Genomic DNA, 72089 nt, shown 5'->3' on the forward strand with positions numbered 1-72089 from the left:
TACCCTGCAATCTCACTGCGATTACAGATACACAAAGGAATGCATTGCAATGTGAGTGACAGGTTGTCATCGTTTAGGAGTGATGACGCTACGGGGGGTTTCAAAAACGCATCCATTTCATGGGCGTGCATAAATTAGACACTACGATTGCATACGCAGCATGAGAGCTCTCTGCGTGCAAGGAGGCTTGCAGTGTCTGCGACTGGTCAGACATGTAAATGCTCCGCGACTGGCCGATGTGCGTTGATGGTACCGATGATTACGCAGGAGAGCGACATTGGACGGATATGAGAGTGCAGCAGTGGGCGTTTTTATGGCAGCAGAGCTTTGGCAGGCTCACCCATTTCTGAGCTTACAACATACCTGAGACATGTTAAGGGCAAAGGTCTTACAGTAAAAACTCAGCATAACAAGAAGCTGTAGATATATGACAGGGGTTATCTAGTGCAGCAAGCTCATAGGGAACATGGGAATCCCTGCAATGCACAAGCCCTGGAGAGCACAGTGTGATGCAGAGATACTGACGTACATTTGCGTTTCATTACCTGGAAGATTGATGGAGAAACAGCTCATCAGAGTGATATTACAATGTTTAATATGTATGATTTCCCAGGCTGTGAGGAATATGATGCCGCTTACCTCATTCATTAAGTATTATATCCTTCCAATATTAACTTCAGATCTTATTCTAGAGATTCTCAGGAGTGATGCTACAACACATATATTCATATCAAGAACACAGCAACATAATATCAAAATGTAGTGATACTGAAGTCAAAATAGTATTATGTAAATATTATTACAAACATTATTATTACAGAAACGTGTAAGATACTTATTTCTGTACCCGGAGAAATCTTACCTCAAATTGGGAAGTGTTTGAATATGAAGCATATTGTTCTTCCAGGGTTTAATAATGTTCTGCTAAATGAGGACAATGGAAATTTCCATTACAGATGGCTTATTTCTTATGCTGGGTACAACTAAATATCTACAGTCGCACAAGAATCATTATTTCTCAATTAGATAGAACAATAGAACCCTCATATCATATATATCAAGAAAGACAAACAATTATTTGATTGAGGGGTGCTACCACTGACACCTATATCATATACACAGGGAAAGAAGGACAGAAATGAACCTTTTGGCGTTAGGGTATACATGAGGAAAATAAGTCTGGTCTCTTGCTTAAGAAGTTCACAATCCATATCTCCTCCCCTGATGTTGGTTTTAATTCTCCTCATTCCATACGCTCTCAAACCTGCAGATTTGCCTTCATGATATCTCAAAAAATGTTTTGCTGCTGACAGGGCCGGATTAAGGTCTGTGGGGGCCCCTGGGCAACAAACATGTGGGGGCCCCTATTACATACCCTTTATGCAGTGCACCCAGTAGTAGTGCCCCCAGGAGTGTTGCCCCTTATGCAGTGCCCCCTATGCAATGCCCCCTGTAGTTATACCCCCAGTAGTAGTGTTCACAATAGTAATGCCCCCTGTATAAATACCCCCAGTAGTAATACCCCTGTAGTTGTGCCCCAGTAGTCATGCCCCCTGTGTGTGCCCAATAGTAATGCCCTCAGTAGCAATACCCCTGTAGTTGTGCCCCCTGTGGTAGTGGCACCAGTAGCCCCCTGTGGTAGTGGCACCAGTAGTAATGCCCCCCCCAAGTAATGTCCCCTGTAGTAATGTCCCCCCCAAGTAATGCAGGCTTGCCTACCCTCCTGATTTGGCCGGGAGCCTCACGATTTTCGGGTGCCACTCACGGCCCCCCGGAAAGGCAGGCAAGCCTCCCGGAAGCCTCTGACCCTCCCGTCCTCCCCCCTGAAAAGATTAGAGACCCCCGCAGCGGGGGAGCCGGTGACGCGATTCGCGCTGAATCGCGTCACCACGGCCCCGCCCCCTGCTTCACACTGCCAAAAATAATGGCATTGTGAAGAGGGGCGGATGCAGACACAGACCTACTCCTGGACCAAGGAGGGAAGGGAAACGCGCTACATGAGGATGACCCCCCTGGGATCAGTGGTGGATCATCATTGGCACTTTTGGCCTCAGACTGGTTATGCCTTAGTGCCAAGCACCAGGGGGGTGCCTGAACTAAACAGCCCGAAGGGAAGGGTGTGAGCATGACATATGGATTATGCTCACCAAATCTACTCTCATCTTCTTGATGGACGAATGGTCCTGAGCTCGGCACCTGCCAATAAATGACCCACCCACATGGCTTACCTATTTTCCCTAGTGTATACCAACCAAAACAACCTGGTTACTGATTAACACCTCAGGCCCTAAGTCTGACTGTCAAGGAGGACAACAACAATCACAGGCTGGGTGTAAGTGCACTCCGTAACACACACTTCTACTAATTCCCCACAATGCATTCACCCGAACAATACAGACACAAACAAGGCAGCAGTACAGTTACAGAGCCAGCTTATATACGCAAGCAGGTACCTTACCAACAGCCTACCTCTAATTGGGGCCTGACTGTAGGGTATGTAAGGACTTACCACAGTCTGAGAAAGATGTACTAAGCTCTGGAAAGTGATACATTAGAGAGTGATAAACTTCCAGCCAGTCAGCTCCTAACCATAGGCGAAACTGGGGGGTGGTCCGAGGGGTGCACAGGACCACCCATTAGCCCAGTTAGCTGAAACGCCGCTGCCCGGCACCGCCCGCATTGAGCATTACGCATGCGCAGAAGCTTACCTTTAAAGAAAAATGGCCGCCGGGGGAGCTGCTGCGCATGCCCAGCAGCAGCTCTTCCCACAAGCAGCCAAACAGGAGCAGCAGGTAAGTGGTGGCGGCGGCGACTGCAGGGAGGGGGGGAGATTGGTGCTGACTGCACAGGGGGAGGGGGGGGCATTTTAGCTGACTGCACAGGGCTGGGGGGGATTGTAGCTAACTGCACAGGGCTGGGGGGATTGCAGCTGACTGCACAGGGCTGGGGGGATTGCAGCTGACTGCACAGGGCTGGGAGGATTGCAGCTGACTGCACAGGGCTGGGGGGATTGGAGTTAACACAGGGCTGGGAATGAAGCTGACGCACACTGGGGCCGGGGGAATGGGGCTGACAGACACACTTGGGCCAGAGGAATGGGGCTGAGAGATGCACACTGGGGCCAGCGCAGGCTTGCCGATATTTAGCTCCCTCCTTCCGGGAGGGAGCTGTCGGGCATGCATGGCTGGGGGTGTGAAGCAGTCAAAGGGGGCGGGGCCCGGCAGGTGACGTAACATTGGGGGCGGAGCATGGGGCGTGGTAGCGCGATCGCGACATCGTGGCTCCGCCCCCTCTTCACAATGCCGTGATTAATGGCATTCTGCAGCCGGGGGCGGAGCCACGATGACGCGATTCAGCGCGAATTGCGTCACCGGCCCCCCTGCTGCCGGGGGTTTTCTCTTATAAGCGCGGGGGGGTGCGGCGATTGCGGACACATCGCCGGGGGCCTGGAGGATTGCCTGCCTTCCCGGGAGGTCGGGAGCGGCACCCGATTTTCGGGAGGCTCCCGACCAAATCGGGAGGGTAGGCAAGTATGGGCCAGCGGAATGGGGCTGAGATGCACTGGGGCCAGGAGAATGGGGCTGAGAGAAGCACACTGGGGCCGGGGGAATGGGACTAAGAGACACACACTGGGGCCTGGGAAATGGGCCTGAGAGATGCACACTGGGGCCGGGGGAATGGGGCTGAGAGACTCACACTGGGGCCAGGGCAATGGGACTGAGAGACTCACACTGGGGCGGGGGCAATGGGACTGAGAGACTCACACTGGGGCGGGGGGAATGGGGCTGAGAAACGCACACTGGGGCTGGGGGAATGGGGTTGAGAAACGCACACTGGGGCAGAGAGAAGCACACCAGATCTCTAGATTCGCCTATGCTCCTAACATCTCCTGCCATATTATAGGCTGTGTTTAAAAAATTACAAGAGCTGATTGGTTGGTAGTTTATCACTCTTAACTTTATCACTTTACAGAGCTTAGTACATCTGCCTTAGAGTTTCTTTAATGGGGGCTGGACTTCGGGAGATTAAATGATGAAATTAACTAGTAATGGGGACCTTCCTAGCAATGCCCATCTAATCAATGGGGCTTATACAATACTATTATACAAGGCCTAATGCCCTCTGCAGCCTCTGCCTAGTGCCACCTAACCTTGGGGCAATACAATTCCTATTGGACTTATTGCCCTCGGTTGTTTGGGCCTAGTGCCCGCATAAACCGTGTGGCCAATACCTATTGGGCATGATGCCCTCTAAACTCTCCACCTAACCAGAGCTGAAACAATATCTATAGGGCCTAATACCCCCTTTGGCTCGGCCTAGTCCTGCCTAAACAATATATAACAATGCAATAGGGGCCAGTACCCTTGTGGGTCAGCCTAGTGCCTCATTACAGTGAATACCAACCCTACCGGGCCTGGCCCCTCCTTATGCCCCCAGGGCCAAATGCCCAACACAGTGGCACACGCCTAGTGCCTGAGAATGCCCCCCCCCCGGGCCTGTTGTCCGAATCATGGTGGTCAAGGGAGGGAATAGAACAATGGAGTCCTGCTGTCTTCAGCTGGACCAAGCTTGTTTCAGCCACGAGCAAACCTTTTCCTTCACCAGAGTGGGACACCTCCTGCCACCTCTGGACTTCCTGTAGCCTTCACCTGAGGCAGGCCAATTCCCACCACTTCAAGGGCTTACAGCAGTCTTCATCTGAGGAGCAGTGGCCAGCATTAGCTCTTTTGCGTGGCCCACTATTGCTTCGGTGCAAACGGTGTCTTCGCCGACTCAGTCTTCCGACAGGTGTCAGCTCTTTTGTCTTCACCTGGTGTGCAGCGGCCTGTCTATAGGTCTTAGTAATGACCGCCGCTCTCCAGGACTTCTGGTGTTCTCACCCTTCTTCAAGATTCAGGAACTCTTCACTGCTCCTTCCCAACGTTAAAATTACTGCCGCTCCCTATATGAGCTAGAGCCAGGGGACGAGGCGCTAACACAGCGAACCATGATTGGCTCGCCGCTGCCATCTTTGATTGGCCACCAGACCGCACGCCGCGATTGGCTCGCGGCTGGCGTCAAATTTGAAATGCCGCACTGTGATTGGCAGACAGTATCCGAACAAAGGCAAGCAACAAAGACTGGAACGTAACACAGAATGGTTTTGCTAACACTAAACACATTAACATTTAGTAAAGGTTAATTGCATGCTTTATATTATAGAATTGAGGTAGTACTTTCTTCACATGAAAAAGATGAGAAAGGAGTGTAATCGGACTTCAAATGTGCACCAACGCAAGTGTAATGGTGTGTACACATGGGACGATTGACAACGATAACTTTATCATTGTACGATCTCCCGGGTGTGCTGGATGATCGATATCGATCATACAGCACACCACCAATTCACCAACGACTGTAACGACCCGCGATCAACTAACGACGAGGTTGGCCTGCATGCACGGTCGATGGACGATATCGATATCGTCCATACGTGCCCGCGCATCGCAGGTCGTTGGGCACCCGGAAAATGCACGATATGAACGATAACGATATGATCGATATTGTTATCGTACATATTGTCCATTTTAATCGTACCGTGTGTACGCTTTATAACTGCCCAGAATTTGAGTGAGATTTATTGCAGTATAGTATAATATTATAGCAAGTTTATTACCTTCGTTTGCATGTTGATGTGATAAGAAAATTGCTCATTGCTTCTTGTTTCATAGCACAAGAAAGAAGTGTTCCGTTTCAAATGTTCTGCAAAGAGTGTGTGCTTTACTGCTACAACTGTCACTAATGTCATTATTTGATGTGGTGTTGACAACATAGTGACTCCATTGAATAATTGTACTTTTCTCTGATGTTATTGTAACTGAATAAACAAAACATTATAGTATGTAGTATTTCTCTATGTGTTTGTGTGAGTAATATCCCTTTTACACTAGAGCTAAGACCTGGGTTATTGCAGGGTTAACCCGGGTTGCTTCTGGGTGTAAAAGGGAACAGGGTTGGATTCCCGGGTTGAGTGACACAGCAATGCAACCCAGGTAACTTGCAGGGTTTAACACGGGAACGACCAGTGAAACCCTGTAGTGTAAATGGCGCGATCTGGGTCCCGATGACCTGGATCGTGCCGCATGCCTGCCGATTGGCCGGCTTCAGGGGCGCTTGGAGATGACGTGATCTCCAAGCGTCCACTTCAACGTCGGGAGAGCCAGGTCACTGCAAACCCGTCTCCAGTGGGAATGGCGCCGACTAGGGAACATCCTGGGTCGGCGCTGGGGAAGTTATGGGTCTGATCTGGATTGGAACCCTCTTCCAACCTCCGGGTCAGAACTGGAAATTAGGTATAAAAACAATATATGAAACCTTCACCTCTCTACCTAAAGAGATCCGTGGAACCCAATAGGGGAACAGATTAACTCGGTGAGTGTGACACATACACAGTTGACGATTTGAATGATTTGTATTTCCGATCTGTCGGAATTGACCAAATCATTCCAAAAATTGTCTAATGTGTACCCAGTTTAAGTTATTTTGTTTGGTTTTTTACTATAAAAATATTTTTTCAAAAAAATTTCACCAAGATTGTGAATTTATATTTAATTATCACATTATTTAAACTAGCTATTTAAACTTGATTTCAATTTTTTTTCTAAAAATGTATTATAAAATATATTATAATAAACCCCCACCCCCGACAATTTTGGGGACATTTTTGCAATATTAGCCATTTAAGTGGTTAAATAGAGCAAAGACTGCACAGATCATAGTGATCTATGCAGTACTGCTCCCAAACTTCTCCCAAACAGGTCTATTGTTCGGTTGATTTTCGCAGAGGTTTAATAGTGGTTTTTAAAACCCCTGCTTGATAAATCCAGGGTTCTAGTCTTTTCTTCCTATGTTCTAAAACGTCGATGGTGCTTTGCTATTCTATTCTATTCTAAACTGTAGTTTGACAGATATTTTGCCCTTAGTAAATCTGTGGATAACCGCCAAACCGCCACCAAACGCTGGGGTTTAGAACCCGCTGCTTAGTCAACTTAGCCCTAAATCCATATATTATAGATGAGGCATCAAGCAGAATACGCAATAAAGGATACATAGGGGTAAATTTACTAAAAGTCGATTTTAATCAATCAAAAACGATCTCAATCGATCAACATCGATGTTGTGTTTCAGGGGCTAAATCAGACATTTACTAAGACTTAAAAATCTAACTAAAAAAAAAAAATGCCTGTTAGTAAATATGTGATTTAGCCCATGAAACACAACATCGATGTTGGTCGATGTAGTTCAAATTTTATCAATGAAAATCGTCCTTTTGTAAATTTAACCTCTCGTGTTACATAAAATTTTGTATTTGTGGTATATGCACACTGCATCAGTACAATGCCTATGGGCAGGCTTGCCGACATCCTGGCGGCCCCCTCCGGGAGGGGGCAGCCAGGTCGGACAAGCAGGGGGGCCTGGCCGGGCATACTACCCGGCAATGGGACGGGGTGGGGTGTGGGCACGGCATTTGGTAGCGGTGGCCTCAATGACTCAATTCAGCCACGCCACCCCCCCCCCAAATGCAGGGGTTTTGTAGTAATCGTCGGAGGGGGGGTGGCTGGACGGGTGGGAGGCTTGCCTGCCTTTCAGGGGAGGCTGGCAGCCGAATCGGGATAGTAGGCAGTTCTGTCTTCTATTAGCTATCTCCTAGTTCTGTATTCACCACTGCTACAGTATGTGGGAATGTGGATTATACAGGTTTTCTATAATAAAAATACCTCAGCTCCAGAGCAATGTTATCTCCATTCCAAGCTGTGAATAGCAGAGGTTTAACCCTTTGTATGTTGACACAGGTTCCTGTTCGGTCCCACATTTATTTATCTGACTGCACCTTTCCCTGAGTGCGTTACTGGGCACTTAGCAAAGGGATTACGTAGATCAGGATTAGGTAACAGTAGTTGCAAAACCACAATGGGTCTATTTACTTAGCAGTGTTAGGAGACATAGTGAAAAGTGATAAGGTTCCAGCCAATCAGCTCCTAACTGTCATTTTTCAAACACAGCCTGTGAGATGACAGTTGGGAGCTGATTGGCTGGCACCATATCACTTTTCACTCTGTCTCCTAACACTGCTTAGTAACTAGACCCCCAAGTCTCTTATGTAGTCCCACAACAATCGGCTATCTATGCCTGACATAGTTCTTCCTTATATGCTGATCTATACATTTGCTGACAGGGCGTGCTGGTTCTTGTAGTTCCACAATGGATGATGCTCAGTGAGCCGACTCGCCAGTACTATTGAGGGGGTGTGGTCTAATCTCGGGAGGCGTGGCCACACCCCCTTAGAAAAACAAATGGCAAATGTGCTGGGGAGGGGGACGCTGTGAGCCTTTTAGCCCGGCATAAATCCGGAGAGGGCGTGATCAGTGTGATTGCTCCCCTCCACAGACAGAGGGGACTGCTGCTTCTGCTCAACAACAGCAGTCTCCCTGCTCCAACTGCAGCCCAGCACACAGCAGCGTGTGTTGGGCAGCTGACAGGTAAGAGGGAGGGGGGAGAGCGGTGGTGCACCTGAGCATAGGGACACCCACTGCTGCCTTCTCCTATCCGTCCGATGTTACGCACTAGAGTAAACATTGGTAACATCGACGCAGATCGGGCAGCCATGCAATATATGCGGCAGGTCTGACCAGCCAACACTGCAGCTCTCCTGACACACAGGGAACTCTCATGCTGCACAGAGGAACACAATGGCTAAATTAGGCACACCCATGAAATGGCATTTAAATGGTCAGTCACACCTGCGTGGCACCAAAAGTCAGGTTTTTAGTAGTGATTTTCAATGTCTGTGTAGGGGTGTGCGAATGGTATCAATTAGTTCCAATGACCTCATACCCAGTATCTTTAACCTGCTATTTGCTCTCTTTATCCGGAGTGCCCTCCACTGAGCCACCCACCACAATGATCTTGGCATATGGACGGTGTTACTGACGTTTTCATAATAAAGCTAGGTAACCAGCCTTACATTGATTTACAAAGGGATACATATGGTAGCTCCTAAATCATGCATCTTATATGCATCCCTATGGGGCTGTAAACTACAATGCACGATTAGGGGTGAAATCAATTTAGGTACAATGAAGGGTGCTGTTGCCAGTGTTCCAACACCATTCCAACTGCACACCGAGGGCATTACCCATAAATCACTAATTGAATGGACCCCAAAGTGTTTCCTATGTACTGACCTATAAACAGCATGCTAGTATATGTAGTTCCACAACAGCTAGTACGCCACAGGTTGGCTATCATTGATGCATGCTGACTGTCTTTCAAAATGACCTCTTCAGTCATATATGCAATCCTCTTCATTCCTCTTTTACAGACCACACCTTGAGGTCAATTCAACTAGATACGAGTTTGCTTTTGCTAAACGAGCATACATTATGTGTGGACCCATAAAATGCTAGATTCTATTAGAAATGCTGATTTGCAGGACTTGCGGCGAAGTTGGGTGAATTTTCTACAGTAAGTGGCATGAGAGAAGTATATGAAAAAGTGGAGAAATCAACCTGGACCCCAAAAAAATGACAACTGAGAGAACAGTTAGTGGCCATAAGGAAAGTACTGGAGGTTCTTAAAAGGTGTCAGGGGGCAGATTTTTGGATTTTTTATTCATGAAGAAAAATTATAGGCAACAAGTGTTTTATAGCAAATTTAAGTCTTTACAGTATTTTGAGGTACAGAAAAATGTCTGTGGAGTGATTTTTCAGTGTTTTACATACGTTTTAAAACGTTTGGGGAAAAAAAATATTTTAGCTCACATCTGTAAATTCTAAAACCTCTCTCCTATCAATACATCACCTCTACATACCGGTCCCACATCATTCACACCTCTACATACCTGTCCCACATCATTTACACCTCTACATACCGGTCCCACATCATTTACACCTCTACATACCGGTCCCACATCATTTACACCTCTACATACCGGTCCCACATCATTTACATCTCCACATACCGGTCCCACATCATTCACACCTCTACATACCTGTCCCACATCATTTACACCTCTACATACCTGTCCCACATCATTTACACCTCTACATACCGGTCCCACATCATTTACACCTCTACATACCGGTCCCACATCATTTACACCTCTACATACCGGTCCCACATCATTTACACCTCTACATACCGGTCCCACATCATTTACATCTCCACATACCGGTCCCACATCATTCACACCTCTACATACCTGTCCCACATCATTTACACCTCTACATACCGGTCCCACATCATTTACACCTCTACATAACGGTCCCACATCATTCACACCTCTACATACCGGTCCCACATCATTTACACCTCTACATAACGGTCCCACATCATTCACACCTCTACATACCGGTCCCACATCATTTACATCTCCACATACCGGTCCCACATCATTGACACCTCTACATACCGGTCCCACATCACTTACACATCCACACACCTGTCCTACATTAATTACACCTCAACATACCTGTCCCACTTCATTTACACCACCACATATCTGTCCTACATCATTTACACCTCTACATACCTCTCCCACATCATTTACACCTCTACATACCGGTCCCATATCATTTACACCTCTACATACCGGTCCCACATCATTTACATCTCCAAATACCTGTCCCACATCATTTACACCTCTACATACCGGTCCCACATCACTTACACCTCCACACACCTGTCCTACATCATTTACACCTCCACATACCTGTCCCACATCATTTACGCCTCTACATACCTGTCCCACATCATTTACACCTCCACATACCTGTCCTACATCATGTACACCTCTACATACCTGTCCCACATCATTTACACCTCTACATACCGGTCAACATCATTTACACCTCTACATACCGGTCCCACATCATTTACACCTCCACATACCGGTCCCACATCATTTACACCTCTACATACCGGTCCCACATCACTTACACCTCCACACACCTGTCCTACATCATTTACACCTCTACATACCTGCCCCACATCATTCACACCTCTACATACCGGTCCCACATCATTTACACCTACACATACCGGTCCCACATCATTTACACCTCTAGATACCGGTCCCACATCACTTACACCTCCACACACCTGTCCCACATCATTTACACCTCTACATACCGGTCCCACATCACTTACACCTCCACACACCTGTCCCACATCATTTACACCTCTACATACCTGTCCCACATCATTTACACCTCTACATACCGGTCCCACATCATTTACACCTCTACATACCGGTCCCACATCATTTACACCTCCGCATACCGGTCCCACATCATTTACACCTCCACATACCGGTCCCACATCACTTACACCTCCACACACCTGTATTACATCATTCACACCTCCACATACCTGTCCTACATCATTTACACCTCCACATACCTGTCCCACATCATTTACACCTCTACATACCGGTCCCACATCATTTACACCTCCACATACCTGTCCTACATCATTTACACCTCTACATACCTGTCCCACATCATTTACACCTCCACATACCTGTCCCACATCATTTACACCTCCACATACCTGTCCCACATCATTTACACCTCCACATACATGTCCTACATCATGTATACCTCTGCATATCTGTCCAATATCATTTACACCTCCGCATACCTGACATTGACACTTTTCGGATAAGTATTTGGGTAATGACCCTTACACACTAGACGATCTCATTAGAATGACAAATCGTTAAAATCGTCCTGTATGTATGCACTACATTGTGTAGTGCATGCTCCCGTGGGGTCGTCAGCCGTATCGCCTGATCTTTTATACATGCAGTCAAATCAGGCGACGCTGTTGTCAATCCCATGCAGCGGGGGCTGGCATATCGGGAGGTCAGGCACTGGATCGCCCAGTGTGTACTGACCGCTCGATATGTCGGCCCATCGCTAGGGGGGTCTTGGGTCACATTGCTGGGTACACACGTCGTTTAGCAAAGCTTATACTATGTTACAAATCAGGATTAATCTATCATTCTTAAGCTGGATACAAACCTGGCCAAACTATCTAATGATAGTAAATCTATACTCACCCATCATTCGGCCAATGTGTGTGGCAATAAGAGTCATTTGAATATAACCACCCACATGTGACGTCATATTCAATTAGCTCTGCTGCCGACGTATCGAGCGGTTGGCAGGTCGGCCATACAGACAGCCAGATGACATGATATATCAGTATACAATCGGGATCCGCCTGCCTTAATACCGACAGCCGGCTTCCCGAATGTCATATCCCGGTGAGGATGAAATGCTGGGCGTCTAGATGTAGACGCCTGACATTTCCCCGACGCCGGGAGAGCGGCGCCCAGCATTCCTTTCGAAGGGATGCCGGGCGCCGCGAGCAGACAGCCACAGGGGTGGGAGGGTTAGGTTTAGTGCACCCAGGGGGGACTTAGGGTTAGGCACCCCCCCAGGAGGGTTAGGGTTAGGCTAGGGGGAGGGAGGGTTAGGGTTAGGCACCCCCCGGGGGACTTAGGTTTAGGCAGCAGGGAAGGGGGGGGGGGTTAGGCACTTAGAGTGGGGATTAGGGTTAGGCACTTGGGGGGGAGGTTAGGGTTAGGCACCCCTAAGGAGGGTTAGGGTGTTAGGTTAGTTTATACTTACCTTAGCGACGATCAGGATTTCCAGAGCTGTCGGGGCTTCCTCCGCCGGAAACTCTGCTTTTGTCGGCCAGGCGGTATTTCATACCGATTCCGATATATCTGCTAGATATACCTGGTATACACACCCGCCGATGATAGAATGATATATCGCTTGTGCTAGATCGAGTTCAAGTGTGTACCCAGTTTTACAGTATATATGTAAAGTCAGGTATCAGGATGGAATTGCTGGGTTGCTGTGTATGTCTTTTATTGGCTATTAGTCTGTACCTACCATTGTTATTATTATTGCCATTATTATTGCCATTCTTTTTGTCATTGTTATTATTACTGTTGTTATTATTTTTATTATTATTATTATTAATAATAATAATAATAATAATAATCTGGTTATTATTTGTATTATTACTAATATTATTGTAGCTGTTATAATACTATTATTATTATTATTATTATTATTATTATTATTATTATTATTATTATTATTATGTTTTTTATAAAGTGCCCACATGTTCATCAGAGGATAACAATCACAGTGGTTACACAAGCTACCTGTATGCAACACGCTGCTCTGATTGTCACTTTGTGGGACATTTTATATCATTATCTCTAATCCTTTATGATAACATCATGAATCGGTTTCTATTTGCCCAGCCACAGGTATGAAGACCACTGTACATGAGGAGACCCCAGGTGATTGCTGTGTAAAATAAACATTTCAGACATAAAACAGGGAACGGTATTTGCAAGTGTCACCAGGACAGATGCCTCCTGAGATTACAATGCGCTCACTCCATAACTTTGCATTGCAAAAAGATACATTTCACCGTACAGTACATTTAAATAGTCACATAATACACAAATGCATAATAGCATCTCGTCTCGTGCGGGGTCTGGTATGAAGAGGATCCGTGCCGTTTGCAAAAATAAATGTTGTCCCTTAGAAGCAACTATTTGTTATTTAGAAGCAACTATTTGTTATTTTATTACATGTACAGATATTGTGGTGATATTACTTGTACATTACAAGATATATGCATTCACTTCTGCATGCAATTTTATTTTATCTTTAATTATCATCTGTAAATTATTTTATAGCTTTGCTTGCAGAGCAAATTAGCCCCCTTGCACTTAAATAGTTAAAGAGTAAGGATAAATATTTATTATAGTCTTGTAATGGGGCAGACGTATATATTTATATATCTAATATGATCAGGCTCTCCATAACTGGTACAAGGACACGCCACCCCCTCTGGCAGAAACTCCTCCTGACCACACAGTTCAAGCTAATCATTGACCGGACTTTTACAATGCAGTTCTATAGAGCAGCTGAGATAAGACAGTCCCAGCGCTCGGAGTAGGAGACAGCTAGCAGGGTCAGTGGGACACCCATTCTCTCTGCAGCCCATTGCCCCTGAATGGAAGCCTCTCCATCCTGACACATGAAAGGAGCCCCATTGCCAGAAGACTCGGGGGACACAATGGTGGCTTTTTGGCTGAAAGGACTCTGGCTTTATGTAGCTATCATTTTCCCAAGAGAAGTCACTGGAAGCCCAGGAGAAGGCAGGAAAGTCTGGGAAAGGATGGGTCAAGTAAACCCTATAAATGGGGGACAACTTTTAAGCCATGGAACGTTCCCCAAAGACTTTCTATGGGGAGTGGGAAGTTCTTCTCTGCAAATAGAAGAGGACCATTCCGGCAGAGGACCTTCTGTGTGGGACGAGTTTATGAGATCCCACCAGCCCTGGCTGGCAAACCACACCACTGGGCAGCCTGCAGACACCTCAGCCAGCTTCCTGGACAGGGAACTGCCAGCCCTGGACTTTTTAAGGGTGGATTTTTACCATTTTTCCATCTCTTGGCCAAGGCTTTTCCCCCAGGGAGATAATGTCCCCAGTGAGCAGGGAGTCCTGTACTACAACAGCCTCCTCAACCTGCTGATCAGCAAGCGCAAGCAGCCAGTGGTCACCCTGTACCACTGGGACCTGCCGGTGCCCATCCAGGAGAAGTACGGGGGCTGGGCAAATCAGAGTGTCACCCATCTGTTCAATGACTATGCCAAGTTCTGCTTCCGACAGTTTGGAGACCGGGTGAAGTATTGGATCTCCATGCACAACCCCTACCTGATAGCCCGGCACGGGTATGGCTCAGGGATAAATGCCCCTTGGGTGAGAGGAGACGATGCCAGGGTGTCTGCAGTGGCACATAACCTCATTAAGGTAAATCGGTGTATGGGATGTATGTATAGGTGAATGATGTATAGGTGAATGTTGCTGCGTTCTCAGGTGGTGTGTGCCGTATGCACTAAAACAGTGACTGCACTGGCAAGCAATACAAACTACATATTATGACATGCAATGTAGTTTGAAAATAGTCGCTAAAATGTTACTAAATATGCAAATATCTATATATATATAAATATATACACGCACACATACTATATATATAATATATATAAAAATATATACACGCACACATACTGTGTATATATATATATATATATATATATAAATATATACACGCACACATACTGTATATATATATATATATATATATATATACATATATATATATATATATATATGTACATACATACACATGTTCTATGTAGCAGCTGGATGGTGAGATCTGAAAATACATATAGACTGTAAATGAATATATTCTGCTGCATAGTTTACCATCTAAACCGTAATTCTGCAATTAAAATGTATTTACTTACCGTATTGGTTGGCTGATTCTTGGTAACTAAAGACTTTTATTGATTTCCAGAACAATGCAAATCAAACTGAACCTCACTGTGCAAACACAAAACTAGATTTTTGTTTTACATTTTATCTGCACCAAGGTATCATTAACCATGCGTATCCCAACCATCCACATGCATGGAGTATAACGCAGAACACCTATTTCAATATGTGCAAACATTTTAAATGTGAGCTGCATATTTTCAATCTAGATTACATGTGGCGACTATTAACCCTAACAGACAAATTGCTTCTCTACAAAGAATTGTTAATAGCATTCATAGTTATTTAGAAATATTTGAAAACAGGGTTGTAACATGTGGTGGATTTTTCTCCTATGCTGATTGGACTTACTGCCAGTAAAACCAATACTAATTAATATATAGTAATATATACAGCCTCTATAAACCTAAAATGACTGATTATGGTGGACAGTAGCCTGTGATGTGTGGTGAAGGCAATGGCTGGGGAGGCACACATGTATAAAAGCACAGTTTTTATATCAAAACTCTGGAGCATGACAGGGAGTATGACTGGGGAGGGAATATGACAGGGGAGGCTCTGCCTCCCCTGCCTACCCTGACTGCAGGTACTGTACATAAAGAGTCAAACATCAGAATGTTACAATATAGCTTTTTATACAGGGTCAGTTTGCACTTAGGTGTAGTGACACTTGAAATGACTTAAGATTAAAAGAATATTCATTGGAGGTAAATCCGTCATTTGCTTACACTATGCAATTAATAATTACCTTTCTCAATGCTTTGTGACTAGTTTATCCTTGACTTTTGTCACTCGTGTGTATTTTTGCAGTCACCTCGGGTACTCATCCAATGTTTACCTTGTCAGGGCCAGTGCTGGCTAGTCTCTACTCACACCAAGGTTGCAATGTAACACACAAACAATACATGAGTTCTTCATCTATCTATCTATCTATCTATCTATCTATCTATCTATCTATCTATCTATCTAAATATCTATCTATCCATCTGTGCCCTATCTATCTATCTATCTATCTATCTATCTATCTATCTATCTATTATCTATCTTATCTATCTAAATATCTATCTATCCATCTGTGCCCTATCTATCTATCTATCTATCTATCTATCTATCTATCTGTCTGTGCCCTATCTATCTATCTATCTATCTATCTATCTATCTGTCCGTGCTCTATCTATCTATCTATCTATCTATCTATCTATCTATCTATCTATCTATCTATCTATCTATCTATCTATCTATCATCTATCTATCTGTGCCCTATCTATCTATCTATCTATCTATCTATCTATCTATCTTTATATATGTTATCCCTCTCCTTTTATCTCTCTCTCTCCTTTTCAGAGGTGGACGCTAATGCAAGCGTGGCTGCGATTTATTTCGGATTTGCAGCTGTGATTATATGTAAATGCTAGTTCCAGTCTTTCCCTTGTACTTGCGAGCGCCGGAGATTGCAAGCTCTGAGACACCCAGTTTCAATGTCCATGGACAGTGCAAATCTGCCGGTGTACTCAAACACTCCACCATCGGTGCGTCATCGTGATCACCATCGACACTTGCGATGCCCTACGGCTGGTGCAGTGTCTGTTTCTGAACTTTTGCTACACATGGCCTCTGTGTCTGCGGTTCTGTGTACGAGAGTGCAGCTGTGTTCACTAACACGCCCGTGACACAGGTGCCTTCAGACTCCCATGGCTGTCCAACGCCAGCTCAAATATGAGATTCCGTACGCAACAGCAGTCTCTGCGTGCACTCAGTTCTACACATGCGCAACTGTGGTTGCGACTATTCCCACATGCGCAATAGCAAATAATCGCTCAACTGCGCAAACATTGACACTGCATCCACCTTTGAAACAGCCCCTATCTGTGTGTGTGTGTGTGTGGGGGGGTGTGTTGTGTGCAATATAGATTGACGTTATAGCATTATGTTTGTTCTTCTGATTTTCAAGGATGACAGTAAAACAAATAAAAAGAGACCTTCACCTGTCAGCCTGAACTCTCATTTCATTTCTGAGTGCTGGCTGTGTTCCAGGGTTTAATATCTCCCAAACTTGTTGAAATTCCTTTAATGCTGTCCTCTGCATCCCCTTATCGGGCTGCCATTCCGTGCGTCCACCACTCATTTCAAAAGTAACACAATTTCAAAACATGCTTTATTTTCAGTCATTATTAGATATAGACACTGCTTTGCAGAGGGATCTTGTGACCTTTAGCAACAGCACCTGTGTCTGAGCCGAGTGCATCTAGGAGCATTTCAGAGTAGCCAGCATATATCTTGTGGCTGAATAGGTGTAACTGGGTGGAAACGGGGTAGAAACGGGGTGTTCGCAGCCAGCTTGCATGCATTTCTGAATCAAGCACTCTATGGGGGTTGTGTAACCCTGATTGCCTCTAAATTTAAATCGACAATCGGTTATTAGGGTTCCTCATAACTGATCGCAGCTTTAAATTCAGAAGCAATCTCACTGAAATCCAGCCGGTTCCATAAGATCGGAACCAGTTACATAACCCTTAGGGGTATATTTACTAAAGTGAGAGTTTTTAGAAGTGGAAATGTTGCCCATAGCAACCAATCAGATTCTAGCTATTATCTTTTAGAAGGTGCTATTTAAATGTTAAGTAGAATCTGATTGGTTGCCATGGGCAACATCTCCATTTCTAAAAACTGTCACTTTAGTTAAAATACCCCTTAATGTCTACATTTCAACTTTGTCCCTGCGAATCCTTTCCCTGCACAGTTCACAGGGTGTTTTATGCAAAAAATACCCTGAGAGCGTGACTGTGCATGTGCCGCCAAGCACTGCAAACCAATCATTAATGCCACGACTCCCCCCACCTCACTAGGGACCAATGGCAGGATCCAGGAGGGCTGGCCTTCTCTAAATCGTCATCTGAAAGTCTTCCAGACACTCAAGGAGAATAGGCAAGAATCTTCTGGAGCATTGTACCAGAAGTGTTGCCAGGGAGGTGGAGGGTACTCTTGAGGGACCAAGGAGTGCAGGAGAAGCATAACCATGCGATGACCTGACCATACACGTCATAGGAACAGACTCTAACCACAATTTTATAGAATGTATTAGATAGATGACTAGATGATAGCTAGCATATGATTGGTTGCTATGGGCAGCTTCTCCACTTGTTCGTGTTAGGGAGTAGCCGCATGCAATAGGGGCTCCAGGCATGGGCAAGCAGGTCCGTCGCCCGGAGCGCTACTGTTTCCGGAGGGCGCAGGAAACTCCACCTCCCTCCCAGTGCTATAGTTGATATTTAAGCTCAGGGGGAGGGAGCGGAGGAGGGAAGGGGCGGCAACACAGGACGTCGCTGGGCGCAGCACAGCCTAGTGCTGGCCCTGGCCGCATGCCCACTAGTACAGTGGCTCCACCCTATCTAGGGATGGCCATCGGTGATTTAACCATTGATGATGCCATCGACAATTAACATCGATGGCATGGAACCATCATGAGAGAACCATTAAAGGTTTGCACCCATTAATGTGGGGCACGATATTCTGTGGGCCAATCAAGTTTAGGGATGGGGCGTAGTTGCACGATGCAGGGTAGGGGCTAATCTCAGTGCTTCCTGCTTCAGGAAAAAAAGACAAAAAAACCCCATTGCTGACAGGCATCTATCGACCATCAGTAGCAAACCTTCAGTGGTTGCTAACCGGCAATGGATGATGGCCATCCCTAGGCCTGCATCCCTCTCTGCATTATCATGGTCTGACAGCGATGTACTGATCAGTGGCTAGGGACTAGGGAGAGCTTCATCTCAGATATTCCCTCCCAGGCAGGGAGCGAGCTCGGCCTCATTATCAGCATCATCCCTCATTGCCTGTCCATTACATTATGTGTATATACCATGGAAACACAGTGAGACATAGATGTACATTACCTGGGTCAAAGGTTTACCCATCTGCTATACATTACTTCAGGCAATCACTTAAACAGTAATTTAAGAAAAAGCACCATATGTTGACTTTGCTGTCCCTAAATGAGCGGTGACTTACAGGTGCACAGCTGCTATTATACAAGCCCTGAAGTGATGGTATCTGTAATGTTACTTACATTAGTTTACAAATGAATTTCACTTGTGTATTACACATCTTCCTAGAGAGGAACAGCAAGTGTGCCCCTAAAATATTAGGGTTTTAGGCCTAACCTGTTTGTGATATGCTTATTAATAGATCTGTCATATATTAATGTTACAATATACAATATATCAGTTACCAGCTTTTCTCAATAATTTGTTATTTAAATTACTTATATGTTTCTAGTATGTAGGTGAAAACTTTATTATTTTAAATAGTAATGCAAAAGGCAGTTCTGTAATACCATTATATAGTATACATTGTGCAAAGTAACAATGCTATTCCAGTATATGAAATATGTTCACATATTAAGATTTCGACTTATGGATATGACATATTAATGACCCTCTGTCCGAAACTAGTTCTATAGGAGGTGACTGAGGTCATGTACCAAGCTCTATTGAGATGTGACGTGTACCTGTTGGCGCTTTATAACCCAAGATCCAGTGTTTAGATCAGAGATTCAAACTTACAGCAGACCCGAGACTGGACTGGATTCTATTTGGAACCCTAAAGTGATCCGAGTCAGGACTCATTTTGATTTGGAACTCCAAAGTTCAGGTGTGTTTGGTTTTCAGCAATACCGAACTGCTCATCATATTTATAATTGCCCCTGTAGGCAGATGGATTTTAACATTTGTAAGCTTCTAGCAGTTTTGCGCTAGATGGGGATCCCCTACAAAGTCTCAGATCTCATAACCTTGCGATCCTGCTAGCTAAATCGCATCATCATAGCCCTCTATACAATGCCTATTTGCATAGCAGGAGACAGGGACATGAGGACGCAGCAAAGTTGCTAAGTATGGGTAGAGGAGTGGTTTAATGCATACTTACCGACATTCAGCTCCCTCCTTCCGGGAGGGAGCTGAATGTCTGCATACAGCGGGGGCATTGACGGGCAATGACTACATAGTGGAAGCGGGGCCAGGGGCATGATAGCACGATTGCGTCATCGTGGCCTCGTCCCCTCTTCACAATGCCAAAATTAAATGCGTCATCGGGCCCCCACCGCTCTGGGGGTTTCTATTAGTAGTTGGGGGTGGGGGGGGGGGCAGGCGGCCGCCAGAAGGCTTGCCTGCCTTTTCGGGGGGCAAGGTGCGGCACCCGATATTCGGGAGGCTCCCAGCCAAATTGGGAGTGTAGGCAAGCCTGGTTTTTAGTCTTTCATATTGAATTATTTAATTATTGTAAATGGAATTATTTTATAAAGCAGCACACTACTGTACATACACACATATGATTGTGTTGTTACTCTTTAGGGAAGGGTGGTTGCATCGTCTTTTGCTTTTGTTTTAAATTTAATAGCTTAAGTATTTCTTTTGCTGTGCTGGCATTTATTTTATCCTCATCTATGCATTCTTTACAATTTGTATAATTTTACAAGTGTAGTATTAATTTTTTAAAACACTGTGTGTGTGTGTACACACATGCGCACGCACGCACGCACGCAGGCACCACACACACACACACACACACACACACAATTGTAAGTCTGTTTTCCAGCAGACAAGTACATTGTGTGACTATGTTCACCAGGACTGATGACAGGGCAGTCTGCCTTACTGCTCACAAGATAGCACCTATCTGTGGACCTTGAGAGTACACCTGTGCTGTGCTAACTCGATTCTCACTGCAGTACAGGGTGCTCATATATTGCACATTGCAACTCCATGTTCTGGATGAGTCACTCCAAGGAAACTCCATACAGAATCTGATCATTTACTGGTTTGCCAGCATGGATGTAACTACCATAGGTGCAATGCGTGCAGCTGCCATGGGCCCCAGAGCTGTGGGGGGCCTATGTCGCTTATCAAAAGTACATGTGTTATATACATTTTTCACTATTGGGTGGTACATAGGGGCCCTTAAAAATGTTTGCAATGGGGCCTTCAAATACCTAGTTACGCCCCTGTTTGCAAGATATCGTTATTCACTTCTCTGCTGCCTTGTGATGGAGTAATAAGCAGGGCCGGATTAAGGTCAGTGGGGGCCCCTGGGCAACAAACATGCGGTGGCCCCTTTTAAATGTGATGAACTGGGGGTATGCGCAATGGGGACCTTATGCAGAGCCCCCAGTAGTGTCAGTAGTGGTGCCTTTTATGCAGTACCCCCTATGCAATACTCCCATTAGTAGTGCCCCCTTTAGTAATGCCCCCAGTAGTAATGCCCCCTATGGTAGTGTCCCCAATAGTAATGCCCCCTGTAGTATTACCCCTGTAGTTTCTCCCCAATAGTAATGACCCCCAGTAGTAATGTCCCCAGTAGTAATGCCCCCTGTATAAATGCCCCCAGTAGTATTACCCCTGTAGTTTCTCCCCAATAGTAATGACCCCAGTAGTAATGTCCCCAGTAGTCATGCCCAATAGTAATGCCCCCGGTATAAATGCCCCCAGTAGTAATACCCCTGTAGTTGTGCCCCCAATAGTAATGCCCCCAGTAGTCATGCCCCCTGTGGTAGTGGCCCCAGTAGTAATGCCCCCTGTAGTAGATCCCTCTGTATAAATGCCCCAAGTAGTAATGCCCCTGTATTAGTGCCCCCAATAGTAATGCTCCCTCTGTAGTAGTGTCCAAGTAGCAATGCCCTCCCCCCAATAGTAATGCCCCCCCCGAGTAATGCCCCCAGTAAGCCGCTTGCATTAAAAAAAACCCAACCTAATACTTACCTTACGCACCGCTTCCACGTCCGCTGCCGTCCATGTCCAGTCCGCTCGGCTACTCCTCTGCACCATGGGAGAGACGTCATTATGTCTCTCCCATATTGCACTGCATGAGCTGGAAGCCGGAGCTCACGAGCGACCTGCCGCAACGGGGAGGGAGCCGGGCGCCCACTGGTTACAATCTCAGCAGGCGCCTGGCAAATGGAGCCTCCCTATGGCGCTGGGGTTAGGTTGACCGGAGGAGGCGGAACTGGTTCCGTCTCCTCCGGCCCACTTTAACCCTAATGGGTGTGGGGGCCCTTCAAGTGTGGAGGCCCAGGGACGACCGCCCCTGTCGCCTCCCCGTTAATCCGGCCCTGGTAATAAGTATGTAATAAAGTTGTTTCTAACCTTTCTAATAGTATCTAAATATTTCTGCAGACAGGTATCAAACTAGCAGTTCATAGAATTCTGGGATCTAATATCACGTTGTGCTCCCAAGTTGTTAGCCCCAGCCACTACTGTATAACGGAAAACCATTGGGGGTCTATTTCAGGCCCGGCCCTAGCCCAAATTTTTTGCTAAGCGAGTATATTTTTTGCGCCCCCCTATGCAGTGCCCCTTTTACAGTGCCCCCGGTAGTGGTCACCCCTGTGCAGTGCCCCTTGTGCCCCCAGTAGTAAGCCCCTTATATAGTGTCCCCAGTAGTAGTCCCCCTATGCAGTGCCCCCAGTAGTGGTACCCCCTATGCAGTGCTCCTTATATAGTGCCGCCAGTAGTGGTCCCCCCTGTGCAGTGCCCATTGTGCCCCCAGTAGTAAGCCCCTTATATAGTGTCCCCAGTAGTAGTCCCCCCATGCAGTGCCCCCAATAGTGGTACCCTTTATGCAGTGCCCTTTAAACAGTGGCCCCAGTGGTAGTTCTTCCCCCCTATGCAGTACCCCCAGTATTGCCCTTTATATAGTGCTCCCAGTAGTGGTGCCCCCCCCCTCTTGTAGTGTCCCTAGTAGTAGTCCCCCTCTTGTAGTGCCCCTAGTAGTAGTCCCCCCCTTGTAGTGTCCCTAGTAGTAGTCCCCCCTCTTGTAGTGCCCCTAGTAGTAGTCCCCCCTTGCAGTGCCCCTAGTAGTAGTCCCCCCTTGTAGTTGTCCCCCCAGTGGAGGTTCCCCCCCATGCAGTGCCCCCAGTAGTAGCCCCCTTTGTAGTGCCTCCAGTAGTAGCCCCCCTTGTAGTGCCCCCAGTAGTAGTCCCCCTTGTAGTGCCCCCAGTAGTACCCCCCCCTTCTAGTGCCCCCAGTAGTAGCCCCCCTTGTAGTGCCTCCAGTAGTAGCCCCCCCTTGTAGTGGCCCCAGTAGTAGCCCCCCCTTCTAGTGCCCCCAGTAGTAGCCCCCCTTGTTGTGCCCCCAGTAGTAATCCCCCCCCGCAGTAGAGAAACACATAATAAAAATAAAAAAAACCCACTTACCTGAAACCCCGCTCCTGCTCCTGGTCCCGCCGCCGCTATCAGCTCCTCCGTCATGACGTCTCTTCCATTACCCACTGCGGGAGCCGGAAGATGCCCGGCTCCGGCAGTGGGAGCAGCAGCCGATGAGAGTCTGTCTGACTCTCTTAAGCTGCTAAAGCAAACACACAGCTGCCGGCTGACCGAACTCCGGGCCTGATTCAGAGCCGCTCGTAAGCGGCCGTTCGTTCGCTCTGAGCGATGTTCGCACAACTGTGCATGCATATGGGTCGCAATGTGCATGCGCATGCGCAAACCAGTAATTGCGGTCGGAAATCGTGCGCTCGCAAAACAGCGAGGGGATGCTAATTTGATTGACAGAATGTACCGTTTGTGGGTGGTAACAGGGGAAGGTGCTTGAAAACGGGGGAGTGGAGATCCGAACGCAGGCGTGCCAAATGGTAAAAAGGGCGTTTAATGAGAGTGCATAATTAGTAAAGGAGCGTCATCGACCACGTCACTTGGTTGTCTTTTAGCCTGAACTGCTCGCAGTGATAGCGGTAAGAAAAACCTACCACAAGCACTGCGAGCAGTTCAGATGCCTTTCGATGTACCCGATTAATCTAATAAATACCGGAGATGACGTGTGATGCAAACGAGCGTCTTTACAAAATAGCGAGCGGATTTTTCGTTCGCTCGCTCAGACATAGAGGCGTCAACAAACCGCAAAGAGCAAGCGCTCAATTTAAATAGCCAGCCCCTTTTTTGAACGACCGTCCGCAAATAGCGTCCGGCTCTGAATCAGGCCCCCCGTCCGGTCAGTGCTACACACGCGGTGCAGCTGTGTCACAGAGACACAGTCTGCCCGTGGCCCGCATGGTACTATGTGGCGCCCTACGCAGCTGCGTACCATGCGTAATGGGAGAACCGGCACTGATCTATTTACTAAGCTTTGTTATTATTATTATTATTATTATTATTATCCTTTATTTATATGGCGCCACAAGTGTTCCGCAGTGCCTTACATAGTACATAAAACTAATTGAACAAAAAAAAACAAGTAACTTCTAGTACTGTGAAGGACATTATATATATTGCTGCAATAGTGATTAAAACACTCACAATAAGCAGCAGGGAGTTGGCAGTCAGGTGTTAGGTGCCCTTATGAGGAGTAAGGAGTAGAAGAAAGTGTAAGGAGAGCACATGAGGGAAGAGGTCCTTGCTCATGAGAGATTACATTCTAAAGGGGAGGGGCAGACAGACAGGCGTGACACAGAAGGGGAAGATAGGGAGGAGAGAGTATTATGTGGGTTAGGATGAGAGCTGGAAGGCCTTGATGAAGTTGTTAGGAGGTAAAGTGAAAGGAGATAAGGTACCAGCCAATCAGCTCCTAACTGTCATTTTTCAAACACAGCCTGTGACATGGCAGTTAGGAGCTGATTGGCTGGTACCTTATCTCCTTTCACTTTATCTCTTAACAAAGCTTAGTAAATAGACCCCTTGGTGCAGCAAACAAGTTCCTGACACACTCGTTGGGAATCACTGATCTATACAGTTAGAATGTCAGCTCACAGGTAGATTCTCCGGTCACTTCAACGACCTTAAACCGGGTGCACCTGTCATCATGACACAGTAAAGAACTAGTACTCCAGTAAAACCAGATTTAGGGCCTGATTCACTACAAATCGTTATTGCAATCACAGCTTCGATTATGCAAGCAGATCTGCTGTGAAAATATGCTAATGTGTGCAATCGCAAAGCCAGTACAGAGACGCCTACTACCGCTATCTCACATCCGTAAGACCTCGCAGACCTGCGTATACATCGGTACCATCGAGTAACATCACCCTCTCACGCACAATTAAAGCAGCCCTGACCTGTCTCAGAAATGATAACTCTCGTCGCACACAGGGCAGGGTGCACTAACATAGTGTGCTACTTACCACCAGACACCGCATTCGTACTGATCGCATATGCACTAACATATGCGATCAGTACAGCAAAGGACAGCACTTCCAATAAGAGCTGTCCTTTGCGATCCACGCCGCCCCGTGGATTTCCGTGTTTATGACCCGGGAGTCAATCTGCGCATGTACAGAGTGACGCGGCGGCCGCGGGGCATGCTGTTATGGATCCCTCATACCAGCGCGATGGTTCAAACGGGCTGGCACGCCTGCGTTTCTCCGACCACTCCCACGTCACCACCCCTAAACACTGACATCCCGTCACTCACTCTGCGATGGCTTTCTTTCTGCGTGTGTGATAGCAGAGCGATCACAATGCTATCTCATGCACGTGCTCTGCGATGCATACGCAAGCGCAGTACACACCATCGACCGATCTGTGTACGCAGTTGCAATTGCAATCCATGCTGAATCAGACCCTTAGAGCAATATCTACGGCAGACAGACACCGAATAAAGTGTCATGGGTGCATCTACCATAAAGTTAGTAGGTGCAGGAGTGCTGTGAGGATGTGGAGCAGGTACGTATTATCTGGGCCTGGGATTGCAGGGGAAGCGTACCATTCCACCCCTGCAATGCTGGAGCCACACCCACACTGTGTGCAGCATAGTTACAGCACAAGGAGGGGATGTAGCCACACCCACACTGTGTGCAGCATAGTTACAGCACAAGGAGGGGATGTAGCCACACCCACACTGTGTGCAGCATAGTTACAGCACAAGGAGGGGATGTAGCCACACCCCTTCACTAGCTACTTCTAAACTGTATTATAATAATTCCCAGTACACAGGTCATGTAGTGTCCTATACATTTTAATATAACTATTATAATCATTGCCAGTGCATACTTAATGTTGGGTAGATGTAGCCTCCTATCCTATACATTGTAATATAACTGTTATAATCATTGCCAGTGCATAGGTCATGTAGTGTCCTATACATTGTAATATAATTATTAAAATCATTGCCAGTGCATAGGTCATATTCGGTAGATGTAATGTCCTATGCACTGTAATATAACTGTATTATAATCATTCCCAATGTCCTAACCATTGTAATTATAATTATGGTCAGAGCACAGGTCATGTTGGGTAGATGATGTAGTCTCCTATCCTATACATGTAATATAATTATATTACTGTCATTCCCAGTGCACAGGTCATGTTGGGTAGATGTAGTGTCCTATGCACTGTAATATAACTGTATTATAATAATTCCCAGTGCACAGGTCATGTAGTGTCCTATACATTGTAATATAACTATTAAAATCATTGCCAGTGCATATTTAATGTTGGGTAGATGTAGCCTCCTATCATATACATTGTAATATAACTGTATTATAATAATTCCCAGTGCACAGGTCATGTAGTGTCCTATACATTTTAATATAACTATTATAATCATTGCCAGTGCATATTTAATGTTGGGTAGATGTAGCCTCCTATCCTATACATTGTAATATAACCATTGCCAGTGCATAGGTCATGTTCGGTAGATGTAGTGTCCTATGCACTGTAATATAACTGTATTATAATCATTCCCAGTGCACAGGTCATGTTGGGTAGATGTAGTGTCCTATACATTGTAATATAACTGTATTATAATCATTCCCAGTTGCACAGGTCATGTAGTGTCCTATACATTTTAATATAACTATTATAATCATTGCCAGTGCATATTTAATGTTGGGTAGATGTAGCCTCCTATCCTATACATTGTAATATAACTGTTATAATCATTGACAGTGCATAGGTCATGTAGAGTCCTATACATTGTAATATAACTGTATTATAATCATTCCCAGTGCACAGGTCATGTAGTGTCCTATACATTGTAATATAACTGTATTATAATCATTCCCAGTGCACAGGTCATGTTGGGTAGATGTAGTGTCCTATACATGTAATATAACTGTATTATAACCATTCCCAGTGCACAGGTCATGTAGTGTCCTATACGTTGTAATATAACTATTTTAATAATTGCCAGTGCATATTTAATGTTGGGTAGATGTAGCCTCCTATCATATACATTGTAATATAACTGTATTATAATAATTCCCAGTGCACAGGTCATGTAGTGTCCTATACATTTTAATATAACTATTATAATCATTGCCAGTGCATATTTAATGTTGGGTAGATGTAGCCTCCTATCCTATACATTGTAATATAACTGTTATAATCATTGACAGTGCATAGGTCATGTAGTGTCCTATACATTGTAATATAACTGTATTATAATCATTCCCAGTGCACAGGTCATGTAGTGTCCTATACATTGTAATATAACTGTATTATAATCATTCCCATTGCACAGGTCATGTTGGGTAGATGTAGTGTCCTATACATGTAATATAACTGTATTATAATCATTCCCAGTGCACAGGTCATGTTGGGTAGATGTAGTGTCCTATACATTGTAATATAACTGTATTATAATCATTCCCAGTGCACAGGTCACGTTGGGTAGATGTAGTGTCCTATACATGTAATATAACTGTATTATAATCATTCCCAGTGCACAGGTCATGTTGGGTAGATGTAGTGTCCTATACATGTAATATAACTGTATTATAATCATTCCCAGTGCACAAGTCATGTTGGGTAGATGTAGTGTCCTATGCACTGTAATATAACTGTATTATAACCATTCCCAGTGCACAGGTCATGTAGTGTCCTATACATTGTAATATAACTATTATAATCATTCCCAGTGCACAGGTCATGTTGGGTAGAAGTATAGAGAAAAAAGATAATGTTGCCGGCTGCGCTATTCATGGAGCCCTACATAATCTTATTGGGTCATAGGAATAGGAAGGAAAAGCAAACGGAAAACCCTTGTACAGCCCCCTAGTAAGTAATAAATGTCTGTTTATTTATGATCTATAAAACCTATTAAAAAAGTGTGCTTAGGTATAAAAAACATCTGATTTATATCAATAAATATAATCTAAAACAGTAGAAGCAAGTGTATATAGTGAATGAGTATGATATACCGCCAGCCATCCAATCTCGACAGGGAGGCCCGGCAGGGGTGAAGATCCCGAAGCTAAAATAGGTAAGTACAACTAACCCTATTCTACCCCCTAACCCTCCTTTAGGGGTGCCTAACCTTAACCTCCCGCCCAAGTGCCTAACTCTACCCCCCCTAAGTGCCTAAACCTAACCCCCTCTTTCCCGCAACCTAAACCTAAGTCTCCCGGGGGGGGGTGCTTAACCCTAACCTCCCCCCGGGGATGCCTAACCCTAACCCTCCCAGGGGCTGCTTAACCCTAAGTCCCCCCCGGGTGCCCCTAGCCTAACTGCTCCCCGCGCCCGTCTTACCTTCGATCGGTATGCCGGGTGTTGGGCTCCTGGCATAGGTCTAATGACAGGCATCAGGATTTCGATGCCGGGATTTGACAATTCTGCATTGTGACCGTCGACTTCCTGACTGTATCCCGTATATAGAAGTCTAATACCAGTAAAGACAAAGGAGATAACGCACTACCAGGGCCAGCTTTAGGCAGCTGCCTAAGGGCACCGGGACCTGAGGGGCGGCATGCTGACACTGATTTGAAGAGGAGTAATGATATTAACTCTCCCGGAAGCTGCTCCCTTGAAACTTGCTTGCCCCAGCGGCGGGCACCCATCTGCAACCAATGACCACCTCCCAGAGAACAATAAAAAAAAACACACATAACAACACCAGAGACAGCTGTAGCTTCATTATGGGTCTGGCGCCGGTGACGACACTGTGTCATCGGCCAGCCCTCTCTGCCACTCCGCCGCCCTCCAGTCTACCCGCCTGCAGCATGTAGCTTCATGGGTCTGGCACCGTCACTGTCACCGGCCAGCCCACTTTGCCGCTCCGCTGCCCTCCAGTCTACCCGCGGGCTGCGTCTTCAATAAAGTTATGTCGAATTTTCACAATCTCCCTGAAATGCTTTTTGAAAGGTAGGCAAGTATGCAGTGCACAGGTCATGTTGGGTAGATGTATGCACTGTAATATAACTGTATTATAATAATCCTTCCCAGTGCACAGGTCATGTTGGGTAGATGTATGCACTGTAATATAACTGTATTATAATAATCCTTCCTAGTGCACAGGTCATGTTGGGTAGATGTATGCACTGTAATAGAACTGTATTATAATAATCCTTCCCAGTGCACAGGTCATGTTATGTAGGTGTAGTGCATGGTGCATAGCATAACTATATAGTCATATCCACTGGTCAGCCCATGTAGGGGTGTAGTGTCTGCAAAGAGTGTAATAGAACTGTATTATAATAATCCTTCCCAGTGCACAGGTCATGTTATGTAGGTGTAGTGCATGGTGCATAGCATAACTATATAGTCATATCCACTGGTCAGCCCATGTTAGGGGTGTAGTGTCTGCAAAGAGTGTAATATTTTATTTATTTATTTATTTATTAACAGTTTCTTATATAGCGCAGCATATTCCGTTGCGCTTTACAATTGGAAACATTGATAGAACAAAACAGGGTAATAACAGACAGACATAGAGGTAAGAGGGCCCTGCTTGCAAGCTTACAATCTATAGGGAAAGATAGAACTGTATTAAATGTTGTTTGAAGATCATGTTGGGTTGTGTAGTGTCCTATAGAGGAATGGCTGCAACATCGGAGCGGGATGTGGACTGTAGTATTCAGTGAGGAATTCCATGATTTAATCTCTACAATTCAGGCACCTACCGTTTCTTAATTCAATATTTAACAAAACATATAAATGTAAACAAACAAAAAAAGCAACAACTAAAACACCCAAGTACCATGCATAACACAGCTTAGTAGCATGCATAACACAGCTTAGTAGCATGCATAACACAGCTTAGTAGCATGCATAACACAGCTTAGTAGCATGCATAACACAGCTTAGTAGCATGCATAACACAGCTTAGTAGCATGCATAACACAGCTTAGTAGCATGCATAACACAGCTTAGTAGCATGCATAACACAGCTTAGTAGCATGCATAACACAGCTTAGTAGCATGCATAACACAGCTTAGTAGCATGCATAACACAGCTTAGTAGCATGCATAACACAGCTTAGCAGCATGGATACAGTATGCAAATGAAGAACTGTGAGGGTCTGGTTTAAAGGTTTACAGCTTGTGGTAAAAGCACTCTACATGAACCCAAACTGTTGCATCCAGGTCCCCTTCACTAGACCATAGAGATAAGATCCTACATTTTATTTGCTCTGTTCCAACAGGCACATGTTGTATCTCTTGCCCAGCGCCCCTCCCAGCAGCACTGCTAGCTGTCAAACTCTCACTCCAATGTCTTTGTGTGTCTAGCTGTTTGTCAGTGAGCAATGGGTTATGGACCCTGCCTCTCCCTTCCAGCTATGTGTATTAGGAGCACAGCTGTGAGGCAGAGAAAGTGAGAAGGGCTAAGACATTCCCAAAATTCCATGGGTCATTTAGCCTAAAGCTTTAATAGGACCTGTCTTATTGGAAAATTGTGGAGGAGGACCTGCAAGTCACAAAAAATTCAAAAGGGGGTGGATGATGGCACAGTGGGTAGCATTGCTGCCTCATAGTGCTAGGGTCATGGGTTATAGTCCAATTATTATTATTACCATTTATTTATATGGTGCCACAAGTGCTCCGCAGCGCCTTACAAAGTACACAAACAAATAATTTGACAACTGACTTACAGTACAAAATAGGACAAGGACATGGATAATATACATTGATACATAAGTGACCATAACACCTAGCTATGCAACAGAGCGTAAGCAACCAAGTGTTAGGTGCCCTGGTGGGGGGTAAGAAGTAGGGGAAAGTAAAGTAAGGAGAAGCACAAGGGGGTAAAGACCCTGCTCATAAGAGCTTACATTCTAAAGAAACACTCAGACCAGGGCCCATTCTGAATAGAGTACGATCTGTATGTTATACATTTGATCGTTATAGAGCAGGGATAGGGAACCTCAGACCCAGGGGCCGAATAAGGCCCCCGGAGTCATTTGGTCTGGCCCTCAGAGCTGTTTTCTGCTAGCCTCATCTGGATAGAATCTATGCAGTAGTGCCACCTGGAGCGTCCTTAGGACACTTCAGACGGTCACACCGCTGCCCTTACAATTCCCCGAAGCATCCTCAGGATGCTCCAGGCATTGCTGTAATCACTGGCGATTGTGGCCCCGTCCCCGTGTGACATTACACTGAGGGGGCGTGGCCGGCAGCAGACCCACGAATAATGTTGTATATATCAAAATGGCCTTCGCCAGAAAAAAGGTTCTCCACCTGTTTTAGAGTGACTAACTAACCATTACATTTATCTTCCCACTTAGATTGATCAACCCTTCTAAAGAGGACAAGTAGATGTTTTGTCCGTAGCAAACAATCAGATTATACTGTAGTTGTCATTTATCTAGTACATTCTATATTATTATAACTACAATCTGATTGGTTGCTATAAGCAACACTTCCACCTATCATTTTAGAAGGTTTGATCAATGTCCCCCTAAAGTGTTACAGCAGGAGAAATGTTTTCTGTACATTAACCAGAAGAGATCTTAATGCTCATTGTAGAGTAATAATACTTTATTGATATAAAGCAATTGTATAGTTTTGAGATAGAAAAACATTGAACAGTGAGCAGTCAGTGGAGACTTAAGTGATCGTATTGTATCGAGCATTTGGGGCGTGGTATGAAAAATCAACAATAGAAAGGTCAACAGTTAATGGATCGACCCCATATGGTTGACATGCAGTAGGTCGACAGGGACAAAAGAACGACAGAAAAAAGGCCACCATTTCAGAAGGTCGACAGAGTTAAAAGGTCGAGAGGGATAATAAGTCAGCAGGTTCAAATGGTCGACGCACAAATAGTTGACACTTTTTTATATAATTTGATCCTAATCCTAACTCTAACGCTAACCCTATTCCTAGTGCCTAAACTTACCCTAGGCCAGTGGTTCCCAAATTTTTTTGAATCGAGGCGCCCTAGTGCATCAGCATTGTTTTCACAGCACCCCTAAGCTAAAAGTTTGTTGTTGAGAAATTCTGAAAAAAATGTAGTGAAGTAAGTTGTGCTACCTGTCATCCTTAGGTTCATTTATGTGGTGGGTGACAGGTTTGTGCTTCTGTTTGTCCACATATTTATATTACATTGGCCATAAATAATTTTAATTAGTGCTGGAGTACCATCCTGAGGCACCCCTGCAAGTGTCCCGAGGCACCCCAGAGTGCCATGGCGCGCAGTTTGGGAATCACTGACCTAACCTTAAAAATGTTGAAAAACCCCCCCAAAAACCGTGTTGACAATTTTTTTAATTTCGTCCATATGTGCGTCGAAAAATTTGAACCTGTCATCCTTTTAACCATGTCAATCTTCTGCACTGTCAAGCTTTTGCCTGTTGGCCTTTTGTACCTGCCAAATTATTGCATGTCAACCATTTGGTGTTGACCCAGTGCCTGTCGACCTTTACATTGTCAATCTTCCATCCGAATACCGAGCATTTGTTTATCTTTATAATGTCTTTAGAGGCTCCATCAGTTAATTTTCCCCCTGTTCTGGCAGATGACAATGTCAAAAATGTACAAAACATTCTGCAGCTTAATGTTTTGGTGACTGAGATCACGTGTGTGAGGGAAGAGGTTCTTCTAATCTGAGTCATGTGCTCAGGATACACACATAACAGATAAACCTTACCCGTACATATTCTTTTATTCTACATAAACATTACATTCTGGCTTTCCTTTGTTAGAAATCTCTACTGATCCCACTCTTTATAGATTAAATAACAGTGCAAAGAAAAGTTGTTTGATTAAACTTTTTTCCATTCATTATAGCTGCACAGTAGTGACCCCTATAAGCTTCTAGTAATTACCAGCACAGGAGGTGATCTGCTTCATTAGACAGGCCATGTAACGGATTGGTTACAGGATGCAGGTGGTCGGGATCCCGACAGTCAGAACCCCGATGCTGGCATCCAGACGAGGTTAGGATATCCTAACCCTCCCCCTCTCCCTAAGGCTAACCCTTCCTCCCCAGTGCCTAAACCTAACCTTCCCCCGCATTCTGAGCGCTGGAATCCATGCGGTCGGTATTATGAACACATCCCCATGTAACTGCTGCCTCTCAGTCCCTGGTGCCCAGGGTAACATGGCTGGGTGTGTAATGCTAAATCTGGAGCTTCTGAGTTTTTATTCCTAGATATCGTACCTGCCTACTCTCCCAGAATGTCCAGGAGGCTCCCGCATTTCGGGTAGCTCTCCTGGACTCCCGAGACTATAGGCTAGCCTCTTGGATGCTGAAGTACTTCCCCAGTAAAGTGGGGGGACTGAGGGCTTGATGGTCACCCCTGGCTGTTGTCCAGTGCCTCAAATCACAGCATTCCACAGTGAGGGACAGGGCCACAATGATGTCCCCCGCACCTCCCACCTCTATCGCCCCATCTCTTCCTTATTTCCTAAAGTGGTACTATCCCATATATAAATGTATGTATATATTCAATTCATTTATGTACAAAGAGAACATAATTGCCTGTATGTGAAGTTAGAACCAATTCATATATTTACACAGTTCTTAAGTTAAAAAGACTGTCAGTCTAATTATTATACAACCCACCCCCCACACGAGGAACAATGCAGTTGGCTGTTCACTCCAGGCACCTGGGGTCAGTGAGCGCGCGGCCCAGGACGGTTGAATTACACCTTGGACATAGGGGAAACTGCCCCCATAGAACCAGCCCAGGATGCCAGTGGTCTAAAGCGGCGTGTGCGGGCGGCGGGAAGAGGACCCACACGTGACCGCTTATATATGGAGGGCCGCGGGAGCCGTTGGGAGTTCACCAGAACCTGAGGTGACAGGACCTGAGAAGGAGTTGCTTTAGGTGAGGAAAGTGGGTCTTACCGACGGGCTCTGTGAGGAGCCGCCGCTGCCGTGAGGTAGGGATTGGAATCATTTGATGTTTCATCGGAAACATCAGTCAGTTGGTTCCGATGTTCGATGTTTAACCCTGCAATGTTTCATCACCATCGCTAATTTCTCCCCCGATGTTTTTCCCTGCTTTTCCAATGTTTTTTTTTTTTTTGTGACACTGTGTGGTGCTGTCACTTGTGTGTGATACTGTGTGGTGCTGTCACTGCTGTGTAACACTGGGCCTGATTCAGAGCCGCTCGTAAGTGGCCGCTCATTCGCTCCGAGCGATGTTCGCACATCTGCGCATGCGTATGGGTCATAATGTGCATGCGCCAACCAGTCAGTGTGGTCGGAAATCGTGGAATCGCAAAATAGCGAGCGCCTGCTATTTTGAGTGACAGAATGAGGCGTTTGTGGGTAGTAACAGGGGAAGGTGCTTGAAAACGGGGAGTGGAGATCCGAACGCAGGCGTGCCAAACGGTCAAAATGGGCGTTTTAAGGGTGTGCATAATTAACAAAGCAGCGTCAACGACCACGTCACTTGGTTGTCTCTTAGTCTGAACTGTTCGCATGATTGCGGTAGGAAAATCCAACCACAAGCACTGAGAGCAGTTCAGACACCTTTCGATGTACTCGATTAATCTAATAAATAGCGGAGATGACTTATAATGCGAACGACCAGGGGGCGTCTTTAGAAAATAGCGAGCGCATGTTTTGTTCGCTCGCTCAGACATAGAGGCGTCAACAGACCGCAAAGAGTGAGCGCTCAATTTAAATATCCGGCCCTTTTATCTGAACGAGCGAGCGCAAATAGCGTCCGGCTCTGAATCAGGCCCACTGTGTGGTGCTGTCACTGCTGTGTGACACTGTGTGGTGCTGTCACTGCTGTGTGACACTGTGTGGTGCTGTCACTGCTGTGTGGTGCTGTCACTGCTGTGTGATACTGTGTGGTGCTGTCACTGCTGTGTGACACTGTGTGGTGCTGTCACTGCTGTGTGGTGCTGTCACTGCTGTGTGGTGCTGTCACTGCTGTATGACACTGTGTGGTGCTGTCACTGCTGTGTGACACTGTGTGGTGCTGTCACTGCTGTGTGGTGCTGTCACTGCTGTATGACACTGTGTGGTGCTGTCACTGCTGTGTGGTGCTGTCACTGCTGTATGACACTGTGTGGTGCTGTCACTGCTGTGTGACACTGTGTGGTGCTGTCACTGCTGTGTGACACTGTGTGGTGCTGTCACTGCTGTATTACAGTGTGTGGTGCTGTCACTGCTGTGTGATACTGTGTGGTGCTGTCACTGCTGTGTGACACTGTGTGGTGCTGTCACTGCTGTGTGATACTGTGTGGTGCTGTCACTGCTGTGTGACACTGTGTGGTGCTGTCACTGCTGTATTACAGTGTGTGGTGCTGTCACTGCTGTGGGATGCCAGCTGGCTCTCTCCTTGTTTTATAGTCAATCACAGCTTAATAAGAGAGTACAAAACACTGACTGGGCTACTACTGCTGCTGGCATGCTGCTGCTGGGGGTGTTGGCTGACAGAGTGAAAGACACTCTGGTCAGGCAATCAGGTGCAGCACATACTGTAGGACAGCTCCACCCCTGGCTCACTGTCACTGGTGCTGCTCTCAGTGAGCACTGGTTGGCTGCTGGGGTGTCTGGCTGCTGCAGCTCTTCTTGGTAAGCAGCAGTGAGCTGTTTCATTAGTTAATACATAATGTTTTATTTCTTCAATAACAAGTTTAAGTTACCACAAAACAAGTTTTACTTCTAAAAATCCATACATATAATTTTTGCACCAATTATATACTGTTTGCCTCCATAAAGGTAGCCATAGTATAATAAACATGTAATAGACTAATAAACTATTAAAATAATTAAGTAGAGTTAGAGTTAAAGAAAAGAAAACATAGGTAAACATCGGTTCCAAGGAACCAATGTTTATATCTAAATAATGTTTTGGATTCAATGTTAAAATCATTGGTACTTCCAATGTTTTCTTTCGATGCCCCATCCCTACCGTGAGGAGATCACCGGAGCACACAGGAAGCTGCTTCCGGGACCCTGAGAGGAGGAAGCAGCATCAGCAGTGGATCCGCTCTTCCTCCCCCTTCCTGGTGACTGACAGCTGGGGCTGGAGAGTGACAAGTGCTGAGGCGCGGCTTCCACAGGATAGGACAGACCAGAGCAGGTGACAGGTGGAGCAGTGAGTACCCGCTCTTAACTGTCAGTCAAACATAGCCCCTTTTATAGTTAGTGGATCACAGCTGGGGAAGAAGTTCTATCAGTCTTTAAGCAACCTGGATCCCTAGTGACTTTAGGCCCTGATTCAGAGCCGGACGCTCTGACCAGAGCGCTCGCTCTGAATCAGGGCCCACCTCCATTAATATGGAGCATCCTCCTGGACGCTCGTATAGCTGTGGGTCACCACCCACAGCATATACGAGCGTGCAGGATGATGGTCGCGATGGTCTTGACCACCGCGACCATCGAAACTGCGAGCAACAGCCTGCGGTTGAGGTTTTCAACCGCAAAGGCCAGGAGTGATTTTGGTTCTATCAGAGCCAAAATCACTCCCACTGACATCACTAGTGATGTCAGTGGGGCCGGCTTGAGACGGTAGGCGTTCCCATGGGAACGCCTCCGTCTGGCAGGCACACCCCCGGCACGCCCACCAAAGGGGGCGTGCTGTCAGTCAACATCGACAGCACGCCCCCTTTGATGAGACACTACGAGGAAAGTCCTTAGCTCGTCGCGTCTCGCGCATGCGCACGACGGAGCTCCCTCCGTCGTGCGCATGCGCAGTGCAGACCATCGACCCACTTGCGAGCGGACAGCCGCTCGCGAGTGGGTCTGAATGAGGGCCTTAGTGCAAACCATATGGTGAAAATGTATTGAATTGCAGTAAAAGGCAGTGTCCTATGCAATGAGAGTACCCCATCCTTCAGGGAGTCTAGCAGAGACAAGGGGCAGATTGGGATGGAAAACCAGCCCGGGAAATTTCTGGAAGCAGTCCTAATGGGAGCGGGTCTGCTGAGGGGGTGGGGATGTTGAGTGGGTGGGGTCTGTGGAAGAGGGCAGTATACTCCCTCCTCTTAGGGCCTAGAGGGGCTTTTGCAAGCCACTGAGGAGAGCAGTGTCGGCAACATAAATTTTGGTGAACGATGCACGTTTTTGGGGGCCCCCATCCCTCTGCACTAGGTACAGGCAGGGATGGACAGACCTGATTACCGATGGGAAGCTGCACATTTTTTGTGCGCCTCCCTCCACTTTCCCTTTCCCCTCCCTCAAGATGCCTGTTTACGTAGAAATATAACCAATGTCACCATCATAAGCAGATAATGTTTAGTAACAGAAATTTTTGTGCAGGGCAAAATGTGAATTTCCCTGATTAAACAATTTCTGACTCTCTCCAGGACCCCCTGTGTTACTCCAGACCCCCCTACGTCTCCATCCCCAGGCCCCCCTATGCTTTTCCAGGCCCACTGTGGCTCTCCAGGCTACCTGTGCATCTTCATTTCCAGGACCTCCTGCCTCTCTGCAGGCTCCCTTATGTCTCTCTCCAGACCCCATTATGTTTCTCTCCAGGACCCCGTTATGTTTCTCTCCATACCCAGGGTCCCCTGGGTCTCTCCATCCCAAGGACCCACTGCGTCTCTCCATCCCCAGACCCAGTGTGTCTCAGCCCCATTCCCCCAGACCCAGTGTGTGTCTCTCAGTCCCATTCCCCCAGCACCACTGTGGCAGTCTCAGCCGCACTCCCCAGCACCACTGTGGCAGTCTCAGCCGCACTCCCCAGCACCACTGTGGCAGTCTCAGCCGCACTCCCCAGCACCACTGTGGCAGTCTCAGCCGCACTCCCCAGCACCACTGTGGCAGTCTCAGCCACATTCCTCAGCACCACTGAGGCAGTCTCAGCCGCACTCCCCAGCACCACTGAGGCAGTCTCAGCCACACTCCCCAGCACCAGTGTGTGGCAGTCTCAGCCACACTCCCCAGCACCAGTGTGTGGCATCCCCCTCCCCAGCCCTGTGTCAACAGGTCCAACACCAGGTCCAACCCTGTGTCTTCAGGTCTAACCTCCCCGCTCCCCCTCCCTCCTGCCGCCACCAACACCACTTACCTGCTGCTGCTCCTCCTCCTCTGTTTGGCTACCCGCGGCACTGAATGTCTGTGGACTGTGTGGGCTGAGGCAGGCGTCACCGTGCGGCTGCCTACTGTTGCAGCATGCAGGGAGAAGAGGGTCTGGGCAGCGGAGGTGCTGGAGGCGGAGCTGTCAGTAGTGACTGACAGGTGCCGCAAAGGTTTGTGGGAGGAGCTGCTGCGGCTGGGCAGCAGCTCCCCCGTTAGCCATTTTTACTTTTTTTTTAGCAAGCTACTGCGCATGCGCAGAAACTGTACAGCTGTCCAATTGGAGCTAACCTCCGATCGCGGCAGCAGTTGAGGGTGGGCATGACTTGGCCGCCGCCAGCGGCCACTGTATGGACCGGCCCAGCGGGAACCAGTCCGGTGTCCCAGCGGCCCAATCCGCCCCTGAGCGGAGATAACAGAGACGGTGTATGTAAGTGAGCAGCCATACTTTCAGCCAGGATGCAAGGAGTCTAGCCAGTATAAATTGCAACAATATTACTACAATTAACTATTATTGAGCCTAATCCGATACATTACAGCAGCTATAATACAGTTACTATTATAGAGATATTGTTGCATTCAACATTGTACTCAGGCAAATTCTCTAGTATTATCCAGCAAGAGAAGGCAGAGAAGATTACATTGTGAATATTAATATCTGTGAAAAGTAACTTTAACTGTTTAAAGAGCATCAGTGCAGGATTTTGCATAAAAAGAGGACACTTCATCTGATCCTCCAAATATTGGACCTCATTCAGAGTCGGTCGTAGGCGGCCGCTCGGTCGTACGCCTAACGACCGCAAAACTGAAAAAGGAAGTGATCATACGGCCATTCGGTCATAACCAAAGTGACGCCCATATGTGAACAATGCACCTCCTCTAGCTAACGAGTGATAGCAGCTAGCGATCGAGTCAATCGTTGTCAGTCGCTGTATGTTAATTTTCTTCTGATGCTTGCGGCCACTTGTGTTTTGTGCAAATTACTCCAAAAATTACCAAAAAACCGCATAGAATAAGCCATCCCCCTGAAATGTATTTATTCTTATTATTCGCTAATGCAAACGCAGCTGAATCAATTGCATGCCAATTAGCAGTGTTATTAGCTACAACAAACGATTATTAGCTGCTTGCATTGTGTGGTTCAAAATAGAAACATCACTCCGAACATCAGTAACATTCGATAGTATCGATTGTACTCTGGGGCTTGAGAGAGCACGTACCCAACCTTAAGCTGTACGATCAGTCAGGCCTCGAACCTGCTCGCAGTGTGACGTTTTACTACTTCCGCACTTCTATGTCGGTTGTAGCCGGTAATTTATGTACGCCCCTAAAACCACCACCCCTGTCACCACCCACAAACGGCCTTTCATGTCAATCAACTCTCGGAAGCCAATTCCTGCTCGTAAGCCGTACGATCGACAGCATTTTGGATCGCAAGGTCTCGTACACACATGCGCACAACTAACCGTACGCATGCGTGGTTTGGAAACATCGGATGCGTACAACCGAGCAGCCGCTTACGACCGACTCTGAATGAGGTCCATTATCCTTCAACCCGGGCAACGTTTTCAGTTATTGATTACTAGGTAGACAATCTCTTGCATGCAGAGAAAAGACTAGAGACCATTGTATTCTGTTGGTTTGGTGCACCAAATAACCTTTGGTCATAGTTTATCCATTTATGCTATTACACCTGAATTTGAAGATATATGTATGTTTGCTGTTAACCCATTTTTTCCCGCAGTCGGATCGAGGATCCAGAGTTCCAGTTCAATAGAATTCACGGATCCAAGTGTTATTTATTCGCTTAAAATGTGTTGAGCCAATTGTATTGCTTCTTGTTACATGCATACTGTTGAATAAATACATCTTTTAACTGTACACTAATGCCTGTATCTAATCATCACCTTGTGGAAGATTTCAGAACTATCCAGGGCTGTGTATTGGTAAGGAAATATCTGCTACACCACACTTAACATTATCTGTCTGTATAGTGGGTGTCACACTGCTGCTTAGCTATCCCAGCAAAAGTTTTGTTTGTTAAATAGGCAGTGTTGATAAATAGGCCTCTAAACTTCATGCACCAAAAGCCTACTGTCTATAAGATTGCAAGCAGGGTCCTTTTATCTCTTTGTTTCTTCCATATGTCTTGTTGTATTACTATATTTGTTGGCAATTGTAAACAGGGGTATGGCTATAGTGGGTACACTGCAGGGGGTGCCATTGCTGAGGGGCTCTAAGGCTTAGGGTGCCCGCAGCCTGTCTCTCCTGCTCACAGTGCTGAATGCTGCTGGGAGAGACACTCCCATCTTCCACTGAATAACACGGGGGAGTTTGCGTGCAAACTATAAATGAGTGCAGGGGCACTTCTATGCAGTTTATTATAATTTAGGGCACAGTTTGACTAACTACTGCATATACAAGAGGCATTACTATAAAGCGTAACATGAGTATATCAGGAGGTGCTGGAATGAGGAATGGTAGTATATGTACTGGGCAGTGGCGTACCTAGGGGGGTGCCCTGGGCGCCATCGGACTGGCGGCGCAGGAGGGGGGCGCTGTTGGCCTCGGTCCAGGACGGTGGTTTCAAGTAAGTGTAGTGCGGACCACACAAAGTGCTGTCCACACTACACATTAACAAACACGCTGGCGGTGTGTTTGTTTTAGCAGCCAGTGAGAGCTAGACAGACTCTAATTGGCTGCTGTACCCATGGCCGGAGCCGGGCTGGAGCTCAGTCATGGAACGTCAAGTTCCTTTTTTTGGTGGACTGTATGGGCAGGGAACCGCAATTCCGCCCTCACTGCATGTCACTTCCAGGTACAGAACTGAAGGGGAAATATACCTTTCCATTCAGGTACAGTAAGTGTTGTTTTTTTTTGTGTCTCTGTTATATACAGTATATGTAAGGGGCACGGCATAGGAAGGGACTACTACTGGGGGCACTGTATAAGGAGCAGTTCATATGGGCACCACTACTAGGGGCACTGTATAAGAGGCACTGCTGGGTACACTGCATAGGGGGGACCACTACTGGGGGCACTGTATAAGGAGCACTGTGTAAGGGGGACCACTACTGGGGGCACTCCATAGGAGGGACCACTACTACGGGCCCTGTATAAGGGGCACTACTTGGGGTACTGCATAGGGGGGGACCACTATTAGGGACCCTGTATTTAGGGGTACTGCATGGGCGGAGCACTACTGGGGGCACTGTATAAGGGGCACTACTGGTGGCACTGCATAGGGGAACCACTACTGGGGGCACTGTATAAGGGACACTTCATAGGGGGGACCACTACTGGGGGCACTGCATAGGGGGGACCACTACTGGGGGCACTGTAAAAGGGGGACCACTACTGGGGCACTGTGTAAGGGGAACTACTACAGTAGGGCACTGCATAATGGGCACTGCTACTAGGAACATTGCATAAGGGGCACTGCTACAGTGGGCATTGCAAGAGGGGCACTACTACAGAGGGCATTAAGGTGCATATGGAATGGATAGGTATGTTCCCAGAGTGACGAGAAATGGTGGTATGTCATGTTGACATGCCCACATTTTCAGTGGCCACGCCCTTTGTGGCATGTGATCACGCCCACTTTTTGGAGCTTAATTTCTTAACTTGTCCTGGGCATCAAATACCCTAGTTACGCCACTGGTCCTGGGGGATGTGTTGATGAGTGGGTAGTGTATGTCCAGGGGGTGGGTATAGTGGGTAATGTATACATTTTTGCTTGTAATATCATTGCCGTGTTTTGTTTGTAATATAATTTCTGTGTTTTGTTTGCTGTAATATCATTGCTGTGTTTTGTTTGCTGTTACATCATTGCTGTGTTTTGTTTTTGTAAAATGATTGCTGTGTTTTGTTTGCTGTAATATCATTGCTGTGTTTTGTTTGTTGTAACAACATTGCTGTGTTTTGTTTGTTGTAATATCATTGCTGTGTTTTGTTTGTTGTAATATCATTGCTGTGTTTTGTTTGTTGTAAAATCATTGCTGTGTTTTGTTTGTTGTAATATCATTGCTGTGTTTTGTTTGCTGTAACATCATTGCTGTGTTTTGTTTGTTGTAACATCATTGCTGTGTTTTGTTTGTTGTAATATCATTGCTGTGTTTTGTTTGTTGTAACATCATTGCTGTGTTTTGTTTGCTGTAATATCATTGCTGTGTTTTGTTTGTTGTAATATCATTGCTGTGTTTTGTTTGTTGTAAAATCATTGCTGTGTTTTGTTTGTTGTAATATCATTGCTGTGTTTTGTTTGCTGTAATATCATTGCTGTGTTTTGTTTGTTGTAACATCATTGCTGTGTTTTGTTTGTTGTAATATCATTGCTGTGTTTTGTTTGTTGCAACATCATTGCTGTGTTTTGTTTGCTGTAATATCATTGCTGTGTTTTGTATGTTGTAATATCATTGCTGTGTTTTGTTTGCTGTAATATCATTGCTGTGTTTTGTTTGCTGTAATATCATTGCTGTGTTTTGTATGTTGTAATATCATTGCTGTGTTTTGTTTGCTGTAATATCATTGCTGTGTTTTGTTTGTTGTAACATCATTGCTGTGTTTTGTTTGCTGTAACATCATTGCTGTGTTTTGTTTGCTGTAATATCATTGCTGTGTTTTGTTTGTTGTAACATCATTGCTGTGTTTTGTTTGCTGTAATATCATTGCTGTGTTTTGTTTGTTGTAATATCATTGCTGTGTTTTGTTTGTTGTAATATCATTGCTGTGTTTTGTTTGCTGTAATATCATTGCTGTGTTTTTTTTGCTGTAACATCATTGCTGTGTTTTGTTTGCTGTAATATCATTGCTGTGTTTTGTTTGCTGTAATATCATTGCTGTGTTTTGTTTGCTGTAATATCATTGCTGTGTTTTGTTTGTTGTAATATCATTGCTGTGTTTTGTTTGCTGTAATATCATTGCTGTGTTTTGTTTGCTGTAATATCATTGCTGTGTTTTGTTTGCTGTAATATCATTGCTGTGTTTTGTTTGCTGTAACATCATTGCTGTGTTTTGTTTGTTGTAACATCATTGCTGTGTTTTGTTTGCTGTAACATCATTGCTGTGTTTTGTTTGCTGTAATATCATTGCTGTGTTTTGTTTGCTGTAACATCATTGCTGTGTTTTGTTTGTTGTAACATCATTGCTGTGTTTTGTTTGCTGTAACATCATTGCTGTGTTTTGTTTGCTGTAATATCATTGCTGTGTTTTGTTTGTTGTAACATCATTGCTGTGTTTTGTTTGCTGTAATATCATTGCTGTGTTTTGTTTGTTGTAAAATCATTGCTGTGTTTTGTTTGTTGTAATATCATTGCTGTGTTTTGTATGTTGTAACATCATTGCTGTGTTTTGTTTGTTGTAACATCATTGCTGTGTTTTGTTTGCTGTAATATCATTGCTGTGTTTTGTTTGCTGTAATATCATTGCTGTGTTTTGTTTGTTGTAATATCATTGCTGTGTTTTGTTTGCTGTAATATCATTGCTGTGTTTTGTTTGCTGTAATATCATTGCTGTGTTTTGTTTGCTGTAATATCATTGCTGTGTTTTGTTTGCTGTAACATCATTGCTGTGTTTTGTTTGCTGTAATATCATTGCTGTGTTTTGTTTGCTGTAATATCATTGCTGTGTTTTGTTTGTTGTAATATCATTGCTGTGTTTTGTTTGTTGTAATATCATTGCTGTGTTTTGTTTGCTGTAATATCATTGCTGTGTTTTTTTTGCTGTAACATCATTGCTGTGTTTTGTTTGCTGTAATATCATTGCTGTGTTTTGTTTGCTGTAACATCATTGCTGTGTTTTGTTTGTTGTAATATCATTGCTGTGTTTTGTTTGCTGTAATATCATTGCTGTGTTTTGTTTGCTGTAATATCATTGCTGTGTTTTGTTTGTTGTAATATCATTGCTGTGTTTTGTTTGCTGTAATATCATTGCTGTGTTTTGTTTGCTGTAATATCATTGCTGTGTTTTGTTTGCTGTAATATCATTGCTGTGTTTTGTTTGCTGTAACATCATTGCTGTGTTTTGTTTGTTGTAACATCATTGCTGTGTTTTGTTTGCTGTAACATCATTGCTGTGTTTTGTTTGCTGTAATATCATTGCTGTGTTTTGTTTGCTGTAACATCATTGCTGTGTTTTGTTTGTTGTAACATCATTGCTGTGTTTTGTTTGCTGTAACATCATTGCTGTGTTTTGTTTGCTGTAACATCATTGCTGTGTTTTGTTTGTTGTAACATCATTGCTGTGTTTTGTTTGCTGTAATATCATTGCTGTGTTTTGTTTGTTGTAATATCATTGCTGTTTTAAATTTTGGTCTTAAACTCACTCAGAAGTGACGGTTTGCAAAAGCCGCTGCTTATTTACCCCTCAGTATCTAATCTCAGGGTAGGGTATAAACTGATATAGTTTGGCAACATTTAGCTGAACAAAAAATATATATCACCTTGAGACACTGAAGCTAGAGTATATACAGTTCCTTATTAACTACAAGCACTCAGTGTATTATATAACCTCAGTTGTATTTGCCATGTGCACTAGTATTTGCTGTTACTGTAACAAAGTTTTGCTGATGTATTACAGGCTCACGCTATGGTCTGGCACACCTATAATACCCATTACCGCCCATCTCAAAAGGGGTACCTCTCTGTGACATTGGGCTCCCATTGGATAGAACCAGACAAAAGAAATATTGACTCATCAGCTATTGAGATATGTCAGGAATCCATGGACACTGTACTTGGGCGATTTGCTAAACCTATCCACGGGGACGGCGATTACCCTGAGAGTCTGAAGAGGAAATACGGCTCAATCTTACCTGAATTTTCAGAGCCAGAAAAAGCTCACATTAAAGGGACAGCGGACTTCTTTGCATTCTCCTTTGGGCCCAATAACTTTAAGCCATCAAATGATGCCAGTAAATCAGCTCGAGTTTTACTCCATCTAAGGGGGGTATTGAACTGGATTAAGTTGGAATATGATAATCCCAGAATCCTAATCATGGAAAATGGTTGGTTCTCCAACAGCAACATCCAAACTGAAGACACCACCACATTATACATCATGAAGAAATTTATCAATGACGTCCTACTGGGTAAGTAGATGTTGGCTCCTTAATGTGAGAGTGGTGTAACACACAGGTACGTCGGGGCTGACTTATTCTGAGTTGGACGCAGCCGTGGCCTTCCTTGCGCCTTTTGCCGACTTTATGCTAATGTCGCTACAAAGCCCTTCCCTGGTGTACGTCTGTACATCCGAATGTACAAGGACTGAGACGCTCACTCACAGCATCTGTAGACACTGCACTGCCGCCTGGTAGATGCACAATCGATTGCCCCATAAAAAGGTGCACCAGCGCTGTGGCAGGTGCAGTTTCTCCGGCTGAGTAGGGCCTCCAGGGCGGGATGTACTAAAGGAAAAATGCATTTTCAGTATGTATCAACAGTTGGCCGCCAGAGGGCAACGCCAGCTTTTGCTGGTGTTACCCTATAGAAGCCTATGGGCTTCTACTGCATCGCGCTGCTATGAGGGATCCGATCGGATCCCTCCCAGCATGTCCCACGGCCACGTCACTCTGGGCATGCACAGATGGACTCCCGGGTCATAAACCCATAAGTCCACGGTGCAGAGCGGGTCCGCAGGGAACAGCTCTTATCGGAAGAGCTGTCCTTTGCTGTACTGATTGGATATGTTAGTACATATGCGATCAGTAGGGATGCGGTGTCTGATGGTAAGTAGCGCCAATGTTAGTACATCCCGCCCCCTATGTGAGCAGTTAGGAATCTCTGTACTGTACACAACCGCTTTCAGCAACACGCCTGCAACACTCCCATAAAGCATCACCTCAGTATGTGTCTGATTAGTCACAACCCCCGCCTGTTACCTCCCAGTCACCACCAAATATATTCCAGAGACTGTGGGCCTGATTCAGAGATGGACGGTAATGCAATCGCAGCTGCGATTTTGCGCAGTTCGCAATTGCGAAAGTAGGCTAATGTTTCAAAAGCTTACCTGAGCATGGGGACGTCCATTGCTGCCCTCTCATATGCGTCCGATGTCGTACACCAGCGTAAACATCAGTAACATCAGTGCAGATCCGGCAGCCATGCAGCTTATACGGCAAGTCTGACCTGTCTCAAACACCTGACCTCACCTGAGATTAGCAATGGCTACTTTATGGACGTCCATGATACGGCGTTTAAATGGTCAGATACGCCAGCGTTTACCTAGCCACCCCTGTTACCTCCCCCAAACGCTGACTACCTGTCACTCACTTCGTGAGTGAATCCTCTGTGTGAGCATAGTCGCAAAACAATCGCTGCATGTGAGCAGTGCGGCTTACACAAATGCGCAATGGCGAATAATTGCTCGATCTGTGTAAATATCGTCATTGTGTACATCTCTCAATGAGGCCCTGTGGGTCCAAATCCGTACAAACACCATCAGGGTGCCTGCGCTGTGCAACTCAGACTCATGCCATATGAAAAATTACTCAGCGGCGTCCCACATCGCCGCTACGTCCAACGCAGGATTGGGCGAAAAACATCTAACTACCTGATAATAGACCAGTAAAGTTATGATCCATTACAGTAATTAATGAAAAACTTAAACTGGTCTCAGATCTTTTTTTTTTTTACTATTATCAGAAAATAAATTCCCTCTAAATGTAAATGTTTTACCTGTAGATTAAATATTAAAGAGATATAAAAACAATGCAAGTAAAATATCAGTCAGCACATACCATGTCTGTCATCTAAACTGTATGGAGAAACCAACAATCTCTTCCTGTGCTGTGGCATGGATTTTGCCCTGTAACCTAGTCATGGCTAATGGAACATATAGACAAAGGGCCTGATTCAGACCCACTCGCGAGCGGGTGTCCGCTCGCAAGTGGATCGATGTTCTGGACTGAGCATGCGCACGACGGAGGGAGCTCCATCGTGCGCATGCGTCAGACGCGACGAGCGAAGGAAAGTCCTTCGCTCGTTGTGTCCGATCAAAGGGGGCGTGCTGTCAATGTTGATTGACAGCACACCCCCTTTGGTAGGCGTGCCGGGGGCATGCCTCCCTGACGGGGGCGTTCCCACGGGAACGCCTCCCGTCAAAAGCCGGCCCACTGACATCACTAGTGATGTCAGTGGGAGTGATTTTGGCTCTGATAGAGCCAAAATCACTCCGGAGCTTGCGGTTGAAAACCTCAACCGCAGGCTCCGGCTCGCAATTTCGATGGTCGCGATGGTCTCGACCATCGCGGCCATCAAAATGCACGCTCGTATAGCCTGTGGGTGGTGACCCACAGCTATGCGAGCGTCCAGAAGGACGCTCCATTTTCATGGAGGCCAGTCCTCATTCAGAGCGTGCGCTCTGCTCAGAGCGTACGGCTCTGAATGACGGCCAAAGTCAGTGAGCAGAGTATACAGCATATATTTGCAGAGTCGCAGATGCGATATCAGATGTACGTATGGAGAAGTGTCTTGCAAAATAAAGTGTGTCATATCCAGATAGAGAAATTGAACCTGCCTAAAGCTGGGTACACTAGACGATTTTTTGAGCGATTTGTCAGATTCCAATGGATCGGAACGTCAAATCCTCAAAATCGTCTAGTGTGTACCCACTATGTCAGACAGTGTGCTACCATGGGGTCCGCATCGTCAGGTCGGCCCCACATGCAGCTGAATCTGACGATGCGAATGATGACTCCATGCAGCGGGATACGGCAGGGGCCGATATATCGGGTGGTCGGGCACCGGATCTTCTAATGTGTACCGGCCACCCAATATGTCGGCCCGTCGGCAGGGTAGGTTGTCCATCAGAACGCTGGATACACGCGTCGTTTATTGTGCACCCAGCTTTAGGGCAGGTGCCAGTTTCAGTGGCACGACTGTTGGTGCTGATATTCCCAAAGGTTTTATCTTTTGTACGCAAGCGGCGGATGTGAGACGCCGAAGGTGGGCGTTTCTGTGCACAAGACTTCAGCTAAACCATTAGCATATTTTTGCAGAAACGCTGCGCATGGAATCGCAGTTGCGACAGGATTTGCGTGCACCTCTACATCAGGCCCATCAATTAAGTTTCATTGGTTAATACAGAAAAGTATCATTTCCATTAAGCAGGGGTGCATTAAGAAAGGAGGGGCCCCATGTGCAGTCCGGGGCCCCCTCTTCTCTACCTGGCGACCGGCAAAGCACTGAGCGCAGTAGATTCCGGGCACTAGTCTGTTGCAGAGTCTTCTGCGCATGCGCAGGTCATCGGGGAAATGTTGTGGCAGCCATTTTCCTGGTGATTTCCCTACTGCGCAGCTGCAAAACCCCGGGAAAATGGCAGCTGCAGCCATTTTCCAGGTGATTTGTAAAGCGATGATACCGCCTATGTGGGACTCCGGAGAGGTAAGTATCGAATAAATGGGTGCAGGGTGTGTGGTGTGGGCCCTTGTGCACCCATTATAGATACGCCCCTGCCATTAAGGACTGTGCTGCCCAACATTTTTAACTTACATACTTGCCTACTCTCCAGTAAAGGCCACCAGAATGTCGGCAAGTATGGTCTTATATGGCTGAGAACAGAGGGCCTTATTGCGATCCGCATGCAAATGCAGAGTTTACGCAGATTGAGCGATTGTTAGCAATTGCGCATGCACGAAAGCCGCACTTCTGTTCCGATTGCGCTAACACAGAGGATTCATTCGCAAAGTGAGTGACAGATAGTTTGTTGGCGGTAATGGGGCGTGGCTAAGCAAACGTAGGTGTGACGGGACCATTTAAACTCTGTTTCATGGGCGTGCATAAATTAGCCATTGCGATCTCCTTCGCAGCATGAGAGCCCTCTGCGCGTCAGGAGAGCCGCAATGTTTGAGATTGGTCTGACTTACTCAGAAGCTGCGTGGCTGCCAGATCTGCGTCAATGCTCCCGAAGGTCACACTGTTGCTCTTCGTCAGATGGATATGAGAAGGCAGCAGTGGACGTCCCTATGCTCAGGGAAGCTTTGGAGACATTAGCATATTTTCGTTATTGCGATCCGAAAGAAATCGCAGCTGCGATGGCATTAGGGTGTGGATCTGAATCAGGCCAAGAGAGGAACCTTCAAGGATATTGTGTTGTCTGAGGCTCTTAGTGAATTGATTGGCAGCATTTTCATATATTTTGACAGCCTACAAAATGGCTGCCACCACTATGCTAATGTAACTTGTATTATTTAACAATTACCTTTTCCTATATTACTATGAGGGCTGCTAGGCCAGGTAACAAACCAGATCTGTGGGCACATTTTCTATATAAATAATCACATTTGGATTGTTACTCAAAAAACCTCCCCGATATTTACCTTTTACTGCTTAGTATAAATCATATGCTTCTCTGAAATGTGTTAATTAAGGGGGAGATTTATCAACCCACAGCAACCAATCAGATTCTAGTTATCATTTTATAGAATTTATTAGAGAAATGATATCTACAATCTGATTGATTGCTAATGGCAACACCTCCAGTCCACTCGTCATCTGTGTAAGGTTCGATAAATCTCCCTCTTATACTTATTACTAACCTTATTGTTTATGTTTTGTTTTTATGTGATCAGCTATTAAACATGATGGCGTGAAGGTTTTTGGCTACACCGCATGGTCGCTGATGGACAGCTTCGAATGGCAGGAAGGATACAAAATCAGGCGTGGGTTGTTTTACGTAGATTTCAGCAAGAAGGACAAATTGATAACGCCCAAATCTTCTGCGCTATATTACCAGCAAATCATACTTCACAATGGGTTTCTGTTGGAGGCAACTGACTCGGAAGTCCATGGGCAGTTTCCATGTGACTACTCCTGGGGAGTAACAGATTCTGTACTAAAGGTAAACACAGATGGAGGGGTGCGCCTATAATGGCTGGGGCAGGGTGCATCAGACAGTATTTAGGGGAGCAGATATTATAAAGTACTGAACAAAAAATTGGAAAATATCTTATTGCAAAAGTCTAAGGGGTCTATGGGCCTGATTCACCAAGGAACGCAGTTGCTTATAAGCACGCAATCGGTCGATTAATTCAAACTGCGCATGCGTATGCATAAACTTGAACAAGGAATGGGAAAATGGGAAAAGAATCTTATAGCTAGGTGTACTCAAGCAATGTATTGAGTATTAAAATATAACTTTTAATAGATAATATAAAATGTTTTATTGTAATAAGCACATGTGAAGCTAGCGAAATAAAAACAAAACATAGATAAGAATGTGAAGAAAAATAAATAGATACAAGTGTTTAAAATATAATTCTGCTGACGTGTAGATAAACTGGCATCCAAAATATGTCTGTGCTTTTCACCATAAATTAATAATTGGAGGTACTGTAGTGTTATTCTTAATATATTGTGTGCAGTTGTTTAGCTCTTACAGAGATTCCTTCTGTAGTTATAACCCAATAATGTTGCAATACTTGCTTTAGTTGCCAAAGATATTATTGGATATTAATTGTATCCAAAAACCGATATTATAGCAACATACTGTGATTCTCAGTATAAATCTCTGACCACAATAATATTATGCATATATTTTCCATGTATTATCACCCTTGACCATCGTTGTTAGTGGGTTATATATATGGATAAAACATCTTTAATATGGTATGGCAATCCTATATATATATGTATCAGTGACGGTTGTATAACACGGCTCCTATAGTCACTGCCGTCAGGGACCTGACATCCAGCAGAGTCAGTGTATCACTAGATAAGGGTATTGTGGTATAGATATATAGTGAGATGGTCTTAGGGAGATAGTTTCCATTCAGCCTGTGTTTAATAGGCAGTATACGCATCTAACATAATACACATGCACAGTATATCTGGTCTCCCGCAGACCTACAAACAAACAAACTGCATAGCACTAGCTCGACGGCTCCGTATATGGAGTCAAACAGTATTAGATAGCACAGTAATAAGTAGTTATACACTGGTGCGTGGAAATATCTATGGCATGCGTATGCATCACAGTGCGCAAGCTAGGCGATGGGTTAGGAATTGAGGACGCAGTGACTATGCAGAACCATGGCGGAGTGATTGACAGGAAGTGTTGTTTGTGGGTGGTGACAGGGGGGTGGTCGGGCGAACGCAGACGGGCCAGTGCATGTCAACGCCATTGCAAGGGCGTGCATAAATTATCCACTGCGATACCAGATGCTGCCTGAGGCGTCATAGCGTGCGCATAAGTAAGCACTTCCTGAGTAAGATCTGGGCTTCTCTAACTATCCGATTTTACTCGATGTTACACTATGTTGGTCAAGTATACGGATGTGAATAAGCAGAATAGTGATCCGTAGTGAATCAGGCCCTATGTACTAAGTATTCGAGAGAGATAAAGTGGATGGAAATAAAGTACCAACAGATCAGCTCCTAACTGCCATTTTTCAAACACAGCCTGTAAAGTGACAGTTAGGAGCTGATTGGTTGGTACTTTAGCTCTCTCTACTTTATCTCTCTCCAAGGTTTAGTACATAGACCCCTAAAGGGTCTATTCATTAAGAGAAAAATATCCCTTGTGGTAATTAAGGATTGAACTCGCTGAGAGTTCATTCCAAGTATTGGAGGTATTTATCATTCCTCCTATACTTAATTATCACTTCCAAAAAGCTGCTCTTTTTGCGGAGACAGCTTTTTGGAATAAGGGGACTCCTCTGCGGGAGCAGCCCAGAGAAGAGAAGCAGATGGGAAGTGATGGGGGTGGACGTTTCACGTAATTAGGCCGCAATTCGGGCATATTTAAATAGGGGGCAGGGTCAAATGATGAGATTATCATGAAATCGCATCCTGAAACCCCGCCTCTTTCTCGCGGAACCACTGATTGCAGGTAAGTTTTTCCGTATCTTGCCTTCTAGGAAGTGGGCAGGATATGGGAGAAGTCCCTATTCTTCTGGCGGGTTACCCGAAAATATTGAGAGCCTCCTGCAACTTCGAGGAGAGTAGGCAGGTATGCACCTCCCCCCCCCTGCACGATTGCCTACTCGCTCCCCCCAGCTTTTTCCCAGTCAACCCCCGCTGCCTGTCCTCTGCCCCCGTAGTGCTGCAGCCACCACGGGAGTCTGTGAATCCGCTGAGACCATGCAGCCCAGCAGAGTCAGTCCCCAGCAAGGTAAGAGGACACAGCAAGGAGGGATCTTTTCAGATCCCTCTGCTGTATTGGGTGCTGTACGCCATCTGAGAATGGTGTACACTACCACTGTCAAATTCTGAAAAAAATTATTAATTTTCACCTACTTTTGTAGAAATTAAGTGATGATAAATAGACCCCTAAATGAGCAGTCTCTTCATTGTTAAAGGTCAAATAATTATTAAAATAATATTATTTCAATTCTATAGTATACACTACCAGCATGCAAATACTTCTTGAATCTTATGTAAAGGATGAGGACCATTACCGGACTCAGGGCCAGATTCAGAGTTGTACGCAAGCCCAATCGTTTGCGTACAATGCTGATGTTTGACTATATGCGCATGCGCAGGATCTCCTTGCTCGCTCACACTACTGGGACGCGGCAGTCTGATTAACAGGCTGCAGCTATTTGGGGGGCGGAGCTGGGGTGGCGTGAAGCAGAGTCCAAGAAAACAGTCCCGTTTTTTCATGCTGAAGCCAGTGTCTGCGTTCTGTCACTGGCTTCAGATGCATGGAGACACTGGAAGGGATGACCGATGTTCACACAGAGTGAACTTCGGAAACAGCAGCTGACCGCTAAAGCTCACAGGAGGAGTCTATTTACACAAAACTTCTACTGCGGCATTAGTATATTATTGCACAGCTGTTGCGTGCAAAGACGCAGCGGCTGTGCAATCGCATGCCACTCTGAATAGGCCCTCAGGCAGCAGAATTACAAGGTGCACCCTTGCCAAACAAGGCACTTATTCATACATGCATTATACAAAATATTACATAGCTGACAACTAATCCTAATTTCCCGCTCATTTTGTTGGCAGGCAGAGCTGGCTCCCTCCTCTCCTCAGTTCGTAGACCGCAGATTGTATGTGTGGAATGTTACTGGAGACGGCGTTCTGCATGCAGTGAAAGGAGTGAAGCTGAAGACTCGTCCCGCTCAATGCACCGATTTCATCAGCATCAAAAAACAGGTAGACCTGCTGACCAGAATAAAAGTCACACATTATAGATTTGCTCTCAACTGGTCCTTGATCCTACCAAAGGGAGATTTGTCTGCAATCAATAGAGAAGTCCTGAGGTATTACCGTTGTATGATAGAAGAAGCATCCAAATTTGGAATCAAGACCATGTTGACGCTTTACTACCCAACGCATGGCTCGCTAAGTCTTCCTGGACCTTTGTTAGAAAAAGGAGGCTGGTTAAACAGGACTATCGCGCAGGCTTTCAGGGACTACGCAGAGCTGTGCTTTCAGGAACTGGGCGACCTGGTGAAGCAGTGGATCACTATGAATGAGCCAAACCGCCTAAGTCAACATTACCAGTACAGCAGTAATAACACCTACCGAGCGGTACACAATGCCCTCATAGCCCATTCTATGGCATGGCATTTGTATGACAAGATCTATAGGACTGATCAACAAGGTCATGTATCATTGTCTCTACATGCTGACTGGGCCGAGCCGGCCAATCCCTTTCTCGATTCTCACGCCGAGGCTGCCAAGCGTTTTCTGGAATTTGACATTGCTTGGCTTGCTGAGCCATTATTTGGCTCTGGTGACTATCCAGCTCTCATGAGACAGTATATTCTCACCAAGAACCAAAAGGGAGTGGCTAAGTCTTTCCTCCCGCATTTCACAGAGGAAGAGAAGAGCCTGGTGAGAGGTGCAGCCGATTTCATTGCCTTGAATCATTTCACCACTAGGCTGGTGATTCACGAGGCAAAGAATGATAGCAGATTTGACGCTGACCAGGACATCTATTTTCTCTCGGATGCCACACAGCCAACTTCAGCTAGTGGGTTTGCAATAGTCCCGAATGGGATAAGGAGACTTCTAAACTGGATAAAGAAGAACTATGGAAACATTCCAATTTACATTACAGCAAACGGAGTGGATGACAAATCTTTAGAAAATGATGAACTTAGAAAGCATTATTTACAGCAATACAACCAGCAGCTATTACAAGGTAAGGGTTGGGTGCTTATTTTCCCATTAAATGTGCATGGTATATGTTTTTTGTAACATATGTGTATATCTGTATATTCAATGTGGGACATGTATGCACAGGAAAGAACATGCTATAGCTCATATCAGCTAGTCAGTTCAGTTCATTAGTGCGGTTAGCTAATGAAAACATTAATTGTTATAGGCTACAAAACCTTTTTGTGGTGCTGCAGTTTTCATAGCTATACCTGATTATTTACAATGTGTCAACATTGTGACTGACCGCACATCATACCAATTTCATACATCATACCGATTTCATACATCATACCAATTTCATACATCATACCGATTTCATACATCATACCGATTTCATACATCATACCAATTTCATACATCATACCGATTTCATACATCATACCGATTTCATACATCATACCAATTTCATACATCATACCGATTTCATAAATCATACCAATTTCATACATCATACCGATTTCATACATCATACCAATTTCTTGAAAAATACCCCCATACCACATGCCCTGGCAATCCTCCAATGTCATCATCTTCTCCATCATTTTCTTCTTTATCATTCCCCCATATCATCAGTCTTCTATGCTATTATGTTTTTAGTCAGTCCCTCATATATATCATCATATCCCCATCAATCCTCAATATCATCCTCTCCCCCAGCAATCCCTCATATCATTATGTCACCCATCAATCCCCCATATCCTCATCTTCCCAAAAAATGCCCAATATCATCATATTCCCTAACAATCCCCCATATCCTCCTCTCCCCCATCAATTACCTTATGTCATCATCTTCCCTATTAATCCCCCATCAGTTCCCCATGCCATTATATGCTCCAGTCATTACCATCTACTCTTTCAATCCCCATATAATAATCTCTCCATCAATCCCCTATATCATATAATTGACTCCCCCATCAACCCCCATATCATCTTCCCATCAATTTCCAATATCATCATCTCCCCCATCAATCCCTTATATCATGATCTCATCCATCAATCCCCCATATCCTCATCTTCCCCCCAAAAATGCCCAATATCATCATATTCCCAAACAATACCCCATATCCTCCTCTCCTCAATCAATCACCTTATGTCATCATCTTCCCTATCAATCCCTCCATCATTTATCTCCCGCTTATATTACCCATAAATCCCCTAGATAACCATTTCCCCCCTCAATGTTCCATATCCATCCTCCAAAACATCATGGCTTCATCAGTCCCTCATACTGGGTTGGATATGGATTGCCGGCGGTCGGGATGCCGCTGGTCAGAATACCGACAGCTGCATCCCATAGGTAAGTATGCTAACCCTAAACCCTACCCTAACCCTCCCTGCCCAGTGCCTAAACCTAACCTCGACCCCTAAAGCCTAATCTCCCCCTTCCAGCACCCTAAACCTAATACTCCCTCCCCGGTGCCTAACCCTAACCCCCCCTAGTGCCTAAACCTAACCTCCCCCTCCCAGCACCCTAATCCTAACCCTCCCTCCCCGGTGCCTAACCCCACACCCTAACCCTCCCCTAACTGGTAATACTTAGTTTTGGGATGCTGGCGGTCGGGATACTGGATTTCGGCACCGGCAATTAGACCATCGGCATGGCGGGATGCCACCTACATTACCCTCATACCCCCTGTAATGCATCCTTTATCTTCTTTATCTTCATCTATCTTTATCTGCTGTGTGTTGCATTATATATTATACTGTATTATATAAGGTCCCATTTGACCGATGTACTACATCCTATTCATCACTAGCCTGGGCTCCCCTAACTCTCTGAGGCCTTGAGGTGTGGGTGTAGTAGCACTTCTAGTTGGTAGCAGAGTGGTGCACCACAGTGAAGCACTGAGGTGGATCTTGTGGTAGCACTCTGGGGGAAACGCCTGCTCTTTTAGGAGTCTGAGAGGTCACCTTCTAATGTGGCAGTGTCAAGAGCATTCTGGGAAATTAGGCAACTATTCAGTCACTGGATCATTAGGCAAACAATTGCTGTGCTTTCATGATGGAGATGCAGTTACAGAACGTTATACGATCTATAGACACAGGTGATCCAATGTTATTCAAAAAAGTACATTTAAATTATGATTTACATTTTCCACAATGAAAGTGACTGCTAGCAAACATTCAAGTAACTAGGAAAGAAGGTAATACTACAATATAAATAAATATTTCTACATTCTTTGTGCTTGGAATGAGGACTGATATGTTATAGTACGGGTTGGGTACGGGATGCCAGCGTTTGGGATCCCGGTGGTGAGAATCCCAACGCTGGCATCCCATCAGGGTTAGGTTACCAACAGTTGTTGGTAAGTACCCTAACCCTCCCCTTCTCCCTACCCCTCCACTGCCTAAACCTAACCTTTCCTCCCTAGTGCCTAAACCTATCCCTCCCCCAGTAGTGCCTAATCCTAACCCTAACCTCCTCCTCACCCCACTACTTACCGTCGTGGTGCCTGGGATTCTGACTTCTAAGCGCAGGCATCCCGACAGCCGGTATTATGACTGCATCCCTTATAGTACTGACTCCGCTCTATCTCATTCTCTTCCAGCCTACCTACAAGATGACATCAACTTAAAAGGATACTACGCATTTAGGCTGAATGACAAAACCAAACCACAATATGGATTCTACAACTCTGCCATGTACAACATGAAACCGAAGGCTTCAGTGAGTACGTACAGTGCAATCATCACAGCAAACGGCTTCCCACCGGATCACGCCAGGAACTCCTGCAGAATGACGAGTGCCGAAAACATTTGTCCTTTCTGCACATACATACAGCAAAGGAAGCCGCTCATCTTCTTCTGCTTCTGCCTGTTTTCCACGGTCATTCTATTAATAACTGTCGCAGTCATTCGAAAGTACAAGAGGAAGAGGAGAAAACTGCGCCCTGTAAAACCCCAGCACAGAGCCTGTTTTCTAATTAAAAAGAAAGCTGGTTTCAGCCAGTGCTGATCACGACAGCCCCCAACTGACTTTTTCCATGAATTCACTCCATTTCCTCTATGGAATTCAAATACCGATCCATGGCTTGCCATGGGGTCTCTGTCCCATGGATCATTGGCAAAGACACGTGACATTCTCATCATCAGAGCTTACAATTTAATTTATAAACTGCAGTTCTACTGTAATATATATATATTTTTTTTTCATTATTTAAAACAAGAAAAAAGTCACCGTTCCGGGACGTTGCCTATTCTTTAATTTGCCCACTTGCAACATTCCACTATAACAGATTAGTAGCACTTTTTATGAAACATTTATTTATAGAAATAAAATGCTACTAGTCTCTTCACTAGGAGCAACTCTGTTTTAGAGAGAAGTTGGGGGGGACACAAACTCCTTACCCTTATCCGTGGTTCTTCAATGCATGCCAAGGAAGGTTGATGATCATGGCTTCACACTGGACCTGTAGCTTAGAGCAATTGCCATGCCACAGCTCAGGATAACACAATCATAGACATGTCTTTGATAGAGATATTTTTTCGGTCAGTGGCCCAGCTATTGCCTGCCTGCACCAGTCACGGGTTGGCTTAGCATCATGGGTAATAGGCCTAGAGGCTATAAAACCCATCATGCTCAGCCAACCATTGACTGGGTGCCACAGTGAAGTAGCCAAATAGCATCATGAATGCCACAAGTTGCCCACTGATCTCTTTGGTAAGATGAGGGTTTAATAAGGGTTTGAGTTTAATGATAGCTTAATGAGGGTTTGTGGTAATGAGCCCCAAATTTTCTTTTCTTTGTCTACTGTTATTATATTGTCCTTAAAATATTCCACATAACAAGCAACAGTATGTCTTCTAAGTCAGCCATTTGTTTTACAGCTGTGATTAGGTTGCAGTTGTCAGCCAGCTCTCCAAACGGCCTCCAGCCTTACAGCCAGACCATAAGAGGTTGAACAATGTAGCTGGATTTTCACCAGCATCATAGAAACATAATAGCTTAAAAAAAACTATTTGGATAAGGTGGTTTAAGTTATTGTTTAATAGGAACATCCTAAACAAACACACAAACCACTCCAAGACAGGCTAATCATTGACGTATGACACTGACATGTGCTGTCATGGCAAAAGTGCTTTTAACCTTTTCATTATCATTATTATTATTATTATTATTATTATTATTATTATTTTCCTGTCTAACATCCATTACAGAGGGATGAAATGGAAATACTGTAATTATCAGGTGCGTTATATCTGGGTTGCCAGATCACCGATTTAGGGCCGTATTCAATTTGAAGCGAAAAGCCGTTTTTGCGTGTTTTTGGCAAAAACTTTTCGCCAATGACGTCATTTTCGCCTGTTTGGGTTTTACTCCGTATTCAATTTGAAAGCCTTTTCGACCTAGGCGGAAAGTCAATGCAATGTAATAGGCGGAAAAGTTTCGCCTATGAATCGGAGGCGGAAAAAAGTGCAGAATTGGGGTTTTGGGGTGCAACGTTGCAGGAACTCCCGTGCAGCCTTCAGACAGTCCCCCAAAGGTAAACTGTGTCAAAAAATGTAAAAAGAACACTTAAGGACACCCCAAAAAAATCACTTTGAATTTGGGGGTGAAAAAAAAAATGTTGGGGGACAAAGTTAAAAACTAACGAACTTGACTCTGGGGGGTCCCCAAGTATGACCCAGGTGTTTTTTTGATTGCAGGTGCTTGCGGCAGGTGGATTTTTCACGATTTTTTCAACTTAACTTTAGCAGCTTTTAAATATGCTGACCCCCATTTTCACGTACCCCAAATGTGCTGGGATAACTTATTTTCTGGAAAAAAAATACTCCTGAGTACTATTCTTCACCACGTATAGAAAAACGGTATTTATCAGCTATTGAGCCCGTTTAAAAACACCAAATATCTTCAGCAAGCCAGATTGGGGGGTACCATACCTAACCCCCATGTCAGAGCATCTTTTGGGGGGTGTCAGGCTGATTTCCCCAAATCTGACAGTACTTTCCGCCTGTTCAAGTTTCGCCGGGTCCCATTTTTCGCGTACTTCCATATTGAATACGGAGTTTATCGCACACGGCCGCGATACTTTTTTGCCTACAAAAGACGCGATGTAGGCAAAAACTCTGGGAGGTGAAATAGAATTGCGCATCCGCTCTAATTGAATACGGCTCTTAAAGTCAAATACGTTACACATATACATCATGGCTGCATTTGCTCCCTATGTAGGCAGGCGGAAAGGCGTGCAGGTTTAATGGCTGACTTTGCATTGTTTGGTAACTTTTTAGTACAAATATTCCATATTATCCAATGGGGTGGCACTCACACATAGCTAAGTGTACCCTCACACTATTGTGTCTGAGCTCACTGAGGGGCTTCCATTAATAAACCGATTTCTGACCGAAAATAGTCTCGAACATACAGAGCTAAAAGGGGGGTAGGGGCGGGGGACACGAAATACCATTATGTCATGGATTTCTTAATAAGGAGGTCACAGATTAATATATTTATTCTATAAATATGTCATATGTCATGTGCTAATTATTGGTAAATGGGGGTTCACTCATATGTCTCTGTTTAACGACAATTTTGAAGTAAAATATAAAATCGTCTCTGTGCACATTAGTCTTTACACTTCTTTCATTTCTAATTTTGAAGCTCCCTTTGTGATTAGCCGAGTGGGCGGACCTGTCAGCAAGCAGGCGGGGCTTGATTCAGTGGGAGGAGTCTGCTTAGGCTCACTTCACTTTCTGGGATGTCCACCACTATGCATGTCGGCATGTTTTGTCATCTATAGATTTCATAATCTGCAATATGATGGATTATAAAACAGTAATTTTGCCTTTACAGGAAAAAATAATTTCAGCCAACGTAGATCCATGAGTGAACCTCTTCGGCCGTTTATTGAGATTCACATCTGGTATTAAAATAAACTAGATATGTGTCAGTGTGTCATTTGTCAGTGTGTAATGTATCTTACGGTTAAGAGAGGTCTTCAAATCAACGATGTTCAACTAATCGATGAATGACAACTGATGTGATCTCCCCCATGATATTATTTTGGGTGTGCTATGACATGTCGGCACGCAGAAATTCGACATTCAGTATATCGGCACCAGAATGTCCGCAGGGCTTGGATGTCGCCATACCTGATAGGTTGGCAACAACTATGTCGACGTACATTTAGGTCGACGTTAAAGTGTCCCCATATAAAATGTTGCAATTTAACATGTCGACACTAAAATGTCGATGTGATTTTTTTTTACTTATTTTAGCCTAACCCTAAACCTAAAATAACATGAAAAAAAACCCATATGTTAACATTTTGGTAGTGACATTCTGAATGTGCCGAAATTTTAACCCTTCCAACTTATATGCATGTTGACATATTAATTGTCGACCTAATGTCCAAGTTGACATTCTCTCGACATTGCGCCGTCGACATTCTGTCGACAAGTCGACTGTATACCATTAATTCTGGTCCCGCATAAATTGCAATTTTGCCCATGTTTTGTCTAAAGAGCCCCATACATCAGGTACCATTTCACTGATTCCCCATTCTGACCAGAACCGCCGATCCGCCGGTCGGAAATGGTGATTAGCGGCCATCAATGATCACCGATCAAGTCGGAGAATCTTTTAAATTTTTCAGGTTAAAAATCTCCGATTTGCTTATCTCGAGGATATTTTATTCGTGATCAGCAAATCAGTCAACATTTTGGATTTCACCAATGCCCTGACCCCGGCGTCTGGGCATCAGGGAATTGGCCCAATCCATCTCTGATGTATGGGGGCCTTATGTCAGCCAAACTAGAAGACAAAATCTCAGGTGGTCAAAATGAAAATATCTGTGTTAAGTGGCCTATCCACTAGGCGGCCTGAAAGACTGAATGACTAGCGTTGGGTACGGGATCCCGGCAGTCGGTACGCAGTCGGGAAGCCGGCGGACCTAATCCCGACAGCCGGTTTCCCGACTGTCATATACCGGCAAGGGTCTAAGGACAGGCATCGATATGCCGACGCCTGTCATTAGACATACGCTGGGAGCCCGACGCCCGGCATCTCAATCGAAGGGACGCCAGGCTCCGAGCACGGATAGCCGCAGGGGGGGTTAGGTTTAGGATTTCAGGGGGGACTTAGGGTTAGGCACCGCCCTGAGAGGTTAGGTTTAGGCTAGGGTAAGGGGGGATTAGGGTTAGGCACCCCCTGGGGGGAGGTTAGGGTTAGTCAGAAACCCAATGCCTGAAAGTAAGTAGCCTAACCCTAACCCTCCCCTTAACCCACCTTTCTTGCAGCCTATTCCCCCTGCAGCCTAACCCTAACCAGCCCCCCAGTAGCCTAACCCTCCCCCTAGTGCCTAACCCTCCCCCTAACACTAATACTTACCGTAGGGATGCCGGCAGTTGGGATCTGGACTCGGATTATGACTGCTGTCGGGATTTCGTTGCTGGTATTCTGAGCATTCCCAATCGCTGGGATGGTCACTACATCCTGTTTTGTGAACCAAAATTTAAATTTGAAGCCACAAATCAACAGTGCAAAATAAATGTGGGGCTACAGAAAAAAAATAAAGAACTATTTTTCAATAATAAGAAAAAAATTGTAAAAAAATAAATAAATAACTTGAGTCTACATAATGAGTATATCTGGGTGTTTGAACCAGCCAAAAAAGGTTGTTGCCCAATTGTAGAATAATGGCATGCAAGATTCCTATTATTCCTATTGTCATTCAAATTATTAGGGATTTCTACATACTGAACAGCTAGAATTTTCCACACACACACAAACAAAAACAGATTTTGCTCCCTGAGATGTCAATCAATCCAAAGCTCAAATGGTGGCCATTAAAAAGTACAAGTGTTTTCCATGGGTTCCTGACTATCTGTCACTGAACTTCTCCTCCATTCCCCGAGATGCCATCAACCATCTTAAGCTTGGTAGGTGCAGTGTTCCACCGGTACCAGTGAGGGTAAGGATGAGGGGGTGATGTTGGAGTTCGCCCTCTAGCGCCCTGCCTGTGGTGCAGTTGGTCCTGTGGTTGTGCTTGTGTGTGGGGGGGTGCATGGCAGCCTGAATTGTGTCATCGTCACTTCACCCCGGCTGTAGAGGCGGGACCGCAACAGCACAATCCAGACTGAAACGCGTTGTCACAGTCACACTCCCTTCGCTGCAGAACCAGATGGGAGTCCACCGGACAGTCCGGGAAATTAGGCAAGTATGAAATAGTTTGTCAGACAATTAGATATATTTGCAAAAATAAAACAAAATATGAGTAGGCCCTACTTATTTTTGGCTTGCAAATTACTCTTATTATGTGGGTAGCGGCTACTTTGGGGCTCAGAAAACATAAGCCCTCATTCAGAGGCGGTCGCAAAAAGCGACCGCTCGCTCTGAATGAGGGCGGCCGCTTGTTTTTCTAGTGCGGCCTCCTGGTCACCACCCACAGCTTAGCGACCGACCAGGGTGATGGTTGCGATGGTCAAGACCATCGGGGCTTGCGACGAGACCCTAAGGTTGGGTCTCGGCAACCGCAAGGCCCTGGGAGCTTCCTGCTCTGATCGAGCAGGAAGCTCCCCACTGACATCACTGCTGATGTCAGTGCGGCCGCCCACAAATTGATAGGCGTCCCTTAAGGAACGCCTCAGTTTGTGAAACCACCCCCCCGCCCCGCCTACAAAACAGGCCAAGCTGTCGATCAACATCGGCAGCCGTCGCTTTTGTAGTGAGCTCCGGAGCGAAAGAGTTTCTCTCTCGCTCAGGAGCATGCGCACGCGCAGTGCGGCCACTGCGCGTGCTCAGGACCAAAATATCGACCCGGTTGCGAGCGCGCAGTGCTTGCGACCGGGTCTGAATGAGGTCCATAATTTGTAAGGTATAGTGACTTTTGTCATATTGAGATCAGTATGTGTATCAAAAAAGTTCTTGAAATGAGTCAGATTACTAGAGCAGCGACTGCAAATAAATCTAATAGTTGTGACATTTACATAGCTGTGATAACCTTCTGAGGTCATGTCATCTGATAACACCACCTACCGGTAGCAGGCACACTGCAAACTGGGGAGATAAGATAGACCCCTGTGGTAGTGCACAGGGCAGGAACACAATGAGGGGGCTGGGTACTGAATTTCCTCTTCATCTGCCATCTAAAATTCCAAACAACCAATTGAATGTGCAGCACATAAACCTTTATAGTGATCCATTACACCACAGCAGGATTAAATGCTGCATGCTGATATTATAGTTGTGCTGCTGTGTCTGTGCTGCGTCATGTCATTAGGAGATTCAGTAAATGGATATATATTCAGTCACATGACTTCTCAGTTGATGGGGTCGTAAATTTCTCAGGTTGACATTTGGCATTCCAGGGGAGTTGCATGACCCAATGACATTCCATAGATAAGAAAGGCTGAAGATAACATTGTTTTTAGTTCTGTTAGGATTTTAGGACAAAAGGTGGGCAGCTAATATATGTAGTGTGGTATCATTTAAGGTAAATCATTCCTGAACATGGCTAATGCCTCCTGTTACTAAGGTGACTATGGGGAAAATGGAATTTACAGCGATTTGTCAAATTTGCCGGTATTGACGCCATTTTTGCTGCAGGGTTTGAAGTGAAGATGTTTTTAAAATTTTGACAGTGTAAATCCTGTGGTAAAAATTGCAGAAAATCAATGCTATTGAAACATCACTATTCATTATATTTCTCCCACTGAAATGTCTAGAAGTCTCATGACTTCTAGAAAAGTGGTTTCACTGGAAATAGAGCTTTGCCCTAATGCAAATGTATAGAGATATAGGATTCACCAAATTCCGTCAGCAACAGCTTCCCCATGCATAGGTCAGGGCTTGTGGTCTTTGCTTCTGGTTTATTTGTACTGATTCTAAGCTTGCAAGCCATAATATCTCTTTATTTGTGTGTTAATATTAGGGACTATGGGCCTGATTCAGCATGGATCACAATTGCAACCGCGTACGAAGATCCGTCGATTGTTGCATACTGCGTATGCACTGTGATTACGGGTGCACTTTGGAATTCATTGCAGAGTGACAGGTCATGAGCGTTTGGGGGTGGTGACGGGGGAGTGGTTGGAGAAACGAAGGCGTGCCTGTCCGTTTGAACGCCGTTGCATGGCCTTGCATAAATTAGCCACTGCGATTGCCTACGCAGCTTGAGTACTCACTGCGTGCAACGAGACTTGCAAATTCTGAGACAGGTCAGACCTGCTGTAATTGTGTGTGAGGGGCCGATGTTCTCCGATGTTACCGATGTATACGCAGGAGTGCGAGGTATTACGGATGTGAGAAGGCAACAGTGGGCGTCTCTGTGCTGGCTAAGCGGCGGTAGACATTAGCATATTGTCGCAGATTCATTTTGCAGCTGCCATCGCAATTGTGATCCATGCTGAATCAGGCCCTATAGTTACTAACCATGGACTTGTCATAGCCGCAGATGATGGGCGACTTTGACCAATGGATTTAAATCTGCTGGTTCAGCATTTATTTTTGTTAACATCTGAAATCCATTGGTCAATGCTGCCGATCCATAGTGACTTTCTGGCTTCCAGGGGGTAGCCACGTCGGCACAGCAAGGGGATTGCGGCTGAGCTGGCCGGGGGATTGCTCGGCAAAGGGGGCTATGTGGGGGGACGTGATGGCGTGATTGTGTCATTGTGGCCCCAGCCCCTGCTTTACAATGCCGAGATTACCAGCATTGTAAAGCTTGGGGTGTGCCTACAATGATGCGATTCAGCGCAAATTGCGTCAGTGACCATCTGGACTGCCCACTTTACTCGGAAAGTGAGAGTCACTGGGCAAATGCAGCGGAGCACACGGCAGCCTCCGGGAGACATGAATGCTCGTCTGGCCAAGATTCAGGAGCCTCCCAGCCATTCTGTGAGAGTAGGAAAGTAAGTTGCCGATCATTGGTGGTTTTGACAAACTGACATTTAGTAAATCTACCCCCAAGTCTCTATTCTCAGTTATAAAGCGATGCGGATAAATGCTGATATATAAATCATTCATCATGTTGGAGTTAGGAAATAACCTGGTTGGAGCTGGCATTTTCCTTTCCACATTGAGAGTTAAACTTTTGCACTTTGTTAGTGAATAACCTCCAATGTATTATATAGCTAAATTCTCTAAATACTTTACTATAGGGGGCAAAGGGTAAAATTCACAAAGCAGAGATAATTCATATAGCAAAAAATACACACGGTAATAAACTAGGAGTCACTAATGTTAGTCCTATGAACTATCAAATGACTATTTATGTTACACTGCCTACACATTGCTCAGCATGCTGTTCTTCCTGTCTTTCACGCATGATATAGTGGGCGGCACAGTGGGCATGATGGCGGAATCACATCATTGTGGCCCCACCCTTGCTACACAATGCGGCAGATATCTATCTGCGACGTGAAGCAGTGGACAGGGCCACGATGACGGAATTCAGTACAAATCGCGTCATTGGCCATCTGGACCGCCCACTGAACTTGGGAAAGCCTCAGGCGTCACTGCGAGACCCCTTAGAAAAGGTTCCTAAGTGGCCCTGAATATAGATATATACATACCTCCCAACATGACCCTCTCCAGTAGGGACACAATGCTCTGGTCCTGGACTTCCCTGGTAATTTATGATTGGTGGAGGCTCCAGAGGTGGGGCTGCAGCACAGTTCAAAATTCAAATAGGGGAGTCACACCAACTGCCAGTGAGTCCCAGCCAATGGTGTATGGCAGTGTGTGAAATGACGGTGTGACTCCCCTATTTGAATTTTGGACTGCGCTGCAGCCCCACGTCTTACCAGGGAAGTCCAGGACCAGAGCATTGTGGGCCTCATTCAGAGGCGGTCGTAGGATGCAAGCGGTCGCTCAGAAACAGGGCGGCCGCTTGCATCCTGAACGGCCGCCTCCATGTGGAGCAACATCGAGTCAATTGCGAGGGCTCAGCGCTCGCGACCGACTCTGAATAAGGTCCAGTGTCTTTCCTGGAGAGGGTCATGTCGGGAGGTATGCAGTAAGCACAATAACTAGTGATTACCCACCTAAACTGGCACCTACCTACAGTAAAACAAATGTCTGTCCGTCCATAAATTGTTAATTTTTCTCATAATGCAGAATTAATGAATAGATCAGCATCTCCCAGTCTGGTTAAGAGAAATAACACTGCTGCACAAATCAATATATTGCAAGCTAACGTACCATATGGGGCTGTGCCAGGAAATGACCAATTATTGTGAATGACTGACTCCCCCAAGGATTTTTATTATCAATTAAAGTTTTTACACAACTTCCTTTTTCCATGATCCTAGAAGATAGTTGCTATGCTCCCGGCAGAATGTACACTCTATCGCCTGATCTGCAGCTTACCTTGTCACCTTCTAATCCCGGTACCATGGAAACGCGAACATGTCATGGAAAATGACTAAATACGGTAGATGTGTAAAAATGTGCTATAATCAGAAGAATGATGGTTCTAATAAGTGTTACCAAAGTGTATGTGAGATGCCTTGTAACTTAGACATATAACACATTGATTGTATTAAATTGTAATTGTTTTCTAGCAAGGTCTAAGTGATATTCACCTGGCAGGGTGGGGAGTTCTGAAACCCTGGTATGGTGGCAGACCCATTTGTGTTTGGGCAAACATTACACACAGGGCAACCTAGGTAATTGCCCAGGACAGAAAAGTTAGCGAAAATCAATAAAGGAATTCAACATCAAACAAAACAGACAATCAGGTACATTGTGAATTTCAAATGTATGTTTAAATTATAACGTTAAGAATTATTCTGAGTGTAACCTCCTTCCTCTGAAGAGTAAAAGTCAAGTACCCACTGACATCTAAGGTAAGTGGTGCTATAAGGGTTGTATGGAGAGGGTTTCAGTTCTTAAAAAGTGTGACTTGGGGTTTATTGATGCTAGCCTAGGCCCTTACTGCAAGTTCTAGCTTCTAGGTTTGAGTTTCTAAAATAAGTCTCAGCAATCCCCGACTACCTCTGAAGTGGGAGTAGAAGTCTGGGATGACCCTGGCTGCTGTGAGCTTGAGTCCAGGCTACGAAGATGCTCCTTTTACTTGAGTATGTCTGAGCTTCAAGACGGAGGCTCTGGAGTGTAGAGAGAATATGGTGATAAGGCAAAGAATTGAGGCCTTTAAGACTGACTTCACAGGCCGAGAAAGGTGCTGCTAAAATGCTTTGTACTTGAGTTGAGTGACTTGAGCGTTGGGAGAGGCACGGAGAAGGTTCAGTATTGCATCAGCTAGAACCTGAAGGGTAGCTGGGAATAGAGGGCCTGATTGAGACCCGCTCGCAAGGCTGCATTCGCACGCAGCCAGCCGATGTTTGCAATCTGCGCATGCATCGCAGTGCGCAAACTAGTCCAGGTGATCGGGAAGCGCTCACCGTGCATAGACAGCTCACTAGAAGGAGTGACAGGACATGCCGTTTGTGGTTGGTGACAGGGGATGGTCGATGGAAACGGGGGAGTGGTGGTGCGACGCAGGCGTGCCTGAGCGTCTTAACGTCGTTTAAGAGGCGTGCATAATAAAGACGCCGCGTCATAGTACACGTCACATAATTGAATTTCACACTGAATCACTCGAAGTGCTTGCGGTAGGGTATGGTCAGCCACAAGTGCTGCGATTGCTTCCGATGGTACTCGATGTTACCGATGGTTGCATTCACTTCCTGGACATGACGTGGGAAAGTGGGCGTCTTAAGACAGGCTGATGGGTGTCTGCATACACACCGCGGTCGCACGCCAAGGCATAGTGGGCGTGCTATTGCCTTGCCGCACGATCACGGATTTGCATACTTTCGCTGCTTGTGAACGCATCTAGAGAGTGGGTCTGAATCGAGACCAGATTGCGGTATTTTTTTACTTGTTGGCGTATGGATATGCTGATGTGACCACTGCTGTATAGAGGCAAGTTGAGAAAGAGTACTAGTCCCACTACATGAGTGAGTCAGCTCTTATGCCAAGTGACACTACTGCCTATGGGGGTGATGTATCAAAGTTTGTGGGGAGAAGTATCACAGCTTGGAGATATATAAAGTGGAGAGAGATAAAGTACCAAATAATCAGTGCCTAACTCACTTTGCAGGCGGTGTTTGAAAAATGGCAGTTAGGAGCTGACTGGTTGGTACTTTACCTCTCTCCAAGCTTTGATACATTTCCCCCATAAATGTCACTGTGTAAACTGTGCTAGAGAGTACAGCTGGAAGAACCCATATGTAGGGGCAAATGTTTGCTGCTCACCCACAAGGGCGGGAGGTAAATGAGACTGAGCTACAGACAGGCGGTTGACCTCAGTGTACTACAGAAGACGTAATGGAAAAGTAAGCAAGCACCAGTGGTATACAAGAAGGTGCCCAACATGTGGCACTGTTTTGCAGAGGAACAGGCACAGCTTAAGTGGGTGTTATTGGTTCAAAATCTTATTTGGATCTATGTAGTCAGCGCAGTTGTGTGAATTTTTATTCCACTTCTAAACAGACTTATCCTACCAAAGATCTAGGCAGGGACATGCAATCAGGGTAGGCAGAGCCTGTCATACTCCTGAGAATTGATATAAAAACAATTAGAATAATACAAAGAAGATATATCTAACTTATAAACATCTTCTTTGTTTATTGTAATCATTTTATAGTTAACACTCACCAGCTTTGTGGTGCTCCGTGGGCCTGCAGGGAGACTAGAGATGAGGCAGTAACATCTCAGCCTCGCTTCTGTATAGTCAGACACTGCTTGCAGAGCTGGGGGCGGGGCCACACCACGGGCACTAAGCTGCACAGAAAGAGAGCTAATAGAGACATGCCTCTGAGTATCTTGGATGTGTCATGTGACCAGGAAGTGCCCTGCATTGTTTAGAGATCGGAGCCGACTCCTCATTTATCAATGAGTTTTATCATTCACAGAGAGTGATTAAACTCATTATGTATGATAAATGGTGCTACAGCCAATAAGCTCCCAACTGTCATTTTTCAGACACATGACAGTTGGGAGCTGATTGGTTGGAGCACCATTATCATGCACAACGACTTTTATCACTCTCTGTGAATGATAAAACTCACTGATAAATGAGGCCCTCAGTAGCAGCAAGAGAAGACACAGTGATGCAGGTAGGAGAATCAATGGACACTGAAGCTTAAGTGTAGTGAGGGGAGAGTTACAGTGAGTAGGGGTTGAGTCTCCCAGTACTCAGACACATCTCCATGTGTGCCTACCCAGCCATTAACTTCACTACATGTCACAGGATCTAGGAGTAGCTGTACTAAGCCTTGGATAGAGATAAAGTACCAACCAATCAGCTCCTGTCATTTTTCAAACACAGCCCGTAACATGACACCATGGAGGAGCTGTGCTAAAGCTGGGTACACACTGACAACAGATATATTGACCGATCAATTGATCGCCCAATATATCTGGTGCCCGTCAGCCAGTGTGTACCAGAGATATGTCTGTGAATTACGTCGTTCACAGATATATCGCATCAGCTGTGCTGCAAAGCCATTTGCAGATATATCTGCATATATATATATCTATCGGGCAGTGTGTACAGGTGGTCTGCCGATCGCCCGTACACATGCTGCAATTGGCCACAAGTTCCGCTGGCCAAGGGGGACTCGCTCCTTGGCCAGCGGGACCCGTGGCCAGAAGCAGATGATGGTCGTTAAGTGTGTATGAATGACCATCATCTGCAGATACATCTGTGCAGTGTGTACTTACCTTAAGCCTTGGAGAGAGATAAACTACCAACCAGTGATGGCAACCAAATATGGGGCTGTCCAAAATTCAAATAGAGGAGCCACACCAACTGCCACTCCAAGACTCACTGGCAGTTGGTGTGGCTCCCCTATTAGAATTTTGGACTGTGCTGCAGCCCCACCTATGGAGCCGCCACTGGTACCAACCAATCAGTCCCTAACTGTCACTATAAAGGCTGCGGGATGCTGTACATTCTGCCATTTATTGGGTACATATCAGAGTTAATGCCAGTATGAACCTAGAATTGTGATTCTAATCGCATCTAAAGATGGTGATACCCACCGAGTCGAAGCTCCAAAATGTATCTCATTCCAGAGCTTGGTACAAATGAAAATGCGGCCAAAACGCCAAAAACAACAACAAAAAATAATAGTTAGGAGCTGATTGGATGGTACCCCTGTCACTGGGGTGTCTGATTTTACTTGGGGTGGGGCGTTCAAATCTGTCACTGTATGTGAGCAAAATATTTTGACATTTATTATCTGGCCGTATATGCTTACGCTCTCCATAGGCAGCACAAAGTGACTTCTGTGCAATGTTTTTATTCACTATTTATTGTGGATCTGTTTTCAAAAGTAACATACAAACAAACACAATACAATATAGCAACCAATATTGGGCAACTACCCGGCATGTCGGTCATATTGGTAAGTACTATCTGCCCGTGTGTGTGTGGTCTCCTCCCAAACGCTTTTGCTTCGCTGATAGGGGCTGAATGTAGGGAGCTCATTCAGTTTGGGCACCTAATTGTGTGGCCAATTTGCATGGTGTCCCTGTCTCTCAGGCCGATTAATCACCCATTGCAAATTTAATCTGATGCCAGTAAATTATCTACAACTCCTGGACTTTTTTGAGCCCTTTTTAAAAAAAATGTAATTATTTATTTTAGATATTTTAACAACAGCCAAGTGTTTATATACCATACATTCTGGAATTATTTTACTGTCTTATTATTGTCATTAATATCATTTAAAGACTTCACAATGGTCCACAGCACCACATAGTGGAGAAACTAGGGCATATATAGTGAAAACAAGGGTATCGCTCATGTGATACATGAATCTATTAGAGAGTTGAACAACTGAGACAAGTGGAGTGAGTTTGTCTCGGAGTGGAGATTGGGCTACAGCTGTGAATAGTGTATGTGAGAGTCAGGTAAGCTCTAATAAAGATATTTAAGAGAGTGTTGTGTAAAGATTAAAAAGGAAATAAAGGTCTGATTCTGCTACGAGAGTAAAGCAAAAATGAGTAATACCCCTTTTACACCGGAGCTAAAACCCGGGTTTTTGAAGGGTTAACCAGGGCAGCTCCCTGGTGTAAAAGGGCAGAGGGTTGGATCGCCGGGTCGAGTGACCCGGCAATCCAACCCAGGTAACTAGCAGGGTTTAACATGGGCGTAGCCCGTGAAACCCTGCTATGAGAACAGCGCACTCCGGGTCACGATGACCTGGAGTGCGCTGCTAGCCGGCCGATTGGTCCGGCTTCAGTGGCGCTTGGAGATGACGTCATCTCCAAGCGTCCACTTTCACTCCGCAAAAGCAGGGTCTATGTAGACCTGACTGCGGTGTGAGCGGCGCTGACTCGGGAATATCCCGAGTCAGCGCCGGCAAAATTCCGGGTCTGATCCGGATAGGAACTTTGGCCCTGATTCAGAGCCGTTCGTTAGTTGCAGTACGCTCGTTGCGTTCCGATGTTGAGTAACCGCGCATGCATCGGTGTTACACTGCGCATGTG

General features: G+C 45.4%; 1 protein-coding gene across 1 annotated transcript; it reads left to right on the plus strand.

Moving 5' to 3' along the window:
* The first annotated feature begins 14013 nt into the window (after positions 1–14013).
* KLB (klotho beta) lies at positions 14014–60485 on the plus strand. The gene is made up of 5 exons (XM_088442025.1): positions 14014–14889; positions 45120–45630; positions 50110–50378; positions 53489–54632; positions 57199–60485. Exons 1-5 carry the CDS (start codon positions 14113–14115, stop codon positions 57603–57605), a joined length of 3108 nt encoding a protein of 1035 aa, XP_088298151.1. The 5' UTR covers positions 14014–14112; the 3' UTR covers positions 57606–60485.
* The last annotated feature ends 11604 nt before the right edge of the window (positions 60486–72089 follow it).

The sequence above is a fragment of the Taudactylus pleione genome, unplaced genomic scaffold (assembly GCF_031769625.1).
Source record: "Taudactylus pleione unplaced genomic scaffold, aTauple2 ptg000302l, whole genome shotgun sequence".
Classification (NCBI taxonomy): Eukaryota; Metazoa; Chordata; class Amphibia; order Anura; family Myobatrachidae; genus Taudactylus; species Taudactylus pleione.

Excerpts from the sequence above, each read along its gene's own strand:
- KLB (XM_088442025.1), top strand. The coding sequence starts at position 14,113 with ATGAAAGGAGCCCCATTGCCAGAAGACTCGGGGGACACAATGGTGGCT. Across the intron at positions 45,631-50,109 it reads TATCAATGACGTCCTACTGG|CTATTAAACATGATGGCGTG; the intron begins GTAAGTAGATGT and ends TTATGTGATCAG. Across the intron at positions 54,633-57,198 it reads CAACCAGCAGCTATTACAAG|CCTACCTACAAGATGACATC; the intron begins GTAAGGGTTGGG and ends ATTCTCTTCCAG.